Here is a 55,585-nt window from a genome sequence, read left to right as displayed (position 1 = left end):
AAGAAGATATCCCATGACTGTATCAAGCAGATAACTAATGATCCCAGCTGGTGCATGCTAAGTCGCTTCAGTCACATCTGACTGCAACCCTGTGGACTATAGCCTGTCAGGCTCCTCTGTCCATGGGATTCTCAAGGCAAGAATAGTGGAGTGGGTTGCCATGTCTTCCTCCAGGGAATCTTCTCAACCTAGGGACTGAACCCAGGTCTCTTATGTCTCCTGCATTGGCAGACAGGTTCTTTACCACTAACACCACCTGGGAAGCCCACTGTCTCTTATGTCTCCTGCATTGGCAGGTGGGTTCTTTACTGCTAATGCCACCTGGGAAGCCCACAGAGGACACCTCAACCCTGATTGGCCAGGTGTTGGCATTGAGTACAAGATCCTGCACGATGTCAGAAACAATGGCTGTACGGAAGGCCAATAATGAGTTTAGGAGGGCTCAGAACATCCCTGATTGTGCTCAAAGGCTAGCGTTCCCTCTTCCACTCTCTGTCCCCAGGCTACACTCACACACTTGTCAGGATGGCGCCAAGTCCATCGCACTTTGTCAGTGTTCTAGTCAGTCACTAGCATCAGATAGTTGGGAGGGGAGTCAGGGAGTGGGAGAGGTTTGATTCAGTTCAGTTTAGTCGCTTAGTCGTGTCCAACTCTTTGTGACCCCGTGGAGTGCAGCACGCCAGGCTTGATTAGTGATAAGTTATAGGGATACTCCTGTTCCTTCCCATCCAGGGGGTCTTCTTTCTCTGCTTTGTTAGTTTCCCTTCTTTCTACCCACTCAATCCCTAACCCTTTCCTCATTCTCTCTTCATTTTCCTGCAGGACATTTCCATCATTGATGGCTGTTTGACTCCTATGCTTTGCATTGATGTCAAATCAGGCTACGTGCAGTCTCAGTGAGGCGTTAAATCCTTGTGCAAGGTCACCAGCCAGTGGGAGAGTTTGAGTTTGAAGTTTGTGTCAAAACAGATGAATATCACAGCTATAGTAGATCTTTAAGTAGCACGTATCATTTATTAGACCTTAGCATGTCCATCTCAGTCTCCAAGCATGGCAACATTCCCATCCTCCACCCAGTTCTCACTCAGTTCTGCATCTACCACTCAGCGGATACTTTTCTAACATTCTGACATCTTAAAAAGCCACTTTTAAGAGAGAAGTTCTCCTGCTTCTGAACCCCTTCAGAGCTTGGCTGCCTGGAGGGCAGGAGGTGGGATGACCCAACTCATGGGTCCACCTTCAGGTCCCTAGCTTTGAATCCAGTCCCCTTCTCATGGCTGGAGAGTGATGTGAGTGTTAACTTGAAGATACGTGGAGATTTCTTCCCTGAGTGTGTATATGCTATGTTCCCCTTCCTCTCCAGTTGTGCTGAGGTCTTTTAGGGCTCTCCTTTCCCTTTATTTCTATTTTTTTTAACTGCTTGTTTTTTAAATTAGTTATTTATCTTTGGCTCTTCATTGCTGTGTGCAGTCTTTATCTAGTTGTGGTGCATGGGTTTCTCATTGCCGTGGCTTCTCTTGTTGCAGAACACAGGCTCTAGGGCACATGGGCTTCAGTAGTTATGGTGCACGGCCTTAGTTGCCCCAATGCAGGTGGGATCCTAGTTTCTGGACCAGGGATTGAACCCATGTCGCCTGCATTGGTACGTGGATTCTTAACTGCTGGGCCACCTCAGAAGTCTCTCTCCCTTCCCTTTAGCTACCTCCTGTCTGCAGGAGAAAGAGCAGAGGACTCCTGTTTCAACAGCCCCACTAGACCCTGGGTCTTCAGTGCCCAGCAGTCAGAGAGAGGTGTGTACACACATTTGTGCCCTTGTACCACCCACTCAGGGCTTTCTACGACCCCTCTAGGGTAGAGGTAGGAAAGAAAAGTAGCTATGGTAAAGCTATGGTACAGCTAAAGCTGGGAAAGTGGTAAGCTATGAACACTTTCTGCATGGAGCAGGGAGGTGAACTATTGCCCACAGCAGCCTTGCTGAGAGCTCCAATCCCTGCCTTCACTGTCACCACCACTTAGAGCCAGGGTTCTGTGTTTTCTTCTGGCTCAGAGCAGGTCACATGGGGAGAGGAGAGGAGATGTGGTATGATCAGCAGTGTGTTTTAAGTTGCTTCAGTCATGTCTGACTCTTTTCGACCCTATGGACCATATCCTGCCAGGCTTCACTGTCCATGAGATTTTCCAGGCAAGAATACCAGAGTGGGTTGCCATTTCCTTCTTCAGGGGATCTTCCTGACTGAGGGATCGAACCCATACCTCTTATGTCTCCTGCATTGGCAGGTGGGTTCTTTAGCATCACCTGATCAGCTGTACGTTTTCCTTAAGGCTGAGAGTAGAGTAGAGTGCCCGGCACTGCAGTTTTCATTGGGAAGGGTGTGTTGTCTTTGGTGCAGAGGGAAGCTATGCCCCACCACAGATTCATGGTCACAGGTTATTTTTTTTTTCCCCCTCACACTTTTGAACTCAGGGCCTTACTACTCCCAAATTTTGAGTTCCACTTTGGGGATGTGTAAAGTTCATTTTCTCTAACTATCTCCTAGATGCTCAGTGGGGAATCTTTGCCCCATGAGGCAGGTATAACCTGATCCACTGCATGCCACGACTCCATAATGTTCAGGGTGCTGAGGGGGCAAAGGAAAGGGCTGACTGGTCTGTAAAATATGCTGTGGTCTTTGTTATAGTTTCTCACTTTTGCAAGCATTGAATGATTGTTTAGTGGTTACTTGTTTTTCTAACAGCAGTATGATGGAAAAATTAATGAAGTTTTAAAGTGGGCTATCTTCACAAATACAAATGAAGGAAACCAGGATGGTGATGTGTCAGCAACACCATTGTCAACTTCCCTGCCTAACAGTTGTCTCATTTTATAAGCCAAAGCCAGCTCTCCAATAAAGGCTGGAGGGATCCCTTCCTTTCCCTAAATCTGAGCCCATAGGATACTCTATTTCACCCTGAACATAGCAGAGACAGGTGACACCATTCTCCTTTAAGAAAAAACAAGTATATATGGGGAAGAATAAGTATCCTTTCCAGAGGAAAGGTCTCAAGAGAGACCATCCTTTTCCAAAGGATGTGATATAAGAGCTAACCGATATTCTCTAAATGTAATAAAAACAGGGAAAATTTCCTCCCAGGAGGTTATTGAAGAGCACTTTCTGCCTGATTAGAAGTGTCACCCCCTCCCCCCATATGCAAAGCCTAGGGCAGAGTTAAGGACATCCAGGGACCTGGCCCAGGCGGGTGGGATCTGGCCGGGGACATAGACTTGATGGGGAGCATTCAAATGCAGATCAGTTAGAGGGGGTGAAGCATGGCACTTTGCAGATGGTTTCACAGTATTGTTTGAGTTTTATTCCCTTTCTTGTAGCTCAGAAAGGTGTGGAGAGGCATGAGGCTCAAGAAGGGAGAGGATGGAGAAGGAAATGACAACCTACTGCTGTATCCTTGCCTGGGAAATCCCATGGACAAGGGAGCCTGCTGGGCTACAGACCAGGGGTCACAAAAGAGTCGGACACGAATTAGCGACTAAACGAGAACAACAACGTAGCCATTTCTAGAATTTTTTGAATGTAGAACTACATATTGAGAGGTTGGAGAGCAGGTATTCTTATCATCAGCAAAATCCCCATTGACTTTGCCTGCCTGAAATTAGATGTTCTGTCTTCCACTTGAACAGTCACCTGTGCTTGAATTCTGGTGTTGTATAAATGAACTTGGCCTCAGGGCAGACATATGTGTGCTGGAATTCTCCATACCCACACACACCACACATGCCATTGCAAACGGAAAGGAAGTGGAGAAAATACACAGTGAGCCACACTGGTCACACTTGACTAATTGAAGATCCGTTCAAAAATGTGTCCTTTTTCAGCAGCTAAAGCATATTTTGGGAAGAGCTTATTGTATATTTTATTTATATAACACTGGTTTGCAAATAAATGTCAAGCTATACATTTTAAAAAAAGAAGAAGAAAGGGGATTGCTCTGGGGCCACAGCTGGTAAGAGGCAGAGTCAGCTTTGAGCACAAGACAGGTTGGGAACCGTTATTTTCTTCTCTATTTTACAGATGACAGGCGGTAACTGAGGCCAGGTGGTTTGTAAGAGTCCCTTCTTTCCAGTGGATCCCACCCCTTTGCAAGTGGTTGGTGCTAAACCTGTATGAAGTCCTACTGAAAGTGTCTACCTTAGATTAGGACTTGAACCCACATGGCTGGGACTCAAACCCAGCCAAAACCCAGTTTGGGACTCTAAGCCACATGAACGGGACTCGAACCCAGCCAAAACCCATGGTATCTGGTTTCAGGACCTAATGAAGCTCAGGTTCTTGATGTCTCATCACAGAAAGAATCCAGTAAGAGACGAAGTGATAGATAAGAAGTGGATTTATTTAGAGAGGAAACACACCCCATAGACAGAGTGTGGGCCATCACAGAGGGAGAGTCTAGAGGCCTCAAAATGTGGTGTGGTTAGCTTTTATGGGCTGAGTAATTTCATAGGCTAATGAGTGGGAGAATTATTCCAACTATTTTGGGAAAGGGGTGGAGATTTCTAGGAGTTGGGCCACTGCCCAGCTTTTGGTCTTTTGATGGTGCCTTGGAGCTGTCATGGCGCCTGTGGGTGTGTCATTTTCCTTGCTGATTGAGGATCGAGGTCTAGTCAAAGTTGACTTGTCTGCCATCTTGAACCTATTTAATTCTAATGGGTTTATGTGGTATCCTTGGGCTATGTCATTCTTTCAAGAGCTGTGCTCTGTCCCCTTCTCTCCTGTTTCACTATCAAGGCCTTGACTCAGCCCTGAATATTTATATGCTACTTGAACCTTGAGACTCAAGGGAACCTGAGATCTTACTGCGCTTGCACTGGAGATAGATTAGCTAGTTACCCAGGCAGATAATGTAGGAGTATGAGAGGAACATTAGGCGTGAGGCACAGGGTGAGCAGGGGAGGGGCTCCCTGTGAACCCAGGTTCTAGAAGGGGTGATTTGGGGGTGTTAGGTAGTTAGAATAGGAAAAAGGAGTCCAATTTGGCAGTGGCTAAAAGACAAAGAAGGGAAAAGCCCGAGAAAATAGAACAAAGGAAGGTCCAAGGACCGGAGTGAGAACCTCAGATAAAACAAATAGCCCTCATGGCTAGCTCAATTTACATAAGGCAGGCTCAGGGGGAGGAGAAAAAACAAATAAAAAGAGGAGCCAAAATTGAGGTGGGGAAGGGGGCTTCTCTTCTCTTCTTGTTCTTTGGGTAGACCTACCCTCATGCCTCAAGGATGTATTTTCCTTTGCTTTCTAAATAAAACTGAGCTATAACAGAGCTATAACACTGGTGTGTGCATTGCTTCAAAGTTTTGTTGCAGTGAGACAGAACAGAGGAAATTACAAACTCTCCCAACAGGGGCACTTGAGTTTTCCTAATAGCCCACTACCACCTTGGGGGAAGGGATTGTTACATTTATTCAATGCTGTGGGCATGCAATCACACAATCTAGCTCTCCTTGGTACATTTAGTGTGTCCAAAAAATTGTGTGTATATAAATCTTGTGCTGTTCCTTGTGACCCAAACAAAGTTCAACTTTTAATAAATGTTTGGAATTGCAGAGAATGTCCACCCATGTTTTTAAGTGGAGTCCCCAGGAGTATGGAGATACAGGTGCTCTGTATTTCACCTTCCACCATGACTGGAAAAAATGTTGAGCTCACACCTCCAATATATTTATTTTTATTGATAATATACATGTGTACTACAGTTTTAAAATATTATGCCTATTATAATGTATATATTTGTAATATAAATTTTTAGGTGGATAATTTATGATAAAACATTTTAAAATTGTGTCTTTTTAAATTAAAGGGACATCATGACTTGTTGTCAAAAAATACATGCCCTTCTAAGAAGATATGACAGTCTGCATTGATATGAGCTGCAAGGTCATTATTCTAGGAATACTGTGATATCTCACAGAATCCAGGTGAGAGTTAAACAATAAAGCCTGAGAAGAGGTAAGAACTATGTAAACCCCAGCAACCTTAGAACATTCTCACTCATGTGACTCAGCTCATAAGTCTTAGCTTCTGGCTTTCTTGAGTCAAATTATTAAGATTAGCTTCCTGATTTTTTTCACACTGGTTTCCTCATTGATAGCTTCCAGGTCCTGAAATCATGGCTGGAAGGCAGTTCTTAGGGAAGTTCTACAAAGACAGATAAGGTGTCCTCCTCCACCTGGATTCCATCCTTGGTTTCCCAGTCTCTGCATCCTTATCCACATGGTTTTGGTGGTGCCCAATCCAGTTGTTGGAGAAGGCAATGGCAACCCAATCCAGTACTCTTGCCTGGAAAATCCTATGGACGGAGGAGCCCGGTAGGCTGCAGCCCATGGGGTCGCTAAGAGTCGGACACGACTGAGCGACTTCACTTTCACTTTTCACTTTCATGCATTGGAGAAGGAAATAGCAACCCACTCCAGTATTCTTGCCTGGAGAATCCCATGGACTGAGGAGCCTGGTGGGCTGCCGTCTATGGGGTCTCGCAGAGTCAGACACGACTGAAGCGACTTAGCAGCAGCAATCCAGTTGTCCCATCCCAACTGCCACTGTAACGCCTGGTGGAGACAACAAGTATCACATCCATAAACTGCTTATAATAAACATCAGAAGGCCACTGTTCTCAGAGTGTCCTTTGTCCATCACAGTCTCTTTTTTTTTGGCTGTGCTGGATCTTCATTGCTGCGTGTAGGCTTTCTCTCATTGTGGAGATCAGGGTCTGCTCTTCACTGGGGTGCATGAGCTTCTCATTATGATAGCTTTTCTTGTTGTGGAGCACAGGCTCTAGGCACACGGACTTCAGTTGTTGTTCTTTGACATGTGGACTTCCTGGACCAGAGATCAAACCCATGTCCCCTGCTTTGGCAGGCAAATTGTTAACCACTGGACCATTAGGAAAGTCCTGTCCATCACAATCTTGTTAGACTTTTCTGCAGATTATGAACCCAGTTGAAAATTTGAGTATGACCAGATCCATACAAGAGAAGAAAAAGGAAGAGAGAGAAAAAACAAACAAACAAAAAAACCCCAAAATAACTTTTTAAAAAAGAATAATAAAGTAAAACGGTGCATGCTAAGTTGTTTCAGTTGTGTCTGACTCTTTGCAACCCTATGGACTGTAGCCCGTCAAGCTCCTCTGTCCATGAGATTCTCCAGGCAAGAATACTGCAATGTGTTACCATGCCCTCCTCCAGGGGATCTTCCTGACCTAGGGATCGAACCTGTGTCTCTTTTGTCTCCTGCATTGGCAGGCAGGTTCTTTACCACTAGCACCACCTGGGAAACCCAAAGTAAAGGTACAGTTACTCAATTTTTGTATTTTTCGAAAACAAAGAACAATACCTATAGAGACTGCCGAACTAATTTCTGCCACTGATAATGAGGCAATAATTGAATAGTATGATATTCTTTTCCTCCCATTACATTCCCTTCCAGGGTTATTCGCCTCCTCAGTTAACCAGTTTTTTGCAGTCATGTCTCTTGAAGATCTTTCTATTCTTTCCAAAGAGACCTGAAATCTCTTACTTGGGTAACAAGACTTGGAAAGATGGCACTGTTTTTGCAGGTGACTAAGAAACCTGGAGACAGGAAGAAGACTACAGAGAAATACTATGAATTATTTTGTTGAACCATCCTATCCAATCTCTATGGTACCTTCTTAAGGAAACTAACGGGAAGAATTGAATAAAAATTCAATTCTTATTCAATTCTTGTTCAATTCTTCTTGAATAAGAACAAGTGGTCTTGTTCTTGAACAAAAACACTGCTCTTGCTCAAAGCAGCACCTGGTCCAAAATGGAGCCAACAATATTTAGTTTATGAATCAAGTCTAGTAATATTATTTCTACAGTTCAGTTGTTTCCTATAATCCTATGAATACAATCTAGCACTTTGGCATTTATAATAGACATTTGATGCACCATTCAGTACAGTTCAGTTCAGTCGCTCAGTCGTGTCCGACTCTTTGCGACCCCATGAACTGCAGCACGCCAGGCCTCTCTGTCCATCACCAACTCCCGGAGTCTACCCAAACCCATGTCCATCTAGTCGGTGATGCCATCCAACCATCTCATCCTCTGTCGTCCCCTTCTCCTCCCACCCCCAATCCTACCCAGCATTAGGGTCTTTTCCAGTGAGTCAACCCTTCGCATGAGGTGGACAAAGTATTGGAGTTTCAGCTTCAACATCAGACCTTCCAATGAACACTCAGGACTGATCTCCTTAGGATGGATTCACTGGATCTCCTTGCAGTCCAAGGGACTCTCAAGAGTCTTCTCCAACACCACAGTTCAAAAGCATCAATTCTTCGGTGCTCAGCTTTCTTCACGGTCCAACTCTCACATCCATACATGACCACTGGAAAAACCATAGCCTTGACTAGACAGACTTTTGTTGGCAAAGTAATCAAATCTCTCTTAAAAACCTAAGAATTAACTCTTAATAGCTACTGATAGAGTGTCATGCTTCATGCATGCAGATCTTCTCTGGAAACTGCTCTTGGCTAAGGTGAGTCATTTAGCCCAAAGTTATTTCCCCCTCCTGGGGCAGCCTTCATCCCATTCTCAGTCTGCTTTCCCAGGTATTTGACCTGTAGTAGCATAACACACGAGATAGATTTTTAACCCCCAGACATAAAAAATAATGAATGAGTCCTGCACATATGGCTCTGTTAAGAGATTAAGTTACACTCTTCCCAGATGGAACATTTGGATCAGCTACTTCTTGGAGTTAAAAATAAGGTACTTCTTTTTCTCTTGTCCACTTAAAAAGATACACAACAGGAGAGTTGCGAGTTAAGTTTTATTGGGAGCAAAACAAGGACTGCCGCCTGGGAGATGGCACCTCAAATAACTCCGAGAAGCTGCTCCAGAAAGGTAGGTAGGGGGAGGTAAATACATGTGGTTTTGGTGAAGGGACAGTTCATGCAATCTAGCGCTTATCTTAGGAAAGGTTTTCTGCTAGTCACAAGGAGCTGATGTCACCATGAAAAGATTTAGTGCGTTTCTAGATATGAGGGTTTCCCTGGTGGCTCAGATGGTAAAGAATCTACATTTTCACTTTCTCTTAGGTGTGAGGAGATGCAAGGGTTGGGATCATGAAATCAGTTCCTGAAAATAGCTATCTGAAGACCTGTTCCACTGGTTTTCCTGGATCACAGAGTGCCTCATTCCTGTTCTCCACCCTGAACTCCCTTCAGGTGTGTCGAAGGTCAGCAGCTGCAGCAGCAAAGGATTCAGTCCCCACAAAAAAAGTGAAAGTCGCTCAATCGTATCCAACTCTTTGCGACCCCATGGACTATACAGTCCATGGAATTCTCCAGGTCAGAATACTGGAGTGGGTAGCCTGTCCCTTCTCCAGGTGATCTTCCCAACTCAGGCATCAAACCGGGGTCTTCTTCATTGCAGGTGGATTCTTTATGAGCTGAGCTACCAGGGAAGCCCACTCCCTGCAGAGGCAAATGGCAAATGCCCTTGGCAAGCACCCATTTGTAGTTAACATTCTGATGAAAAGTTAGTTTATCATTAGATAGTAAGGGCACAGTAACATAATGACCAGATGTATAAGGCAGAAGACCAGGTGGAGTATCTCTTCTGATTGTTATGGTCTACTTAGACAATCATTTCTGAATACACTATTTTTTTTTTTTTGCCTTGTGTCCCATTCAAGTTAAGCTCTGAAGAAAGAAAGAAAGAAAGTGAAGTCGCTCAGTTGTGCCCGACTCTTTGCGACCCTGTGGACTATAGCCTACCAGGCTCCTCTGTCCATGGGATTTGCCAGGAAAGAATACTGGAGTGGGTTTCCACTTCCTTTTCCAGGGGATCTTCCCGACCCAGGGATCGAACCCAGGTCTCCCGCATTACAGGCAGATGCTTTACCCTCTGAGCCACCGGGGAAGCCCCAACTTCTGACTCAGGGGTAAAGAATTCTCCTGTGGTGCAGGAGACCAGAGTTTGACCCCTGGTTCGGGAAGAGCCCTGGAGCAGGGAATGGCTACCCACTCCAGTATTCTTGCCTAGAGAATCCCATGGAAAGAGGAGCCTGGTGGGCTACAGTCCATGGGGTCATGAAGAGTCGGACACAACCGAGTGACTTTCTCTTCACTATGGAATTAATTAAAGCCAGTCAGGTTGGTGGAAGCTGCTCACTTCTTCACTTGACAGATAATATAGAAACTACTGGTACTACCTTAAGTGGCTACAATGGGACACATTGGAACTTATTAAGCACAGAATTTTTTGAAAAGTATATAACAGAAACACATGTAAAAGGTGTAAATGATTCAATTTATGGTCTTACAAAGTTTAATTCTCTCTCCAACAGTCTAATCTAAGATCATTTGCCTTTTCCTTGCCTAGCATGGAAGCTTGCTGTCTAGCATAGTCTTTCTATGAGAACACTATTAAATTTTTGTGGCAGTTTTCCTCCTTTTTCTTGGATTGTACTTGAAACATTCCAGGTTGTCAGAAGACAGCCAGCATGTAGCAAGTGTATTTAAGGTTAAATATAACCAGTATGCAGGGAATTGGCCAAAAGGCAAAAGCAGTTCATAAGTTTACCTTCAGTACAAGGGAAATCCAGCTTCTTAGAGATATGGAAGTTTTAGGCAGCAAAGGTAGAAGTATGTACCTCTTGGAAAATGTGTAGTGAACTTTGGATAGAACAAAGGACATGGATGCTTGGGTGCAGTCGGGCCCTCACAGCCTGCTTGAAGGCTGCAGGATGTGACACTCAGCCTTACCTTTCCTTGGGGGAGGAGGGGTCCTGCCATTATACGAATTTCTTTTTTTTAATTAATTAATTAAATTTATTTTTATTTTTGGCTGCTGGGTCTTTGTTTCTGCATGTGGGCTTTCTCTAGTTGTGGCAAGTGGGGGCTGTTCTCTAATTGCAGTACACAGGCTTCTCATTGCAGTGGCTTTTCTTGTGGAGCATGGGGTCTAGGGTACACGGGCTTCAGTAGTTGTGGCTAATGGGTTTAGTTGCTCTGAGGCATGTGGGGTCTTCCTGGACCAGATATTGAACCTGTGTCCCCTGCATTAACAAGCAGACTTTTAACCACTGGACCATCAGGGAAGTCCAGGAATTTCTATCTTTGAACTCTGTTGGTCCTTGAGTTCTTCCATGGATGGATTGTCTTTTCTTTCCTTAATTCATGCGTAAGCCTCAGTTTCTTCTCTAGGATCTGGCCAATATCTGACTTGTCCTTTTGAATGTCACAACCCCCTTTATCCATAAAGACTGCTCTGATTTCTAGTAGGTTTAGGCTCTCAACAGAGGCTGACGTCACTATGGATTTGTGCTGTGGATCTTCCTGTACCTTCCTAGTTTCTTGTGGGTGAAGCATCTGACACACACACACTTCACCTGGCTTTTAAAGTTACTCTTTCATGGAGTCTGTAACAGGAACTGGGGCAACTTGCTTGCAGGGATCTCTGCTAATTCCCTGTCCTGGGCAAAGTGATCTAATCTGTAATGTAGAAGGACTCATTTTCCCACACCCCCTCTTTAATACTCTCCTTCTAAGAGTCTCCTGGGTCTTCTCCCTTCTAAGTTGATCATAGATTCTTTTCCTGTTTGCTATTCTTCCCAGTCTGAAGGACTAATTTATGAAAGCCCAGGAGAATTAGAGAGGACCCCTCTCATGGTCCTCTGGCTTCCCTTTGCCCCAGTGGAGGGCCCAAGGAAAAAGCTATCCACACTGGGGACTGAATTTCTTCTCCAGAAGCATATGGCAAGCCACTTCAGTATTCTTGCCTGGAAAATCCCACGGACAGAGGAGCTGGTGGGCCACTGTCCATGGCATCACAAAAGAGTCGCACATGACTGAGTGACTAAACAGCAGCAACCATCTGCTTGATAATTTCTTCCAAGGAGCTTTGCAACCTTGTCCATGGAGTTAGTCTCTGAAACATGGCTAACGGAGTAGGAAAAGATGGACATGGTAATGGAGTAGGAAGAGATGGACTTGTAGGTCAAGTGAGGAGGTGGTATTGAAAGACAAAGTGGGGCATACGTTCTAGTATCTTTTCATACTCTGTGGGTTGAAAGTAAAAGGCAAGCGGTGAGGTAAAAATGATCCTTGAGTATTGTGGCATCCAGTGATAAAAGGGGATTTGGAGGCTGGCATGGAGCAGATTGCAACCTTTTGCTATTGTGTCAGGGGTACAAAGGGTTATTGCAATCCTTATGCAAAGTTATGATGAGCATATTTTTCTAATTATAAAGATAAAAGATCCATTATAAAAAATGAGTTAGTGAAACTGAGAATTACCATTAATAAATTGAATGCACCCTCAAACCTGAAGTTATACTCAAAATATTGTTGTAGTTTTACAATATTTGTTTATTTATTTGTTGTTTATGTTTGGCTGTGCTGGGTCTTTGTTGCTGCATGTGGGCTTTCTGTGGTCGTGGAGTGAAGGCTCAGTAGTTGGGGCGCACAGGCTAAGTTGCCTGATGGCATGTGAAATCTTCCCAGACCAGGGTCAAACCCATGTCACCTGCATTGGCAGGCAGAGTCTTTACCACTGGACCACCAGGGAAGCCCCAGTTATGGTTTTTACCCTGAGATTTTCAGTGCCTACCCACCTCCCACTGTCAGACAGTATGTGGAAAGTGAAAGTCACTCAGTCATGTCTGACTCTTTTCTTTTTGAGCCCATGGACTGTAGCCTGCCAGGCTCCTCTGTCCATGGAATTCTCCAGACCAGAATACGGGAGTGGTTAGCCATTTCCTTCTCCAGGGAATCTTCCCAACCCAGGGATCAAACCCAGGTCTCCCGCATTGCAGGTGGATTCTTTACCATCTGAGCCTCCAGGGAAGACCAGACAGTATGTGGATCAGATCATTAATCAGAAGCCCTGGGTCTGCCCAGCAGGTTGGAGGAAAGAACCGTATTTTGGCTCCTTTTTCTCTCACCTGCTCCTAGGTCAAAGGAGCCATGCCTGAAGCTAAAGCTTCGTTCTCTTAGTAACAAAAACTATGGCAAGAGGCTTCCTATAATAGGGTCAGTTCCTGCCACGAAGGAACCTCTGATCAGCTCTGGACAAAAATTACCTAAAAGGAGCACATTGACACAGACCAGAAGCCTGCCCTCCACAGACTTGTTCTCTGGCCCTGCCCCCCTTGGCCGGGGTGGGGCTTCTTTTCCTGGGAGGGCTTTGTAGGCCTCTTGGTTATTGGACTCTGCTTTCTACCTCCTTTGAGCTCTGTCGGCCCTCCTGTTTTCAAAAGTATTCAACATAAAGAAGGAAGACTTCTCTTACATGTGTTTCCACAAAATCTGAAAATATCATGCAACTTTAACTTTCTATTTGTGTCCACCTGAGAAAACTTGAAGCCAGAAACCACAACAGAACAGGAAGTGACTGTGCAAATAGGAAAGGGCAGTGAAAGTGAAGGGAGTGAAAGCTGAGGGCCCCCTGGTGATTTCAGCCCTGAAGGAGAAGGAAAGTACTGTGATGTGGAAGCAAAGGAATAGATCCAGGAAAGCAGGCAGATGTGCCAAGGGAAGTGGACCAGGCTCCAGAATCAGCAAAAGAATACAGGATGTTTTTCCCATTCGGGCCTAGGAGATTCCCTTCTCAATTTCGGATATTGATTTAAGCCATTGTGCTGACTCAACATAAATCAAATATGTCTTTGATATGATCATATCTATTTTTTAAAAAAACTTTTTATATTATATTGGAGTATAGCTGATGAACAGTGTTGTGAGTTTCAGAAGAGCAATGAAAGGACTCAGCCATACATAAACATGTATCCATTCTCCCCCAAAACTGCTCTCCCATTTAGGCTGCCACATAACATTGAACAGAGTTCCATGTGCTATACAGTAGGTCCTTGTTGGTTATCCATTTTAAATATAGCAGTGTGTACATGATCATATCTATTTTTCACTCTTCAAGGTTCTTACCAATTCAGTTGACTATGTCAGTCAGCCGTCAAAAGTGAAAGGGAACAGTTTCAAACCAGTTTATCAAAACAGACATAAAATATTCTCATACAGGTTTATATGGAGAAAATGAAGAAAAGAGTTACCACTTGTTGTTAACTCCAAGGAAGGGGCTTTCTAAGAGCTTTAAAATGTATTTACATCAGCTTTACAAATATTTTTCATTCCACTTGAGAAAACTGAGACTCAAAGAAATTGAGTTGCCTCCAAGCAGAATAGGGTTCCATGCAGAACCTCGATAGTGAGTTAGATTCTTTAAGCAATATGTTGGATTTCTGTGGGTTTCTTTAATTTTTTTTTTACTTGCAGAAATATTCTTTTTCTTTTACCCTGGGCTTCTCTTTTTAGTGGCTACATTTTTACTTTCTGATGATTTTAGTCTATTTTTTGTGATATGATTTTAATCTATTTTTTCTTTACCTTAGATTTTTGGGGAAGAGAAATTCTCTGATCCAGTTTCATTTTTTCCATCTAATGAAAGAAAATCCTCAGAATTTTTTATCTACTGCATTATGGTAATTTTTGAGTCCACAAAATTTCCTGATTTTATAAAGCTAATGCTGACCTCTGTAGAACAATTCCAAAGTTAATTAAGAAAGATCACCAAACAAAAACATCAAAGTATAGAAAAGAGAAAAAATTCTTATATATATAGCTTTACCAGAAAATGAACTGTATTATAAAGCAGGAATAGTATAAACACAGTACCATTAAGGAGAGTTAGGTGATCAGAGTAATAGAGAAAATAAATCTCTGGGGAGTTCCCTGGCAGTCCAGTGGTTACAACTCTGTGCTTTCACTGCTGTGGCCTGGGGTTCAATCCCTGGTCCAGTAACTAAGATTCCACATGCTGCATGAAACAGGAAAAAAAAAAATCTCAGAAATTGTTATATAATCTGTAGTAATTAAGTTTGAAAGTAATATCTTAGATGTTAATATGAAAGAAAAAGTTTCAATAAATGGTTACAAGATAAATGCTGGTAATCTAGACACAAATCAGTTTATAGTCTCATCTCATAGAAGAAAAAAATCCTAATGTACTATAAAAATAAATGTGAAAGATTTAAAACATGAAGGGAATTGATAATCCATAAGATCAATAGAAGAATAAAAATGGGAGAGGATTGGTTCTACATGTTCAGTATTCTGGCATTAGGAGAAAATATAAAGAAAATGAGCTGGTATTTGTAAAGATAAAGTTGACAAATATTTGCACCATAGGAATATAGTTACCATCTGCATAAAAGGTTTATATGTACTTTTAAGAATTAGGATATGTGAAAACATAATTCCCTGGTGGCTTAGATGGTAAAGAATCCTCCTTTAATGCCGGAGACCTGGGTTCAATCTCTGGGTTGGGACGACCCCCTAGAGAAGGAAAAGGCAACCCACTCTAGTATTCTTTCCTGGAAAATTCCATGGACAGAGGAGCCTTGTGGGCTATAGTCCATGTAGTTACAAAGAGTCAGACATGACTGAGCATCTAACAAACAACACAAAAACATAATTCACAAGGACAGTATACAACTAGTTAATGTTTTAAAATGAAATACAAATAAAAGAACTAAAAATAGCAAACAGAGCATAAGAAAAGGCATTCTGGCCCACTAGTCTTTACAAATGGTTTAACAATGATGCTTAATATTTTAGCCTGTTATATAAGCAGTTTTTAAAAAATAAAATATTTATTTTTATGTGGTTTGTGCTACTACATATATTTCTTGAAATCTATCCCCAAAAAATGTTTGTAAATTTTTTTTTAATTATATCAAATAATAGAAACATACATTTTTATTCTCCAGGTGCTACCCTAGTTCTCTTCCTTCTTTCACAGATAAATCTCAGAAGAAGTTTCTATTTATTCTGTCTCCAAAACCTTTTTCTCCTATTTAACCTTAGTTGGTATACTCCAATCTGGATTCTGCAGAATTAACTCTGCCAAACCAGCCCTCATTCTCCCTTAATATAAGATACCATGTTTTAAATGTATTTCTTCCTGAAACATTCTCTTGTCACCATTTGTCTCCAGGTTGTCGTCCTGTTATGTTGCATTCCATTCCGGGGTTCTTTTCAGGCTCCTTCTTCTTTCTCTTCCCTACATTAAAACATGAAGGTTCCTAAGCTTCAGTTTTTGGTCCTCTTCTTCTCTACTCTATTCCTAAAAGTCCTCATTCCTTTCTGGGCTTTCTGGGACCAGGATAACCCAATTCCCAGGTTACCACTTCTAGCCATAGCACTCTGTTAATTTCTACAACTGTACATCCAGCGTCAAGTCTTAGCGTCTTGAAACTGCATCCTCCGATTTCTGGTGACAGGAGCCTTTTCTTTTGCCTATGGTGTTGTATATAATGTAGTTGAAATGAATTAACCAATTGATTAATACTTTTATGTTTCCTTCTAGCAAAAAAGGAAGTTCCAAGAGGGCTGGCACTTCATTTTCTTCCTTCATCCTCACCTTTTAATCCTTCGAAGGCATAAAACCTGTGATTTAAATACATAACTTTAATGAAATGAATGAATGAACTGCAATTCCACCCTTTAATTGAGTTTGTGAAATCAGTCTTGACATTAATTTCTTTAAGAGAAACAAATGCAAAAAGATTTGAAAGTAAAACTTTAAATAATAAATAATTTTAAAATAAAAAGATGAACACTTGTGTAATTAGTACAAAACAAGCAAAAAGACTGAAATATAAGAGATATAGTAAAATAGATATTTAAGTATATAAGTACATTAGTAAGATCTGCAATTGTCTGGTGCCTGCTATGAACTAAATGCTTTTACTTATAGTTGTTTAATACTACCAATAAATGTTTTGATAAATTTAATCCATTTATTTTATGATGAAGGCAGAAAGAAAGAGGCTTTTGAAATTACTAACATGTGGGAGTATGATGAGTTGTATCCGTCCATAGTAATTGTTTAAGAGCATACCTCTAATTCCTCAACTCTTAGACTCTCTTGCAAGCTTGATAATAAAGAGAAGGATTTCATGATTTCTTGCTCTGACAACTTCCCAGGTATTGCAGCTCTGTTCTTTCTTTTCCAGAGAGAAACTGTTTCCTTGGAAGTGCTTTTTCACAACCATTCTGGAATTTTCACAGTTCAGGGGAGTTCTTCAGTCCCCAGCTTCAAGCAGGCCTCCAGGACTTGTCCATGCTGATGAAACCCAGTGAAGAATTCCTCCATGCTGGTCTCATTCCAACCAACCTCTTCTGCTGAACAGTTTGAAGATTTGCTGAAGCCTCTGATGGAACATAGCAGTAACCCAAGCCTTTTGGACCTTGCTGCCATCTGCCATAAACAACAGAAGACCATTGGAACCAGTTGAATGTCCATCTTTAGGGGACTAATCAAATAATGTAGGACCCATCCATTCAGTAGGAAACAATACAGCTGTTTAAAAAGATAAAGAAGTTCTCTATAAATGACTAAGATCTCCAGGTTAAAAAAGGTAGGTGCAGAACAGTGAGTATAGTATATTATCTTCTATATAAAAACAAGGGAGAGTGTAATAAAAGAATATAGCTATATTCTCATCAGTTGGCTTATACATAAAGCAACTGGAAGGATGTAAAAGACAGTAATAACTTCAAACTGTGGAAAATGTTGGAAGCAGTTGTCAAAGTATACATTTATTCATATACCCAAATATAAATTGACTAGTAATTTTTAAAATGTAAGTTAATCAACTATATTTAAGTTTTTAAAAATGTAAGTTAATAAAATATCCATTAAGGGAAATATCAGTAGTGGGGTAAATACACACTCAAAGTGTCAACTTAAAAAAAGTACTTAAAAAGAGTTGCAAGTTAAGTTTTATTGGGGGCAAAATGAGGACTATAGCCCTGGAGATAGCATTTCACATACTCTGGGAAGTTGATCCAAAGAGATAGAGGGAAGGTCGGTATATATGTGATTTTGGTGTAGAGAGGGGTATATGCAATCGAGCACATGTTTTTGCAGAAGGTTTTGCTAGTCATGAAGGAGCAGGCATCACCATGAAAGAATTTAGTGCTTTTCTAGATATGAGGAGATGCAAGAATTGTGCTCCTAAAATCAGCTCCTGAAAATATCTATCTGAACACCTGTTCTGCCGGTTTTTCCAGAGCAGAAGAATGCCTCCTTTCTGATCTCCACTCTGAGCACGCAGCAGGTGGTGTTGAAGGTCAGCAGCTACCACAGCAGGAGTGATTTAATCCTTGTAGAGGTAGACGGCAAGTGCCAATGGAAAGTGCCAATTTGTAGTTTTTCAAAACATCTCTGGTGACAATATTTTGGAAAAAAACTTTGTATGTCTTCAAGCAGCATTCTAACATTAGGATTTATCCCCAAACAGGAAGTGTTGTGCTCGGAGTCTATAACATTGGAGAACAAGGAAGTATATATTCAGGAACAAATGACAATTGTCTATCCATTTAAAAACTTGTGAGTGGAAACAAAAGCACGAAAAATTTACTGATGGAATTCTGCATGACAAAAATTCAGCCTATATTATTTACATAGCATGATCATAATTTGGTATTTTAAAAGAGGCAAATGACCTGTTTTAAATGATTAAAATTTGAAAATATGTACCCAGAGTTATAACTGAAGTGTCTATTAAATTGTATGGGATAGGATTTTTTTTTTTTTTTTGGTTGAGGAGTTTGAGGGATCTTGGTTCTGCAGCCAGGGTTTGAATCCTGGCCACAGCAGTGAAAGTGCCGAGTCCTAACCACTGACCTGCCAGGGCATTCCCAGTATAGGATAAGAATTAACAAAGTTTTTTTTTATAGAGGAAAACTAAAAGCATCTTCCCCCTAAGGAAGCCTTCTGCCAGGTTTCAGCTTCCAGAAAAGCTGCATTTCATTGTTATCCAAAAGGCAGAAGCCAAGAAGTGTAAATCTCGAAGTATTCATTTAGAGGAACAGCTCAGCTGAAGTGAAAGATTTATATCAAAAATAATATCCGCGCACCCATTCCTATTTAATAATATCACATACAAAGTACCCCGAAGACACCCCGCTGACCCACCCTGCACGGCCCTGCCTGACCCAAACCCCGCCTTCTCGAGGCACCGCCCACATCCTCCCATCCCCCACATGCCCGCCCACTGGCGAGGGCTGGCGGCTGCGCAGCCGCAGTAGCCGCCACGGCCGCTCCTAGCCCGGGGGATCCTGGGACGAGGCCTTTCCGGAAGGACCGGCTCGGCGTCGGGGGCTCGGCCTGTGTTCCAGGCCCAGGCTCGTGTTCCAGGTCCTTGCTTCAGGACGGGCCGGTAGCCGCGGCGACGCTCAAAGGGCAGCGGAGGGCGCGGCAGGCCGCTCTCTGAGGTGCCGGCCCTCGCCGTGGAGCGAGACGCCGGGCCGCAGGACGTGGCGGCACCTCCCCCTTGGCCCGGAGCAGAACTGCGGGAAGAAGAGCAGCGCAGGCCGAACCAGGTGAACCGGGTCACTTAACTGCCTCAGATGATGAATCATCTACATAGTAGTAAGATTTAAGGTCCACAGCCCTCTGTGGGCCAGCTGCAGAACAATTTTCAATGTGTGACTGTTGTGTTCTGAGGCGTGCTGCAGTGACAGTTTGCCCTTGATAAGGAAAGCGAGCTCTCTTGCTCTTGAGACATCCTCGTTTCCTTTAAAGCTTTCCAGTCGTAACCTCTTTGTCCGGCATACATCTTTGTGCAAGAGGAAGGCGTTCACATGAAAGTGTCTCTTGGTAACGGTGAAATGGGCGTCTCCGCCCATTTACAGCCTTGCAAGGCAGGAACCACACGTTTTTTTACCAGCAATACTCACAGTGCGGTGGTATTGCAAGGTTTTGAACAACTTAGAACAGAAGGATTGCTTTGTGATGTGACTCTGGTACCAGGTGATGGAGATGAAATCTTCCCTGTTCATAGAGCTATGATGGCGTCCGCTAGTGATTACTTCAAGGCTATGTTCACAGGTGGAATGAAAGAACAGGATTTAATGTGTATTAAGCTTCACGGGGTGAACAAAGTTGGTCTGAAGAAAATAATTGATTTTATTTATACTGCAAAGCTTTCTCTTAATATGGACAATCTTCAGGACACTCTTGAAGCTGCCAGCTTTTTGCAAATCTTACCTGTTTTAGACTTCTGTAAAGTGTTTCTTATTTCAGGAGTCTGTTTAGATAACTGTGTTGAAGTTGGACGAATTGCTAACACCTACAATCTTATAGAAGTAGATAAATATGTCAATAATTTCATTCTGAAGAATTTTCCTGCCTTACTGAGTACTGGGGAATTTCTAAAACTCCCTTTTGAACGGCTTGCCTTTGTGCTTTCTAGCAATAGTCTTAAGCACTGTACTGAACTTGAGCTTTTTAAGGCTGCCTGTCGCTGGCTAAGGTTGGAAGACCCTCGGATGGATTATGCTGCAAAATTAATGAAGAATATTCGATTTCCACTGATGACACCACAGGATCTCATCAATTACGTGCAGACAGTAGATTTCATGAGAACAGACAATACGTGTGTGAATTTGCTTTTGGAAGCGAGCAATTACCAAATGATGCCGTATATGCAGCCAGTGATGCAGTCAGATAGAACCGCCATTCGATCTGATTCAACACACTTGGTTACATTAGGAGGAGTTTTGAGGCAGCAGCTGGTTGTCAGTAAAGAATTACGAATGTATGATGAGAGGGCGCAAGAGTGGAGAGCTTTAGCCCCCATGGATGCTCCTCGTTATCAGCATGGCATTGCTGTCATTGGAAACTTTCTTTATGTAGTTGGTGGTCAAAGTAATTATGATACAAAAGGAAAAACTGCTGTTGATACAGTTTTCAGATTTGATCCTCGATATAATAAATGGATGCAGGTTGCATCATTAAATGAGAAGCGCACATTTTTTCACTTGAGCGCCCTCAAAGGACATTTGTATGCTGTTGGTGGGCGAAGTGCAGCTGGTGAGCTGGCCACTGTAGAATGTTACAATCCAAGAATGAATGAGTGGAGCTATGTTGCAAAAATGAGTGAACCCCACTATGGCCATGCCGGAACAGTGTATGGAGGCTTAATGTATATTTCAGGAGGAATTACTCATGACACTTTCCAAAATGAGCTCATGTGTTTTGACCCTGATACAGACAAATGGACACAGAAGGCTCCAATGACTACAGTCAGAGGTCTGCATTGCATGTGTACAGTTGGAGACAAGCTCTATGTCATTGGTGGCAATCACTTCAGAGGAACAAGTGATTATGATGATGTTCTAAGCTGTGAATACTATTCGCCAACCCTTGACCAGTGGACACCAATTGCTGCCATGTTAAGAGGTCAAAGTGATGTTGGAGTTGCTGTCTTTGAAAATAAAATCTATGTCGTAGGTGGATATTCTTGGAATAATCGTTGTATGGTAGAAATTGTCCAGAAATATGACCCAGAAAAGGATGAGTGGCATAAAGTTTTTGACCTTCCAGAGTCACTTGGTGGCATTCGAGCTTGTACTCTCACAGTTTTTCCACCTGAAGAAAATCCTGGGTCACCTTCCAGAGAATCACCTCTTTCAGCACCTTCAGATCATTCTTAGGACCAAGGTGTAATACCTTTGCAGTGCATCAAGGTTGATCCCATAATTCCCCTTCAGTTGTATCTTCTTACAGTGATTGGTACAGTTATTAGATTAAAAAGGTAATTGATGTTATTTGTATTGTTTGGCTTAGTATGTTTATCAAACGGTTAACAAATGTATTCTGCAAATGTATGTATTCAACATAGCTATTTTAACAAATGTAAAAAGCAGAAAAATGTTAGATATCTTTTTGTGGTGTGTTGTGTAAGGCAAAGTGTAGGTGATTGTAGTAAATGTATAATTATGTTCATTATGCTTCAAAGTTGAACGTTTTCATCTTTGACTACAAAACATCAAAGGGAGGATGCCTGCTATAACCTAAAATAATAAACAAAAAAGGTCGCCAAGCCTTATTAGCTGCTTCCCTTTTTTCATAGTTTGTGACATAGCTGCTGACTCACCAGATTGTGTGGGTACATTCAGAATATGTGACAATTCTTCAGTAGACTGGAGGAATATTAACTCAGAAAAACAGTATAACCCCAAGTCAGGGTTTCATATCTCTTTCTGGGGAGAGGAAGAGAGAAAATACATTACCACACACATACATATATAGATACATGCATCTACATGTATATTTTTTAATTGATTGGCACTTCAGCTATAGTGAAATTGTAAATTTAAACTCTTCTACATAGCAGCTATTTCTATTCAAATGAGAATTCACTACTAGAGCATAAATGTCCATGTAGTCTTACTGCAGTGATGTAGATAAGGACCTCAACATTAAATTATTAATAACAACTGCAATTTGTCATTTGACTGAATCGTTACTACAGATGAAACTTAACTTTTCCTGCTTCTATATTGTTTTCTGTAGAGTTGCCTTTATACAGATTATTTAGCAGAGTTCAAGTCTCAGAGAATTGCTTTTGCTCAGTAAATTTAGGCTCTGCTGCTTTCCACCTTTGTGTTCAGTAAAACTCATGAAAAAGACAAAAGCATGCTCTACAAAGCTGTAGGTTTTTAAGTTCAGTCTCTCAACTTAGTCATTCTGACATGACTTTGATTTGAAGTGGTTGCTCTGGTGCTGCTACAGCCCATGTGCATCTTGAGCTTTGTGTGATCCGTCTCGAGGCTGTGATCTGAGCAAGCGGAGGATGTACTTTTGGCATCACATCAGAAAATGTCCTTTTGGCTTTGTCTGAAGGACAGGACCAACTTCAGATTCCCTAAGAAGCCAGCTATAGAAAGCCTAGGACACTGTTGTCTTGCAGGCAGTACTAAAGTAGATCTTCAGCCTCTTCAATACCAAAGGCATCCTTACTGGTTGAGAACTGCAAGGGGAGATCTTAATGGGACCTTATCAGCAAATGGAATCCTATGAGTCCTCTGAAGCGAGTGACTCTGAAGAATCTGAAGAGGTACTACTCTGGAATAATTGTCTGTCTGAAGAAAGAATTTACATACATACATTTACATGTGTGTTAATATTTATATCCTTGTACTTGGGAGATTGTCATAGTGTAAATCAGAAACAGCCTTGTTATTGACAATCTCAGGAACCAAAACGAAAGGAATTGGTTTCAAGGGATCTGAGCCTCACTGCCCTTTTCATTTTAATGCTTTTATGATTTCTGCATTGGCAGAAAATTTCATACTTCCTATTTTTTTAAATGACTCAATTTTTTATTACTAAATATAGCACATTTGAGTACATTTAGAAAATAGAAAAAGTAGAAATTGTAATAACTTTGTGCATCAAATAAGCAAGAAAGAGTATCTCAATTATTTCCTTAATTATTAATTAGGTTAAATATTTGCATTTTTTCAGTAGCTGTGTTCCTCTTTAATCAGATGTTAATGTCCTTTGCTCTTGTAATACCTATTGGAGTTGCTTTCTTTTTCATATCAAGTTATAGCATCTCTTTATATAATAAATATAATTTAACTGGCATTTGCTTGCATTGACTTTTTTTTCTCAGTCTGTTAGAGGTTTACAGGGCAGGACATTCAGTTAATTTTTGAGATCAAATTTGTCCACCTTTTGCATTTTGACCTTTTGGGTATAATTTTGCCAAGTTTCCTTTATTTTTTATGTCATTTTGATGTATTACTTTTTTGGTGCTAATTCTGACATGCTGAAATGGTACTGTTCTGCATAAGCTTTTCTCTTTTCCTTGTTGAGAAAAGGTTTCTACCCTCTATTAAATTTGACCTTGTTGTTTTGTAATTAAATATTGTTTAGCCGGATAAGTTAACTGCTCCACCTATACCCCCTACCTCCAGCCTCACACATCCCACCTCTCATCCTTTTACTTTATAATTTTCTGCAGTTTACAGGTCTCTTGATAATCATAAAACAACTCACTGGTGCTTTGCTAACTAAATATATTAAATCTGGCATGCTTTCCTTACAGATATGGAAATTTTAGGTGACTGAGATGATTGGGACGATACCTGTTTTAACAAGCTGATAGTTTTGTTTTCTTTTACAGAAAATTTAGACTGTAGAAAAATATTTAAAAGAGGATAAAAACTGTAAGCATATTAAACATTCTGTTAAGTTTTAATTTCTTGTTATAGTTTTTCTGATAGGGTCAAAAGTTGACTTTTGTTAAGTCTTCTGATTATAAAAATAATTTCTTGTCTGTTACGGTAAATTGTTGTTTAGTCGCTAAGTTGTGTTCGATTCTTTGCGACCCTATGGACTGTAGCCCGCCAGGCTCCTCTACCCATGGGATTTCCCCGGCAAGAATACTGGGATGGATGGCCATTTCCTTCTCCAGAGGATCCTCCCAGTCCAGGGATCAAACCCACGTCTATTGCACTGGTGGGGTGGATTCTTTACCGCTGAGCCACCAGGGAAGCCCTGTGGTAAGTACAGGAAAATAAAAATGAACAGAAGGTGTAAATTATCAATGATTCCACATTCAAAGGTAACATGTTAATACAAGGTATATTGTGAATTTACCTATGTACAAAGTGAAAGTTGCTCAGTCGTGTCTGACTCTTTCCAACCCCATGGACTGTACAGTCCGTGGAATTCTCCAGGCCAGAATACTGGAGTGGGTAGCCGTTCCCTTTTCCAGGTGATCTTCCCAACCCAAGGGTCAAACCCAGGTCTCCCGCATTGTGGGCAGATTCCTTACCAGCTGAGCCGCCAGGTAAGCCCAAGAATACTGGAGTGGGTTTCCTATCCCCTCTCCAGCAGATCTCCCCGATCCAGGAATTGAATCAGGGTCTTCTGCATTGCAGGCACTCTACAGACATTTGTCAAATATATTGCAAATATGCAATATATTTCTAAAATCTGTATGTATTAGAAAGTAGTATATAAGATGTTTTTTCCTTAATTATCAAATGCATGTGCATTAAGAAAAACATTGCATTTTTAAACCAGATTAAAATCCATACTTAATTTTTTCCCACTTGCCTAGAGTAGTATTTCTGTACTTTACCTGCAAAGTAAACATATTTAATCATGTTCAAATTTTTCTGGTTTCTAATTAAAATTATCTTGTTCTGATTATAAAGACAAAATATACACCTACAGAAAATTTCACTCAAAACTACCGAAACGTACTATTGAGAAGTCAAAGCAACATTCTGTCCGCAGCTCAATTGAAAGACCTTAGGGTAAGTTAACCTCTCCAAGGTTCATTTTCCAGTTTGTCCATGGGATTGATGGTGGACATTAATAAATGTATCTATATCAGAATTACAAGGAGATAATAATATAAAGTCATTAGCATAAAACATATACAGAGAAGCATTAAGATAGTTGTTACTAATTGGCCTTGTAATACATCATAATGTTTTACTTTAATTTTGTCTTAATGATTTTCACCGATTCTTTTCTTTGAAAGTGTTAAATATCTATACCATACTTCATCCATGAATATGCCTTCATGTTTTTTCAGTTTCCCTGTGGGTTATATTTAAATATCTAACCCTAATTTTTTATCATAAATTAAGCAAGATTTAATACTGTTTCATAAAACTTGTTCCGTCTCTATTTCCCTGTGATAAATTCTAAGTAAAATCTGAGTGAAATAGTGTAGGCTCTTTTACGCTTTTGAAAAATATTTCCAGGAGTGTGTGAATATGTGTTTTCGCCAGAATGTGTTTAGTGACTATTTCAAAGGAAATCTTTGCTGTTCTCATTATTTACTGTTTGTATTTACATTTAATTATTGAAAACTGTGAATTTTTTGTTTATTGAGCCTGTGCATTTTTTTCATATGTAAATTATTTATTCCTTTCTATTGTTTTAAATATCCTGTTAGCTACAAAGACTTTTTTCCTCAGTGTCGTTTTTATGGCGACAGGGCTGTTCAATTTTTTAAAATTCAGTTATAATTGGCATTTTATTATATTAGTTTCAGGCATACAACATAATGATTTGATGAAAGTGAAAGTGTTAGTCTCGTAGCCGTTTCCTACTCTTTACAACCCATTGGAGTATAGCCCACCAGGCTCCTCTATCCATGAAATTCTCCAGGCAAGAACACTGGAGCCATTTCCTTCTCTAGGGGATCTTCTGGACCCAGGGATTGAGCCCAGGTCTCCTGCATTGCAGGCATATTCTTTACCATCTGAGCCATGAGGGAAACCCAAAACATCGCAGCTAGCAGAGGATTGTTCTATATAGTATATATTATGAAATGATCACAAGCCTAATTAACTTCCATTACCACACATAGTTATACACTTTTTTCTTGTAATGAGAACTTTTAAGATCTATGCTCTTAGCAACTTTCAAATATACAGTACAGTATTACTAATAGTCACCATGTTGAACATTATACCCCTGGGACTTATTTGTACCTTTTGATCTCTATCTTCAATTTAATTAATAGTCAAATATGTCTGTCTTTTTTGCATTTTGACCTTTTAGTGATAGTATTGTGGTTTTTGTCCATAGTTCTCATGTCACATTCCTTGTCCTTTATTCTATTGCTTTGTCAGTGCTTATTTTTAATGAGCTCAGGTAGCATTTACTGCTTGTCTCTTGTTCAAATAGCTTTTCTTTTTTCTGGTTGAAATGAAGATGAATTTTTAAAATTCCTTTTATATTAAGAATATTATCTTATTCCCATCTTTTTTCTTTGAGTATATGTCTTACACAAGGTATTTTTTGTATTGTAGTGAAATTAGTTTTTCCTCTGTCATTTTTTTAATGCTCTCTTTGCACAGTTTTCCCCATCATGTGATGATGTAATTACCCTGGTATTTGATGTTGTTGTTATGGATATGGCTTTTCACTAGTTTTCTGTTTCCAAGTTGTTATCCAGTTGCTTCACAACAACTTTTTGAATAATCTTTACTTTCTCACTGAATTTTTACACTTTTTAAAATCATGTAGTAAAATCTTATTTATAATATAGGCACACTAGGGTCTTTTTCTTCAGTTGTAATTTTATTCAAGTTGTCTTTGGCATGTAGATTGCTGTTTTGAATGGAATTTTGTTTTTATATTATTTGTTTCATAACTTAAAGCATTGGTTAATACTTGTAGCAGATTTTAGGTGTAATACAAGGCATTGTGCCTTGTAGGTAATTTTAATAGGGATGACTGTAGAATTAGAATTTAGAATTAGAATTCCTTTGTTGAAGAGAGATATTCTTGGTCTTGTTCTTGAAATATCTATTTATTCTGCATTAATTGTGAGTCTTTAAAATGAGGGAATAATATTTGCATCACAAATACCAAAATTTATTGAGGGGGCAACTTAATTTTTTTCATATCAGATACTGAAAAAGAGTGTTTTTTGTTTTCCACTGTTGGATTAGAAATTACTCTCCTATATCACTGAGTGTATTATCAATTGGCATAGTTTAGAAAGCAGTTTGGCACAAGTAGTAAAAGATTATCTTCCAACTTTCTCATACCTTTTGGACATTAAATGTATTTCCAAATTAGCAACAATAAATAAGCCCCAAAATGATAATCTCAGAATGATACTATTATTGATATTTCCTTCCTAATGTGACCCCCCTCAGACCTTCCATAAATACTTCTAAAAATGAATTTTTTGGAGTTTATCCTCCCTGATTTTGATACATTATCTCTGTTGCTAGTATTTGCTGTTAAGCATATATTTGAATGGTGGAATGATGGTTAAAAAAGACTTAGATATTCACTAAAGATGATTGCATACACTGCAGAACTGTTGATGTTGTGGTCCTTAAACAAATGTACTAATAATAGATAGTTCCTCTATTTTGTTGGTAACAAGTCTTGAACAACCACTTTCCAGGGGTTTTGATGTTATTCTGCCATCTACTGGTTGAAATTTTAAATCCTTATGTAGATAGATGACAGAAAATATAGGATTTTTTAAAAAACAGTAATGACAAAACTCAGCAGATGTTTTTATAGTGTATATGAAAGTTCAGAGTCTTCAGGTCACACTTAAATAAATGAATACAAAATCCCTATGGTAACTCTTGGTGTATAGAGAGGGTCAGATAATCAGAGAATACATCCCCCCCCCGTGGTCCCATTAAAATTTTTTTTGATTGAAATATAGTTGGACTATACTATATAAGGTGTACAATATAGTGACTCACAATTTTAAAGGGTATACTCTATTTAGTTATTATAAAATATTGCCTATATTCCTTGTATTATATATCCTTGTGGCTTCTTTATACATAATAGTTTGTACCTCTTAATCCCCTATCCCTGGTATTACCCCTTTCCCCTTCCCTCTTCGCACTGGTAACCACTAGTTTGTTTTCAATATCTGTGAGTCTACTTTTTTTGTATTATATTCTCTAGTTTGTTGTTTTTGTTAGATTCCACATGTAAGTGATATCGTATACTATTTGTCTTTGTCTGACTTACTTCACTTAACATAATGTACTAATGTACTAATACAAATGTACTAATAATAGATAGTTCCTCTATTTTGTTGGTAACAGTCTTGAACAACCACTTTCCAGGGGTTTTGTTGTTATTCTGCCATCTCCATGTTGCTATAAATGGCAAAATTTTCATTCTTTTTATTGGCTATATATATCCATTATATATAGATATCACATCTTTATCCATTCATCTCTTGATGGACTTAGGTTGTTTCCATATCTTGTCAATCATAATGCTGCTATGTACATTGGGATGCATGTATTATCTTTTTGAATGGATGTTTTTGTTTTTTCTGGATATGTAGTGCTGGGTCAATGATAGTTCTGTTTGTAATTTCTTGCATTTTGTAGTATTTTGAGAAACCCCCATACTACTTTTTCCTGTAGCTGCACCCATTTACATTCCCACCAACAGTGTACAAGGATTCCATTTTTTTCCACATCCTCACCAACATTTGTTATTTGTATTCTTTTTAATGATAGCCATTCTGACAGGTGAGGTGACATTTCATTTTGGCTTTGATTTCCTTTTCCCTGATGATTAGTAATGTTGAATATCTTTTCTTATGCCTGTTCAGTTCAGCTCAGTCGTGTCCGACTCTTTGCGACCCCATGAACTGCAGCACGCCAGGCCTCCCTGTCCATCACCAACTCTCGGAGTTTACCCAAACCCATGTCCATCGAGTCAGTGATGCCATCCAACCATCTCATCCTCGGTTGTCCCCTTCTCCTGCCCCCAATCCTTCCCAGCATCAGGGTCTTTTCCAGTGAGTCAACTCTTCGCATGAGGTGGCCAAAGTATTGGAGTTTCAGCTTCAACATCAGTCCTTCCAATGAACACTCAGGACTGATCTCCTTTAGGATGGACTGGTTGGATCTCCTTGCAGCCCAAGGGACTCTCAAGAGTCTTCTCCAACACCACAGTTCAAAAGCATCAATTCTTTGGCGCTCAGCTTTCTTTAGAGTCCAACTCTCACATCCATACATGACCACTGGAAAAACCATAGCCTTGACTAGACGGACCTTTGTTGGCAAAGTAATGTCTCTGCTTTTAAATATGCTATCTAGGTTGGTCATAACCTTCCTTCCAAGGAGTAAGCGTCTTTTAATTTCATGGCTGCAATCACCTTATGCCTGTTAGCCATCTGCATTTCCTATTTAGGAAAAATGTCTGTTCAGTTCTGCCCATTTTTTAATCAGGCTGTTTTTTGATGCCAAGTTTTATGAGCTGTTTATGTATGTTGGATATTAACCCCTTGTAGGCCTTAAGGGGTTAAGGAATTAACCCCTTATCATTTGTAAATATCTTCTACCAATCAGTAGATTATCTTTTCATTTTGTTGATGGTTTCCTTTGCTCTGCAAAATCTTTTAAGTTTTATTAGGTCACATTTGTTTATTTTTCCTTTTATTTACTTTGTTTTAGGAGACAGATAAAATACTGGTACATATGTCAAAGGGTATTCTGCCAGTGTTTTCCTCTAGGAACTTTATACATTTACGTCTTTAATCCACTTTGAGTTCATTTTTGTATATGGTGTTAGAGAATGTTCTAATTTCATTTTTTTACAAATAGCTGTCTAGTTTTCCTGACTCCACTTACTGAAAAGACTGTCTTTTTGCTAATGTATATTCTTGCCTCTTTTGTCATAGATTAATTGACTGTAAGTACTTCAGTTTTTTCTGGGCTCTCCATACTTTTCCATTGATCTGTGTGTCTTGTTTTTGTGCCAGTGCCATTCTGTTTTGATCACTGTAGGTTTCTAATACACCGTGAAGTCAGGGAACATAATTCCTCTAACTCCATTCTTCTTTCTCAAGATTGTTTTGGCTGTTTGGGGTCTTTTGTTTCCATACAGGTTTTAAAATTATTTGTTCTAGGTCTGAAAAATGCCCTTGGTATTTTGATAGCGATCACATTGAATTGTAGATTGCCTTGGATAGTTTGGTCATTCCAACAGTATTAAATCATCCAGTCCAAGAACATGGTACCATCTTTCCATCTGTGGTGTCTTCAGTTTCTTTCACCAGTGTCTTATTAATAAGTTTCTGAGTACAGATCTTTTACCTCCTTAGATAGGTTTATTCCTAGGTATTTTATTTGTTTTGATATGGTAAATGGGATTGTTCCCTAAGTTTCTTGTTCTGATAGTTCATTGTTAGTATACAGAAATGCAAGAGGTTTCTGTACATTAATTTTGTATCCTGAAGCTTTACCAAATTCATTGATTAGCTCTAATAGTTTTTGATGGCATCTTTAGGATTTATGAATAGTATTGTGTTATCTGCCAACAATGACAACTTCAATTCTTTTCCAATTCAGGTTCCTTTTATTTCTTTTTATTTTGCTGTGGCTAGGACTTCCAAGACTGTTAAATAAAAATGGCAAGAGTGGGCATCCTTGTCTTGTTTCTTCTGATCTTAGAGGAAATGCTTTTAGCTTCTCACCATTGAGTATGATGTTAGGCATCAGTTTGGCATATATGGCTTCTATTATCTTATGTTCCTTCTATGCCCGCTTTCTGGAGAGTTGTTTTTTTTTTTTTCCATAAATGGATGTGAATTTTGTCAAAAGCTTTTACTGCCTCTACTAAGATGATCATATGGCTTTAACTCTTCAGTTTTTTAAATGTGGTATATCAAGTTCAAGTTCAGTCGCTCAGTCGTGTCTGACTCTTTGCGACCCCATGAATTACAGCACACCAGGCCTCCCTGTCCATCACCAACTCCCGGAGTTTACCCAAACCCATGTCCATCAAGTCAGTGATGTGCCATCCAACCATCTCATCCTCTGTCGTTCCCTTCTTCTCCTGCCCCCAATCCTTCCCAGCATCAGGGTCTTGTCTAATGAGTCAACTCTTCGCATGAGGTGGCCAAAGTATTGGAGTTTCAGCTTTAACATCAGTCCTTCCAATGAACACTCAGGACTGATCTCCTTTAGGATGGATTGATTGGATCTCCTTGCAGTCCAAGGGACTCTCAAGAGTCTTCTACAACACCACAGTTCAAAAGCATCAATTCTGCGGTGCTCAGCTTTCTTCACGGTCCAACTCTCACATCCATACATGACCACTGGAAAAACCATAGCCTTGACTAGACGGACTTTTGTTGGCAAAATAATGTCTCTGCTTTTAAATATGCTATCTAGGTTGGCCATAACCTTCCTTCCAAGGAGTAAGCGTCTTTTAATTTCGTGGCTGCAATCACCATCAGCAGTGATTTTGGAGCCGAAAAAAATCAAGTCTGACACTGTTTCCACTGTTTCCCCATCTATTTCCCATGAAGTGATGGGACCAGATGCCATGATCTTAGTTTTCTGAACGTTGAGCTTTAAGCCAACTTCTTCCCTCTCCTCTTTCACTTTCATCAAGAGGCTCTTTAGTTCTTCTTCACTTTCTGCCATAAGAGTGGTGTCATCTGCATATCTGAGGTTATTGATCAGCCCAGCAACCAAATACCATAAATGCAATGCAAGGGAAAGCAGCTAAGAAGTGTCATAGTAAGCTAGGCTCCAGGTATTATCTGAGGTTATTGATATTTCTCCCGGCAATCTTGATTCCAGCTTGTGCTTCCTCCAGCCCAGCGTTTCTCATGATGTACTCTGCATATAAGTTAAATAAGCTGGGTAGCAATATACAGCCTTGATGTACTCCTTTTTCTATTTGGAACCAGTCTGTTGTTCCATGTCCAGTTCTAACTGTTGCTTCCTGACCTGCATATAGGTTTCTCAAGAGACAGGTCAGATGGTCTGGTATTCCCATCTCTTTCAGAATTTTCCTCAGCTTATTGTGACCCACACAGTCTAAGGCTTTGACATAGTGAAGAAAGTACTTGGATGCAATTTCAAAAACGACAGAATGATCTCTGTTCATTTCCAAGGCAAACCATTCAATATCACAGTAATTCAAGTCTATGCCCCGACCAATAATGCCAAAGTGGTACCATTTCTATGGTATTACTGCCCAAGAATCTAGAAAGGGCCTGGGAAAAAAGGCAGTTCTATTTCTCACTCACAGATGTTCTAGATTCCCCAGAGTATTTTATGGTGTTGCTCTACACATCATATAAGCCTGTGGTTATGGCTCCCACCACTTATAAGACATTGTAGACAGCAGAGAGCTGTTGTTTCATCACACTGCATCATTTTCTGCCCACTTCCAGAGCTGGCCCAGAAGCATCAGGGTATTCTTAGTATGTTGCCTTCACCACAGGCCTCAACCAAAACCTTCCTGGGAACTGGCCACATCCAGTTCATAAGTCCGTCCTCAGTTAATATCCCTAAAGCCTGTAGCTGTTAATAATTTAGGGCTGGTGGGTGAGGGGTATGATCAATTACCCAACTAGATAACTCCCAAAGCATTTGATGAAAAAAGAAACCAGGTCCTTGTGTCTTGAACGCACGCACCAGCCATCTCCGTGCAATCATATCGGCCAGGAGCACAGGGCTACTACTTTTTACCTGGAGGTGACTCTGAGGTTAACAGGATATCATCAGTATAAGGGTCAAGAAAGACAGGCCTCACAGTAGACAGCAGCCACGGGGTCCCCTATGCTAGTGGAGGGCCATAGTCTGTTTCCTATTTTTATTTCCCTACATCTCAGTACTCAGAGTTTCCTTGGCCTCTTGTCTGCTTTATCAGTTGTTGAGCTGCACCCCACATGCTTACAAGCGTTAGAGTCGCCCAACCTTGAGAGCAAGAAAAGAGACCAGAGACAGTCTCAGAGATATAAGTGGCTCTATGGACAGGAGATCTTGCATGCTGCAGCAAAACTTTCTTGAAGATCACCCAACTGTGAAGAGCAAATGGCTGATAGGATAGGCCAGTCATCCTTGCTATTCAGTGTCCAGAGAAAGACAGAGACTATCCTTTCTAGGGGCAACTGACCTCAGGTTGACTTATCAGTTACCAAAAAATCAGAGGCAAGTGTCATCTCTCATAACTCTTCAGTTAAAGACCTTCACCACGGCTGATATCTCTCTTTCAGGAATTAGCAGGGGAAGCTCTTTTAGCCCGACATTAGAACCACCACTAGTTGGGAAAAGGCTAGCAAAAAACTGTGGGATCTAAGTCAACAATGACCTGTGTAGCAGGGGTTATAGAAAGAACAAGAGAACAGCCATCATGAATGACCTGACCATAACCCCGCACCCCTACATACCCTGCACAACCCTTACTATCTGGATTCCTTGGTCTGGATCGATGTTCATGGTGAGATTAAGAAGAGTACAGCCATGTTGAAAAAAGACATCTCCATTGGGGTCCTGGGGCCCAAAGTCCTGGGAGTTGGGGGAGAGTCTGGGGGGCAACAGGCTTCCAGAAATAAAAGATGAACTTTCTGTTACACTAACAAGTATACCTGTTGCCACAGCAAGAAGTTCCACTATCAATTTTAACTTGACCAGTTCCTGTGCTTTCTTGCAGAAAATACTCATGCAGTCCTTTCCCCAACCAGAAGCACTCCTGATTCCTGATGGCCATCAGGGAGTCTCCTGCTGCTGAATGAAGCAGTGTGATGATTTCTGGGAATTGTCACCAGGACAAACCCTCTCTCTTCTTAGACACATAGCTCACCCCTTCTACTTGGGGAACTGGATTTATTTACCTGTATATTTATTTTTGCCTCTTTTCCCTTAGACACAATCTTTTTCTCTGCTTGCCTCAGAGTCTTGTGGAAGCGGCGTCATTTCTATGGTATTGCAGCCCAAGAATCTGGAAAGGGCGCAGGAACAATAGCAGTCCTGTTTCTTGCACACAGCTGTTCTAGATCCCCAGAGTTGTTTATCCTGTTGCTCTACAACTCATAGAAGCCTGTGGTTATGGCTTCCACCTCTTATAAGACAATGTAAACTGTGGAGACGTCTTGTTCCATCACACTGCATTGTTGCTATACCCTCTTCTACAGGTAGGCCCAAAAGCTCCAGCATATTCTTTTATGTTGTCTCTGCCACAGGTCTCGAACAAATCCTTCCAGAGAACTGGCCACACTTAATTCACAAGCCTTTCCTAAGTTAATATTCCTAAAGCCAGTGACTGTCAGTTATTTAGAGGTGTTGGGTTGGGACTATGCCGGATTACTCAACAAGTCAACTCCCAATGGATTTAATAGGAAACCCAGGTCCTAGATTTTGCCAGCATTCACCAGCCTTCTCCATGCAGTCAGAATGGCCAGGAGCACAGGGTTGCTACTTTTTAACTGGAAAGAGACTCTGGGTTAACAGGATATCATCAGTATAAGGGACAAGAAAGACATGCCTCATGGTAGACAGTGGCCACAGGGTTCCCCACGCTAGTGGAGGGCCACCTTGGGATTAGCGCCCTGGCCCATTATCCCCACCCTAACCCCAGTCTGTTTCCCATTTTTATTTCCCTGCATCTCAGCACTCACCAGAGCTTCCTTGGCTGGCTCACCAGTGGTTGAGCTGCACCCAGCAGGCATGTAAGCCTTAGAGTCGCCCAACCTTGAGGTTGAGGTAAAGAGCTCAGGGTTGGTGGCAGAGCCATCATGGTTTATTGGACTGGAGATGTTACATGCATGTAGCAGAGTCCTTAAAGAACACCCAACTGTGAACAGCAAACGACAGGCAAGAGAGGTCAGTCAACCTTGCTACTCAGTGCCAGAGGAAGGTGGAGACTATCCTTTCTAGGAAGAAGTGACCACAGGTTGGCTCATCAGTTACCAAGGAAAGCAGCAGGGGCCTGTCCCTCAGAACTCCTCAAGTTAATGACCAACACGAAAGCTGATATTTCCCTTTTAGGAACTAGCAGCTGGAGCTACTTTGGCCTAAGCATGAAAACCACTAGGGGCGCAGGAGCAGGCAGGTTCTTGTGAGTGGGGTGTAAGTCAGTAGTGACCTAACAGTTGATGGAGAAAGCAAGAGAAGAGCGAGCCATCTGGAAGGGCCTGACCATATACCCTTCCCCATACATACCCAGTACAACACTTACAATCTTGGTGCCCCTATTCTGAGACTTCCTGTGGGTCAACCTAGTATGTAGAGGCACCCTGCAACCAAACACCACAAAATGCAATACAAACAACAGCAGCTAAGAAGTGTCCAGAATAAGCCTTTTCCTCAGCACCAGGACAGGAAGAAGGCAAGAGTCTTCACTGGCCCCACATGGCTGCATTGCTGCTGCTGCTGCTAAGTTGCTTCAGTCGTGTCCTACTCTGTGTGATCCCATAGATGGCAGCCCACCAGGCTCCGCCATCCCTGGGATTCTCCAGGCAAGAATACTGGAGTGGGTTGCCATTTCCTTCTCCAGTGTATGAAAGGGAAAAGTGAAAGTGAAGTCGCTCAGTCGTGTCCGACTCTTAGCAACCTCATGGACTATAGCCTACCAGGCTCCTCCCTCCATGGGATTTTCCAGGCAAGAGTACTGGAATGGGTGCCATTGCCTTCTCCGACCAACTCCCAGAGTTTACCCAAACTCATGTCCATCAAGTTGGTGATGCCATCCAGCCATCTCATCCTCTGTCATCCCCTTCTCCTCCTGCCCCCAATCCTTCCCAGCATCAGGGTCTTTTCCAGTGAGTCAACTTTTCGCATGAGGTGGCCAAAGTATTGGAGTTTCAGCTTCAACATCAGTCCTTCCAATGAACACCCAGGGCTGATCTCCTTTAGGATACACTGGTTGGATCTCCTTGCAGTCCAAGGGACTCTCAAGAGTCTTCTCCAACACCACAGTTCAAAAGCATCAATTCTTCTGCACTCAGCTTTCTTTATAGTCCAACTCTCACATCCATACATGACTACTGGAAAAACCATAGCCTTGACTAGACGGACCTTTGTTGGCAAAGTAATGTCTCTGCTTTTTAATATGCTATCTAGATTGGTCATAACTTTCCTTCCAATTCCAAATTAAAATTCTTTACAATGGAAGGAGGGCTTCAGACAAGTTTGCACAACACTTCTTTGGTCTTTATTATTTATTCTATATCAACTGTTTTACATCTGTAAACTGATTCTATACTCCTGCTAATTACTACTTGGTCATTTTCCAGTAAGGATTAGGAGGTAACACGAGGGGAGAACACAGACAAAGACGTAACATCCACTGATAAGTTAAGAAAAAAGTGTAAAACCAGAACATTCTCTTCTTGCAGTAGCTGCTGTGTCTCCTCACTCCATGCGTTTATTCATACACTGGATTAGTCTTCAAAATGCTATCATGTGTGCTGTCAGACTGAAGTTGACTTTTGCATGACTAATGCTATAAAATATATACTATTGTACCTTTAGTGGATATTTCAGGGACCAAATAATAACCTATACTTGAGAAGGAATGGGTGAAAGAACCAAGCATGGAACCGAAATGACTAAATAGAGAAAAACAACAAAGATGGAATTAGAGTGATCATCTGTTGCAAGCTGAAAAGAAGAAAATCATGAAAATTTGATTTAAAAAAATTAAGATCCTAATGAATTAGTACAGATATAATTATTCTCTAGGTTAAAGTTAAAAGCTTTTCAGGTGTGATTCTATAATTACCTAATTACCTCCATTTCACTACAAATTTCTGGAGATTAATCAACAAAGTGACTTACCCTCTGTGAGGAATTAAGATTGTCTGTGTGATTAGGGAAAAGCTCAAGTGTCAGGGATGGCTGTTTCAGAATTCCTGGCATAAGATCCATATTTGAATCACTATCTTGGTCTGAGATGTTACTTTCCAATGAATCAGTTAAGGACTCCCAGGCTGATTTCCCATGGCATCTTGTTGCACACCAGCCAGCAGACTCACTTTGCAGAGAGGCCACCCCTGTTGCCCAGCCCTCCAGCTGATTCCCTGCCCTCAGGCCAGGGAGGAAGAAATTGAGCAGGACAATACAGAGAGGTCCTGATCAGTAAGCAAAAGACAAGCCTTAAGAGCATTCTCAGATAATGCCACCCCTGCCTATGTTTTCTGTCCTGGCTGCGGTACCACACAGTGTCCACCTCCAGTCCCCACAGCCACTGCCACATAATAAGCCTTCCAATGAGTTCTGCAGAAGCACAGTTGTAAGGCAGATGGAACCACCAGTGATTATGACCAATACCAGCTCATTCCTGAAGTCCATGGCCAAGAAAGTGGAATTCCTAGGTCTCTATCTATGACTATGCTAAGACAGGAAGACAAGAGTATAGATACTTTGAAAAAGGAAGACAGAACACTATTGGGGTCCTTGTGTCCTGAGTCCCAGGGGGTGAGGCAGGGATCAAGGGGGCAACAAGCTCCCAGGAATAAAAGATGAAATTCCTGTTACACCAAGTGTACCTGTTGTCACACAGCAAGAAGCTCCACTGTAATTTTTACCCTTACCTGTTCCTGAGCTTTCTTACAGAAAATTCTCATGTAGTCCTTTCCCTATGCAGAAACACTCTCTATTCCTGATAGCCACCATGGAGCCTCCTGGTGCTTAATGAAGAAGTATGAAGGTTTCTGAAAGTTATTAGAGATCATGAGACAAACCTTCCAATTTGTTATAAATGCAACTCGTCCCATCTACTTGGGGAGGTGACTTTTTTGTTTTTTGTTTTTGCTCCTTCTTCCTGAGGGTACAGCTCTCTCTCTTGATAAAAGCTTTGCCTCCCTAAGAGTCTTTTGAAATGGTATCATTTTCTGTGGTATTGCTACTCAAGAATCTGAAAAGGGCATGGAACTTTGGGACTCCTGTTTTATCATGCACAGCTGTTCTAGATTAAAGAGTGGTTTTTCAGGTTGCTCTGCACTTGGTATAAGCCTGGGGTTATGGCTTTAGCCTGTTGTAAACACTGCAGATGCCAGAGAGCTCTTGTTCCATCATATTGGATTCGTTGTACTGCCCCCTTCCTGAGCTGGGCCCAGAAGCTCAAGCATATTCTTAACATGTTGCCTTAGACAGGCCCCAATCAAACCAATCTAGGGAACTGGCCGCACTTGATTCACAAGCCTGTCCTCAGTTATTATCCCTAAAGCCTGTGGCTGTTAACTGGTTAGGGGTGGTATGTTGAGGATATAATTGATTACCCTACCAGACAACTCCCAAAGTATTTCATAGGAATTCCAGGTCCTTGTGTTTTGCCTGCATTTACTAGCCATCCCTGCGTAGTCAGTTTGGCCACAAGTACAGGGTTGCTACTCTTTAACTGAGAAGAGATCTGCAGTTAACAGGATACCATCAGTATAAGGGGCGAGAAAGACATGCCTCATGGTAGACAGCTGCCAAAGGGTCCCAGCGCTGGTGGAGGGTCACTTTGGGACTACTGCCTCCATGCGTCCCCCCTGCCCACCCCCACCCCAGTCTGTTTCCCATTTCCTTATATCTCAGCACTAATTTCCTCCCCCTCTTGGGTTCTTGACTGACCTGCAAGCCTTAGAGTTGCCCAACCTGGAGGTTGAGGAAAGAGTCCAGGGTCAGTGGCAGAGACATCAGTGCTTTATTGGCCTGGGGATCTTAAACGTCTGTAGCCAAAGGTCCTCCGAGAACATCCAACTGTGAACAGCAAACAGCAGGCAAGACAGACCAGTCATCTTTGTACTCTAGTTGGGGGGAAGATGGAGACTAGTATTTCTGGGCAGAACTGACCTCGGGTTGGTTCATCAGTTACTAAAATAACTGGCAGCAGGGCCTTGGTCCCTCAAAACCCCTCAAGTTAATACCATCATAGAACTGATATTACCCTTTCAGGAAATAGCAGGTGGAACATTTTTGGCCTAAGCATTCAGTTCAGTTCAGCCTCTCAGTCATGTCCAACTCTTTGCAACCCCATGGACTGCTGCATGCCAGGCCTCCCTGTCCACCAACTCCCAGAGCATACTCAAACTCATATGCATTGAGTCAGTGATGTCATCCAACCAACTCATCTTCTGTCATCCCCATCTCCTCCTGCCTTCAATCTTTCCCAGGACCAGGGTCTTTCCCAATGAGTCATTTCGTCACAGCAGGTGGCCAAAATATTGGAGTTTCTGTTTCAGCATCAGTCCTTCCAATGAATATTCAGGACTGATTTCCTTTAGGATGGACTGGTTGGATCTCCTTGCAGTCCAAGGGACTCTCAAGAGTTTTCTGCAACACCACAATTCAAAAGCATCAATTCTTCGGCACTCAGCATTAGAACAACCATTAGGTAAGGCAGGGGAAGCATGGTCCTTGAGCACAGTGTACCTGTACCAGATCTAGCAAGGGATGGAGAAAGAGCAAGAAAAGAGCCATCTTCAGTGATCTGACCATACACCCTGCTCCATACATACTCTGCACAACCCTTATAATTTGGGTTCCCTTCTTCAGAGATGTCCCTGGAGCCAGTCTAGTATGTAGATGTGCCCTGAAACCAAATACAACAAAGGACAGCAGCTAAGAAGTGTCATAGTAAGCTAGGCTCTGGGCACCCAGGACAGGAAGAAGGTAACTCTTCGTTGGCCCCACATGGCTGCATTAGCCAGGATGATTTCCCACGGCGTCCTGCTGCAGACCAGCCAGCAGACTCACTTTGCAGAGAGGCCACCCCTGTCCTCCAGCCCGGTCCTCCAGCTGATCCCCTGCCCTCAGGCCAGGGAGGAAATCCAGCAGGGCAATACAGGGAGATCCTGACCAGTCCTTAAGAGCATTCTCAGATAATGCCACCCAGGCCTGTGTTTTCTGTCCTGGCTGCAGTACCACACAGTCTGTCCACCCCTAGCCCCCACAGCAGGTGCCACATGATAAGCCTTCCAATGAGTCCTGCAGCAGCATGGTTGTAAGGAAAAGTGGAGACACCAGTGCTTACCAGCCTCATCAGCCATTACTGAAATTCATGGTCAGTAAAGTGGGATTCCTTGTCACTATCAATGTCCATGGTGAGATAGGAAGACAAGAGTACATCCATTTTGAAAAAAGATCAATGTTTTGGGGTCCTGAGGTCCTGAGTCTGGATACCTGGGGGACCTAGGTGGCAGTGGCCTCCCAGAAATAAAAGAACTTTCTGGTACACTAAAGCGTATACCTAGTTCACAAGTTAAGAAGGTCCAGCCACTGTAGCCTTTAACCTTACTCATTCTTGTGCTTTCTTTCAGAAAATTCTCACACACTCCCTTCCCCACACTGAAGCTCGCTATTCCTGATAGCTACCATGGGCCTCCTGCTGCTGAACCAAAAAGTGTGATGATTTCTGGACATTATCAGTCACTAGAGACAAACCCTCCCATTTGTTAGAAATGCAACTCACCCACCTCTACTCAGGGAGCTGGCTTTTTCTTGCCCTTTCTCCTTTGTGCACATGCTCTTTGAATTAAAGTTTTGCTTCCCCAATAGTCTTGTGGAAATGATATCATTCCTATGCTGTCGCAGCCCAAGGATCTGGAAAGTGCATGGGAACTTTGGGAATCCCATTTATCCCACACAGCTGTTCTAGATTCCCCATCAGTGGTTTTTCATGTTGCTCTGTGCCTCATAGAAGCCTATGGTTATGGCTTCCACTGCTTCTAAGACATCGCAGATGGCAGAGAGCTGTTGTTCCTTCACACTGAATCATTTCTCTGCCCCCTTCCAATGCCCCAAATCTCCAGGGTATCCTTAGTATACTACCTTCGCCAGAGGCCTGGACAAAACCTTTCTGGAGAACTGGCCACACCCAATTTACAAGCCTGTCCTCAGTTAAATATCCCTAAAGCTTGTAGCTGTTAACTGGTTAGCAGTGTTGGGCTGGGGGTCTGCTTGATTACTCAACCAGGTTAACTCCCAAAGTATTTGATAGGAAACCCAGGTCCTTGCATTTTGCCTGCATTCACCAGCCTTCCCTGTCCAGTCAGATAGACCACGAGCTCAGGGCTGCTGCTTTTTACCTGGAAACAGACCCTGAGGTTAAGAGGATATCAGCAGTAGAAGGATCTAGAAAGACAAACCTTACAGTGGACAGTGGCCTCTGGGTCCCCCTTGCTAGTGGAGGGACACCTTGGGATTAGCACCCCTCCCCAACACCCTTCCAGTCTGTTTCCTATTTTTATTTTACATCTCAGCACTCACCAGAGTTTCCTTGGCCTCTTGGCTGGCTCACCAGTAGTTGAGCGGCATCCCCCACGTCTTCAAGCCTTAGAGATTCCCATTCTGGAGACTGAGGAAAGAGCCCAGAGTTGGTGGCAGAGACACAAGTGGCTTATTGGACTGGGGATCTTACTGGTCTTAGCAGAAGGTCCTCAAAGAACACCCCACTGTGAACATCAAACAGCAGGCAGGATGGGCCACTCATCCTTGCTCCTCAGTACCTGGAGAAGACTGAGATGATCCTTTCCAAGGGGAACTGACCTCAGGTTGGCTCATTAGTTACCAAGGAAACCAGGAGCTGGGCCATCCCTCACAACCCTTCAGGTTAATGACCAACACTAGGGCTGATATTACCCTTTAGTGAAATAGCAGGTGTAGCTGTTTTAGCCCAAGCATAGAATGCCCCCCCAAACTAGGTGGGGCACTCATGTTCCTGTGAGTGAGGTCTAAGTCTGCAGGGACCGGTCTAGAAGGGGATGTAGAAAGAAAACAACATCCAGTTTGAATTGCCTAAGCATACAGCATGTGCACTGTTTACAGAGTAATTTGTTGGAAACATATTCTATGACTTCCAATGGTAGGTTAGGGTTTATCAACCTTGGCACTGCAGACATTGAGGGCAGGTCACTCTTTGTTGTGCTGTCTATCCTGTGTGGAATGTAGGGCATTGAACAGCATCCCTCACCTCTATCCATTAGATGCCAGTGTCAGACCTCATCACCAGTTTTAGTGACTGGAAATGTCTCCAGACATGGCCAACATCCCCTCAGGGACAAAATTCCCCTCACTGAGAATCAATGGATTATGTCATAATAGCTTGCTGACTGGACCACTCACTTTTGAGCTCCAGCTCCCCATGTAAAATGTACAACTACACTGAGTGCACCATGCTTACAGGAAAACCAGGCCACAGGAGAGGTCATGGAGAGGTGCGTCTGTGCCCAGGGCCAGGTAAGGTCCCAGCTGAGGCTTATTAGCGCCAGATCTATAAGTGAAAGCACCCATCAACTGCCAGGTCACCCCCAGTTACCCAGTGGTGTGTGCATCTGTTCAGTTCAGTTCAGTTCAGTCGCTCAGTCGTGTCCGACTCTTTGCGACCCCATGAATTGCAGCACGCCATGCCTCCCTGTCCATCGCCAACTACCTGAGTCCACCCAAACCCATGTCCATCGAGTTGGTGATGCCATCCAACCATCTCATCCTCTGTCGTCCCCTTCACCTACCCCCAATCCTTCCTAGCATCAGGATCTTTTCCAATGAGTCAACTCTTCGCATGAGGTGGCCAAAGTATTGGAGTTTCAGCTTCAACATCAGTCCTTCCAATGAACACCCAGGACTGATCTCCTTTAGGATGGACTGGTTGGATCTTCTTGCAGTCCAAGGGACTCTCAAGAGTCTTCCCTCTGAGGCCCTAAAAATGGTGAAACAGGGACAAGCCATTCCTTCTGTGCCCTGTGGAAATAAGTCCCTGACTTACAAAATCTGTGAGCTGAGACAATTATTATTTAGGGTGATTGATCTTGGAGTAAGTTATTTCAAAGCTATCATGACAGGGACATTGTTTGTATTGTGTGCAGAAAATGTTTTAAGCTACTAAATTTTATGATAATTTTATTTGCAATGCAGCAATGTTTACCATAACATGCTCTATTCTCGGAGTTGACTAATACAGGGAGTACAAACACATTATAATAGTACCTTCAGCAATTTCACTTGGAATACCAGGGCAAGTTGCTTCCTTTCCTCTCCCTGCAGTCAGAAGGGGAAATGGCAGAGGCTGTGGCCTCAAAATAAAGCCGCAGGACTCCTATCTTTTTTTTTCTTTTATTATTGTTTATTTATTTTTGGCTGTGCTGGGTCTTCTTTGCCACATTCAGGCTTTCTATAGTTGCAGAAGGCAGGACTACTCTCTAGAGGTGGTGCACAGGCTTCTCATTGTAGTGGCTTCTCCTGTTGCAGAGTATGGGCCTAGAACTCTGGAGTTATGGGCTCAGGAGGTGTGGCTCTAGGGGTTAGTTGCCCTGCAGCATGTGGAACCTTCCTGGATGAGGGATCAAACCTGTGTCACCTGCACTGACAGGTGTATTCTTAGCCACTAGACCAACAGGGAAGTGCCGATGTCATTCTTTTTTTAAAAGAAAAATATTAATTTATTTGGCTGTGCCGAGTGTTAGCTGCAGCATGTGGGATCTAGTTTCCTGACTAGGGATCAAACCTGGGCCCCCTGCACTGGCAGCCTGGAGTCTTACTAGACCACCAGGGAAGTCCCCTATGTCATTCTTAACCTTGTATTCAATAAAAAGAGAAAGTGGTGTACTTCCATTCTCTATGTATAAGGACACACATGGAGTATAAAAATAGACACACAGTATATCTGTGATATCAAAATTTCATGGTGCGGGCAAATTAGAAAAAATATCTTAAAAGATTCTGTGGATGGGGAGAAAGGGAGGCAATAATGAAAAAAAATTAACGGTTGAGAAATGCTGTCAGAACACATTTGAAAAGTGTAAAATGAAAAGCAAAAACAAAAGTAGAAAGTAAGAGGGAACTTTCAGAAAATGGAAACCATGGGCTCCTATTTAAGACACAGGCCTGAAGGAACGTCTTCAGAGAACCTAGAGAGCAGGTTCACAGAGTCACCCACCTCCCCAGGCCAGCAGCATCTGCAAGGTCCCTGATGGCCCCAGCCTGGTCCTTACTCCTGGCCCTGCTGCTGCTCAGCTGCAGCTCCACCTGCTCTTTGGGCTGCCACCTGCCTCACGCCCACAGCCTGGCCAACAGGAGGGTCCTGACGCTCCTGCAACAACTGAGGAGGGTCTCCCCTTCCTCCTGCCTGAAGGACAGAAATGACTTCGCATTCCCCCAGGAGGCGCTGGGTGGCAGCCAGTCGCAGAAGGCTCAAGCCATCTCTGTGCTCCACGAGGTGACCCAGCACACCTTCCAGCTCTTCAGCACAGAGGGCTCGGCCGCTGCGTGGGACGACAGCCTCCTGGACAAGCTCCGCTCCGCACTGGATCAGCAGCTCACTGACCTGCAAGCCTGTCTGAGGCAGGAGGAGGGGCTGCAAGGGGCTCCCCTGCTCAAGGGGGACTCCGGCCTGGCTGTGAGGAAATACTTCCACAGAATCACTCTCTATCTGCAAGAGAAGAGACACAGCCCTTGTGCCTGGGAGATTGTCAGAGCAGAAGTCATGAGAGCCTTCTCTTCCTCAACAAACTTGCAGGAGAGATTCAGGAGGAAGGACTGACACACACCTGGTTCAACAGGGAAATGATTCTCACGGACCAACAAGACCACACTTCCTCCAGCGCTGCCATGTCAAGGACTCTCATTTCTACTGTCATCATGCGCTGAACTGAATCAATCTGTCACATGATTTCAGGAATATTAGCCAACATCATGTTCTACTCTAAGGCACTAGTCCCTCACCGATGCCCTAGCTGATGTATCCATTTATTTATCTACTTCGACATTTATTTATTTACTTATTTATAGAGATTTAAATTATTTTTGTCCATATAATATTATGTGCATATATATGTTGTCATTAAGAGAAAAATATATATACTCTGTATGCAGTTTATTATTTTTCTTCACTCATTAAATTCTTCCTATAAAAACTTCCTTTATTTGCATTTTCTTTAAAAAAGAAACACGAAGCCTGAATGTGCAACTTGATTAAAGAATACATTTTATAATTCCTTGACCCCTTTTTACAACTTGCATGTTAGAATTAAAAATACACTTCCTTTAACCAGGGTGTTTGTTGTTGCCTTCAGGACATAGAGGTGAACATAGCTAATCCAATCCTTTTTGTAATTCTGATGTTTTTTTAAGGAAAATAACCTAGAAACAATAGTCAGTTAATTCATAATAATGTGTTAATTATTTTAAAAATAGTATTAATTAGTTGTAGAAAATATCAGTTAAAGTGAAAGTGAAAGAAAGAAAGTGAAGTCGCTCAGTCGTGTCCGACTCTTTGCAATCCCATGGACTGTAGTCTACTAAGCTTCTCTGTCCATGGGATTTTCCAAGCAAGAGTACTGGAGTGGGTTGCCATTTCCTTCTCCAGGGGATCTTCCTGACCGAGGTATCGAACGCAGGTATCCTGCATTGCAGGCAGGCGCTTTACCCTCTGAGCCACCAGGGAAGCCCCAAATATTTCAGAATTTATAGTGAAAGTCGTTCAGTCATGTCTGACTCTTTGCGACCCCATGGATTATACAGTCCATGGAATTCTCCAGGCCAGAATACTGGAGTGGGTAGGCATTCCCTTCTCCAGGGGATCTTCCCAGCCCAGAGATTGATCCCAGGTCTCTCACATTGCATGCAGATTCTTTACCAGATGAGCCATTAGGGAAGCCCAGTATCAGTTAGGTTGAATGCAAAAACAAAAGGGAGAAAAATGGAATTCCCTCAGCAGAAGATGGATCAAGCTATGTGAGGACATAAAAATAAAAGTTAACTACTAGACTAGTGGGCTTCCCCCACAGCTCAGCAGTAAAAACTCTGCCTGCAGTGCAGGAGCCATAGGAGGCATGGGTTTAATCCCCTGGTCCGGAAGATCCCTGGAGAAGGAAATGGCAACCCATGCCAGTATTCTTGCCTGGGGAATTCCATGGACAGAGGAGCCTGGTGGGTGACAGTCCATAGGGTCTCAACGAGTCAGACACAACTAAAGCGAGTTAGCACAGCACAGCACTAGACAAGGAGACATTTCAGTGCAAATGTGCATTGGATTTGGAGATGGCAATTGACAAGCAAATTTATGAAGTGTAAGGCATGGAACAGAAGTGATCAAATGGGAGGAGAGTACAGAATGAGAAAAGGACTTAAAACTGAGTTCCATGACCTTAACCTTAAAAAGGAGGGAATGTCACAAAGCAAGCAGAGATAGAGCAGCCGCAAGTTAACAGGACAAGAGGGAATGGTGAGAAGACAGAGATGAAAAGGCTGTAACCACTTAAGAGGCAATGCATTCATGAACACGTAGATGAAAATTGCCTCCTACTTGGGAAAAGAGATGACATTGACCCTTTAGTGAGAGCTTGCTTGGTAGAATTAATCAGCAGAAATCAGAGTGGACAAGATGAAAGGATGAAGAAGAGAAGGTAATGATAATATATAGAACATGGGTTTCAGATATTTGCTGTTTGAATAGGAGGAGACAATAGGGTGGGACCTACAGTAGAAGGTGGATTTTTTTCTTTCTTTCTTTCTTTTTTTTAACTCTGCAGTGTTTTTCCCTTTTTGAAATACTTTGCTCATGAAGAGATTTCATGGATTTGATATATAGACAACTCATATCAGTGTTCAAGATCGGATTTACTTTAAATCATGAGATTCAGTCACATACAATAGTAACGTATCATTATTTTGATTAATTGGATGTTGAAAGTCCCTGATGCTGGGAAAGATTGAAGGCAGGAGGAGAAAGGGATGATAAAGGATGAGATGGTTGGATGGTATCACCGAATCGATGGACATGAATTTGAATAGGCTCCGGGAGTTGGTGATGGACAGGGAAGCCTGGCGTCCTGTAGTCCATGGGGTCACAAAGAGTCAGACACGAGTGAGCGACTGAACTGAACTGAACTGAATGTCAGGAAGCTGCTCCATGGTTGAAAGCATTCACTACATGAGAAATAGATGGAACTGACCTTAGTGAGAGCTGATGTGGTGGAATCAATCAGCAGGAACCATACTGGAGTAGGTGGAAGATTAATAACAAATGAAGTCCCATGGACTTTACTCACCTGGGAATTCACTTCACTTCTTTTACTCTCATCAAAGTCAGATTTGCATTAGTTTTTCTTTTGCCTCAGTGCATCCAATACAATGATGGCTTTCCAAGAAACCTGAATGGAGAAGAAAATCAATGATGTGTTGAACATTATGGAAAATTATGGTACAGACCCTTTATGTTCCAATTTTTACTTTCCTACTAGGCTACTAACCTCAAGATGATACAGAAAGTAATTCAGAAGTAGCAAGAAAACCCCTTCCCAGAAAAATAGTAAATGAAAAAGAACATTAAATTACATAGACTCTGAAATCAAGAAAGCATGAGGCTGATTTTACCTAGCATCACAGACACTACAGCTCCACTGTGAGATGAAAATGATGATCCAAGAGGCTCAATAGAAATGTACTCAATCAGCTAATGATGCTTATTAACTACTTCTATTATGGCTCTGATGTGAGGTGAATAGAAGCTTATGATGGGAGGTATGTTGGAAAAATCTAAGAATACTCATTGTGAATAACTTTTTGGATTAATTATGAACTCTGTGGTAACAATAGAATGGTGAACAAGAGATATACCTTTCTCCTTTGGTGGTTACTTGTTAAATGTGTCTAATAAATCTATTTTCAAGAAGACCAATACAGAAGGATAAGTCAGAGGGACTGATATAAAAAATAAAGAAGGCAGAAACAGAAACTGGACTAGAAGTAAACACAGCCAAACTCCTTGCAAGATAAATGTAACTCCTTACCCTAAAGGCCTAAAGAAGTAATTCTTTTCCTTTATCCCGTCCATCATATTCAATGTACGACAGAAACTCACTATATTAAAAGGGGAAAAACACAATTTGAAGAGACAGAGAGACAGAGAAAATATCAGAACTAGACTCAGATACAGTAGATATTTAGAAACTATCAGACCAGCAGTCAATTAACAGTGACTAAAGTGCTAAGGCTCTAATGTATTCACCTACTCATCCCTGTACTTTATCTCAGTCATATTATGTATGGTATTTAAACTTTTTGTTCATATAATATCATGTTCAACTTTATAATGTATTCAAATATAATAAAGGATGCTTACTTTTATCATTTATCAAATTATTTTCTTGTTTAATTTATGAAACTCTTCCTCAGGAAACATCTTGGAGCTGTTATTCTTACAAAAACAAATAGCCTAAATTCGCAAAGCAAACTAAAAAATGGATGATAGTTTCTACTCATTATTCACTTCTTTAGTAGGTTATATTTTAAAACCTTATATTTCTATATTACTTCTCTGGTGGCTCAGTGGTAAAGAATCCTCCTGCTAATGCAAGAGATGCAGAAGATGTGAGTTGGATCCCTAGGTCGGGAAGATCCCCTGGAGAGGGAAATGGTGACCCACTCCAGCATTCTTGCCTGGAAAACCCCATGGATGGGGTCACAGAGTTGGACACAACTTAGTGACTAAACAACATTTCTTTATCAGATATATGATAGCTCTGAGAATGCAGAGGTGAAAAAAGCAAATGTAAAACCTCTTCTTCTGAAGACTTCTGTTTGGAAAAGAAAGATTTAAAAACAGTAATCATGCTTAATTATTTCATTTAAGCATCCTGTTACAATGAGAGCTAGACAAAAGGAGATTGTCTTACCGGAATCTGGCTGAGAACTCTCGAGAAGGGGACAAAGCAGATGTAGTCTATAAAGTGACCAAGAAACACCTAAAGGCAGATTTCTCATTGGTAGAAGCTTATGTGGATGTTGTGCCTTAGGAGAAGAGTGTAGAAGGAGAAGATGACCTAAAGCTTATAAGGACCTTTCATTTTGAAGGCTGGGAAAGTGAAGGAGAGTCTGCAAAGGGCCCAGAGGTGGAACAGCCAGGGCACTTGGGAGCCACCCAGGAGAAATGATCTTTCCAAAACATCAAAGAAGAAGGCAAAGGATTGAGAATCACAGAGGCTGAAAGTTAAAGAATGATTTCTATGTTATATGAGATCCTGCATCAAGTCTAGACTCTGTCAGGACATACACGTAATCATAGGAAATCATTGAACTCCCCTGAGCCTCAGTCTCCTCAAACAGAGAATAAGTGAAAATGTTTCTAGAGTTGTTTTGAGTACCAGATAAACCAGAACATTCAAGAACACTTAGCAGAGTATCACCCACTGAGTGAGGGCTAAACAGGTAGTGCCTATTTTCTTGTTTTTTTAATATATAAATCTAAATGGCAATGATGAACTCTCCTACCCTCTCTCTGTAACTGACTGCAAACAAGTCTAAAGAAAAGAATTGGGGGAAAGTGTCCCATCAATTATTATGTAATTATATACATAATAATATAATAATATACATATACACCATATGAAAACATATTATAAAGTGTACTCAGTTCAGTTCAGTCTCTCAGTTGTGTCCAACTCTTTGCGACCCCACAGACTGCAGCATGCCAGGCTTCCCTGTCCATCACCAACTCCCAGAGCTTGCTCACACTCATGTCCATTGGGTCCGTGATGCCATCCAACCATCTCATCCTCTGGCATCCCCTTCTCCTCCTGCTTTCAATCTTTCCCAGCATCAGGGTCTTTTCCAATGAGTCAACTCTTCGCATGAGGTGGCCAAAGTATTGGAGTTTCAGCTTCAACACCAGTCCTTCCAATGAACACCCAGGGCTGATCTCCTTTAGGATGGACTGGTTGGATCTTCTTGCAGTCCAAGGGACTCTCAAGAATCTTCTCCAACACCACAGTTCAAAAGCATCAATTCTTCAGTGCTCAGCTTTCCTCATAGTCCAACTCTCACATCCATACATGACTACTGGAAAAACCATAGCTTTGACCATACAGACCTTTGTTGGCATAGTAATATCTCTGCTTTTTAATATGCTATCTAGGTTGGTCATAGCTTTATTTCCCAAGGAGCAAGTGTCTGAATTTCATGGCTGCACTCACCATCTGCAGTGATTTTGGAGCTCCAAAAAATAAAGTCTCTCATTGTTTCCCCATCTATTCGCCATAAAGCAATGGGACTGGATATCATAATCTTAGTTTTCTGAATGCTGAGTTTTAAGCCAACTTTTTCACTCTTGTCTTTCACTTTCATCAAGAGGCTCTTTAGTTCTTCTTTGCTTTCTGCCATAAGGGTAGTGTTATCTGTGTATCTGAGGTTATTAATTAAAGTATACTACGTACATAATATACCATACACCTGATGATTCTGATACATGGTACAATTCTGCCTTCATCTCTGCACTCTCCTTGATCTCATTGTTTCAATCAAATATCACCATCATTCACTTCCTCCCAGTGTAGAAATCCCCAGCGTGCTCTCCTCATTCACTCTGCATGAAGGCGTCCTTTCCATTCATACGGCTGTGTCCTTCTCCATTATGGTTTCTAGTTGTCAGTTTCCCCTTAAGACTGCAAAGCCACCAACTAAAAGGAGAAGCTGAGTGAAAGTTCCAGGTTTGTCAGACACTCCTATGACTTCACCTGCTCTGCCAGCCAATCACTGCAGGTCCAGACTGTCCAGTCTCTCAGAGAAACCCAGTAAATAGAGGGAACCCCGCCCCACAGTGAACAATGGTGGAGACACCAGGGGCTCCTCTGAGCCTCTACCTGGCCTCTTCCATGTGCTGACTGCACTAGAAGGAGCTCACCTGGGTCAGGAATCTCATTTGCTAAAAAAGCCCAAAGCACAGGAAACATGGAGCTAGAACTTGGAAGCTTGAGGACTTGGAAGGAGAACAGAGATGTTTAAAGTGTTCGTGGAGCAGTGGCAGGTCCTCAGGACATGGAACCATATGGATGAGCTGCACTGAGGCAAGCGTTTCTCCAGAACATTCCTTTTCAGGGAATGAGAAGACTGAAGTGGATGCTGAGAGCACAGAGACAGAGCACAAGGGCCTGGCCACTAGCTGTGTCCCCAGCACAGGTGACATCCATACCACAGCAGCCTGCAGAGTCCTGGAAGGGGCAAGGGTCACTCCCATCACAGCTGCAGACTTGTTTCTTCGTTAGGACTGATAGCTTACAGCGAAAGATGTATGATTCGTCATCTCCGAAGAAGAAGATTTAGCTTCAGGAGCAGGGACCAGGCTTGATCACTCAAGAGCTTTTATATAGCAAAGTTTTATTAAAGAATGAAAAAGAGACAGGGAAAGCTTCTGACATAGACATCAGAAGGGGGATGGAGAGTGCCCCCCTTGCTAGTGTTAGCAAGGGAGTTATATACTTTTTAAATTGGTTATTACAATAAATCAAAAGAATGTCTCAAGGTTGTAAAGATCTTACTAGACCCACTCCCACAATATACATTTCAAGATAACAGGATTAGTCAGAAGGTTTTCAGAAGGAGAAACATGTCCTCAAGTAGGATACGTTATTGTTATATAATCCTTACTAACGAACATAGAAGAAAAGTTTGTCCTTTCCTCCTTGAAAATTCCAGACCCCTACCTCCTCCTTGAAAGCCCCAGACACCTTTCTCCTCCTCGGGGACCCCAGACTTCTTATCAACCTGCCTAGGAATTGACTCACTCAGGACCCAGCAAGTTGTCACAGAGCAGGGCAAGGTGTTCCTGGGGACAATGCAATCCTAGGAAGTTCTTAAAAATTCCATCATGATGTCTTTGCCTCTTTGAAAGACAAAAAATAAAATAAAATAAAATAAAACAAGCCTGATAGAAGAGACAAGGGCTGGGCTTTTAATACATTTAGTGCAGATGGTGATTTCAGCCATGAAATTAAAAGAGAAGCAAGAAATCTAACGTCTTGAAGGTGATAGAGATACAGCCCCTCTGCCTCTCTTTACTTCCTGTTGCTGTCTTTTACAGACAGGGACCTGGGGACTGGAGTCGACGAAAAGAAAGAGAGAAAAAGAGAGACAGAGCAGTATCTCTTGGGTTACATGAAAAACCAATAAAGCCCGTACACAGGGCTTGAACCATTCACGAAGGCACAGGGTGTCCTCTCAAGGAGGTCTTGAAAGCCAGGGCGAGAAAGTGAGCTCGGTAGGTTTCCACGCTCTGAAGAGAATGAAGACAGAAAGAAGGATGTGGGGGACCCAAGTCTCTAGTGGAACAAGGGTATTTTATTAGCAGAAATGCATGCTTATATATCTTCAGTAAAATGATTACTCAGCCATTACAAAGAATGAAATTCCACCAGTTGCAGCAAAATGTATATTCTAATAAACACAAGGCTGCTGAAGAGAGTCACTGAAGGGAGTCACTGAAAGGAATCCAAGCAGATGCCCTTTCCCATGATCTCAGTCTGAGAACTGCATGCAGCTCTACTTGTTCCTGTATTCCAGGAACTGATAAGGAAGAGAGTGTCCTTGAGAAATGGTAAGCACAGGAAAATGCAACATATTGGATCCCTTAAAGTTGAATGTCCCCTGACAACTTTCCTTTATTGCTCTTATCTCATCATGAATTAGTAAAGAGCAGGAGCAGCAAGACAAATCTAGTCCAACAAGTCACTAAATGAAAATGCATATAAAAAGTTTAAACAAAAAATTACACTCAAGTAAAAGAAAGAAGGCTGTTTCTCCTAATCTAGTAGCCTGATCCTCAGACCCTGCATTCTCAGAGACAGAGACAGAGGGACAGAGATGCCCAGTGAAATCAACTGCCTGAATGAACAACTGAAGCTCATTAGATTCTGTGACATACGCTTCCAACAAGAGACACCACCATCACTGCATCTCCTTACAGCTCAGAAACTCTAAGCAGAACAAGTATTGAACAGTTTAAGTAAAAGAGTTCATTAATAAAGTCTATACTTGGAAATATAAAAATAATCGATCTACTAAAAGTAAAATAACTGTACTTGGAAATTCCTCCACCAAAGTACACAAACACTCTTTAGCTCTCAGTATCTGAGCACTGCTGGCACTTCTGACATCTGGGGACATGGGTAAGAAGAAGAGGGGTCACCACTGAGAACATGGGTCCCTCATGCTCCAGGAGAGAGGATGGGGTTTCAGGAAGACGATTTATTTTCCCAACAAATAAACAAGCCCTCCACAGAAAGGAGATTTTCAAGTTGTCAGAATGTGATGAGCCTGCCTCCAGGGAGGGAGTCCAGCAGGTGAGCAAGGGGACTAGGTCACTCTAGAGGATGGGTGATCTCATCCTTGTGAGTGAGGTACTGCTGGGGAAATACAATTATCCTGGAATTAGAGTCTCCATACCCACATTATCTGAGAAGAACCACAATTCCTGGTGGGGGTAATGGCCGAGCCAGCGAAGGACAATAGGTCTCCAGTATGAAAATGGTGGAAAGAAGCGTGATATCTGCAATTGTCCTGACTTCATGGTTCCCAGAAGCACAACCACATGGACCTGCAGGAGCGTCTTGTAGAAGGAAGAGAAACATGGGAGGAGCTCATGGACTCATAATAATCAGCCTCTTCTCTAAATCAAACACTAAAGAAAACCCATCGTTTCTTTCAAACAGTTTATTTGCTAGAGTGACCTCGTAAATCCCTAAGGAACACGGAAACCATAGAGCTGACAGAGCCTGCCTTCCTAGGTAAACTAAGAAGCAGAAATTGAGCCTAGGATCAGGGCCAAAAATGTGTTCCTGGAACAGAGAAGAGCTACATTATATATGAAAGAGAAAGAGTGATAATGTTTGGACTTAGAAACCTAGATCATTTCTGACGTAAGACAAAGACCGTTCTCATTTGATTGATAAACATCCATTTAGACAGGTACATTTGAAGTTCTTGCAAAACAGATAAAAGTAATAGTTCAGATAGATATAAATGAAAATCAACAAAGGAAGTAAAAGTGTATAGAAATGATTAGAAAATGAAAACCACCCTGTTCCCTATTTAATGGCCTTGCTTAGACATCACGGCATCAGAGAACCTACAACAAGGTTCCACCAGACGCCATCTCAGCCAGCCCAGCAGCAGCCTCATCTTCCCCATGGCCTTCATCCTCTCTCTACCGATGGCCCTGCTGCTGGTGAGCTACGGACCTGGAGGATCCCTGGGCTGTGACCTGTCTCAGAAACACATGCTGGTTGGCACGCAGAACCTCAGGCTCCTGGGCCAAATGAACAGGCTCTCCCCTTGCTTCTGTCTGCAGGACAGAAAAGACTTTGCTTTCCCCAAGGAGATGGTGGAGGGGGGCCAGCTCCAGGAGGCCCAGGTCTTCTCTGTCCTCCACGAGATGCTCCAGCAGAGCTTCAACCTCTTCCACACAGAGCGCTCCTCTGCTGCCTGGGACACCACCCTCCTGGAGCAGCTCCACACTGGCCTCCTTAAGCAGCTGGAGGGCCTGGACGCCTGCCTGGGGCAGGTGATGGGAGAGGAAGACTCTGCCCTGGGAAGGATGGGCCCCACACTGGCTGTAAAGAAGTACTCCCAGGGCATCCACGTCTACCTGAAAGAGAAGGAATACAGTGACTGCACCCGGGAAATCGTCAGAGTGGAAACTATGAGATCCTCGTCTTCATCAACCAGCTTGCAAGAAAGGTTAAGAATGATGGATGGAGACCTGAACTCACCTTGACATGACTCACTGACTAAGATGCCACATGACCCTTCAACACTCACCTGTGGTCATTTCAGAAGACTCTGATTTCTGCTTTAGCCACAATATTTCCTGAATTCAATCAATAGTACTTTCTCAGTAGCAATAAGCAAGTAGATATAAAAAGTATTCAACTGCACGGGGATCAGTCCATAAAGGATGACTGCCCTGATGTTATTTATGTTTACTTATGTATTTATTTTCTTTTATCACATCATATTTATATTTTCATATAAAAATGGTTGTCTACATTGTAGTAAAATTTAGAAAATATGTTCATTTCCTTAATCTTGTAATTTGTTTTATTTATTAAATTCTTATGAAAGTAAATTTATTTTTTCATTATGAAAACCTAAATACTTAATTTGTCTATATAAACCTATCGTGGAATAGCATTTGTTCATTTATACTACAGAATAGTCGTATCACTTTTCAGGAAATGATTGTCAAAAGGTGAAATTCCTGGAATTTCCTGGCAGTCCAGTGGTTAGGACTCCATGCTTCCAGTGTAAGAAGCTCATATACGATGGATATCTGGTCAGGGAACTAAGATTCTGCAAGCTACAGAGTGCAGCCCCACCACCACCCCCAAAAAACAGGTAGAAAGGAGTCTCTGAAGCTGTGGAAAATAATTAGTCCTGAAGTCACAAGTATAACTAGTTTATAGCCAATCAGCAAAGAATAGTTGGTGTCAGTATGTGGGGGGAGGACTTACCTCTTCCTGCGAAGTTGCCAGCATGTGGTGCTGAATGGCTGATCCTGACACCTGTTAACTCTTCCTCCCACCTTCTCAGTCCTGATTTACTGAACAATCCACTCCCTTACACAATATCTTCACTGCCTCCAACAAGGAGCTGTGTTCTGTGATGGTTTCTAGCTTCAAAGTTTCTCTCGGTAGAAATCACTGGAAGAGAGGACAAGTGAAAGGAGAGTTCTAGAATTTTCA

At 42.0% G+C, this 55,585-nt stretch overlaps 3 protein-coding genes and 1 long non-coding RNA gene across 8 annotated transcripts; 3 read left to right on the top strand and 1 right to left on the bottom strand.

Moving 5' to 3' along the window:
- Positions 1-5,843: 5,843 nt before the first annotated feature.
- Positions 5,844-23,466, top strand: KLHL9 (kelch like family member 9). Its single transcript, XM_081569523.1, has 6 exons — positions 5,844-5,961; positions 8,804-8,907; positions 9,102-9,241; positions 17,039-17,443; positions 18,099-18,223; positions 18,333-23,466. The coding sequence occupies exon 6, from the start codon at positions 19,674-19,676 to the stop codon at positions 21,525-21,527; it is 1,854 nt and encodes a 617-aa protein (XP_081425649.1). The 5' UTR covers positions 5,844-5,961; positions 8,804-8,907; positions 9,102-9,241; positions 17,039-17,443; positions 18,099-18,223; positions 18,333-19,673; the 3' UTR covers positions 21,528-23,466.
- LOC145538145 (uncharacterized) lies at positions 7,969-42,134 on the bottom strand. 4 transcript variants are annotated; one of them, XR_014076672.1, is made up of 8 exons: positions 42,049-42,134; positions 41,346-41,433; positions 38,709-38,837; positions 37,685-37,804; positions 21,971-22,076; positions 16,924-17,385; positions 16,444-16,469; positions 14,641-14,838 (listed from the first exon to the last, which is right to left on the bottom strand). It is a non-coding gene; the product is annotated as an uncharacterized LOC145538145 (long non-coding RNA). The 4 variants fall into 4 exon arrangements; XR_014076674.1 differs by lacking the exons at positions 14,641-14,838; positions 16,444-16,469; positions 16,924-17,385; positions 21,971-22,076 and adding exons at positions 7,969-8,389; positions 29,376-31,191 and having other exon boundaries at positions 35,879-37,804; XR_014076673.1 differs by lacking the exons at positions 14,641-14,838; positions 16,444-16,469; positions 21,971-22,076 and having other exon boundaries at positions 16,986-17,385.
- Positions 42,135-42,230: 96 nt separating this feature from the next.
- On the top strand, positions 42,231-54,901 carry LOC145538115 (interferon omega-1-like). Of its 2 annotated transcripts, XM_081569627.1 has the most exons (2): positions 42,231-42,314; positions 51,928-54,901. In XM_081569627.1, exon 2 carries the CDS (start codon positions 54,031-54,033, stop codon positions 54,616-54,618), a length of 588 nt encoding a protein of 195 aa, XP_081425753.1. In that variant the 5' UTR covers positions 42,231-42,314; positions 51,928-54,030; the 3' UTR covers positions 54,619-54,901. The 2 variants fall into 2 exon arrangements, with proteins under 2 accessions (XP_081425753.1, XP_081425743.1); XM_081569617.1 differs by lacking the exon at positions 42,231-42,314 and having other exon boundaries at positions 50,745-54,901.
- On the top strand, positions 44,044-44,613 carry LOC145538113 (interferon alpha-1-like). Its single transcript, XM_081569584.1, has one exon. It carries the CDS (start codon positions 44,044-44,046, stop codon positions 44,611-44,613), a length of 570 nt encoding a protein of 189 aa, XP_081425710.1.
- Positions 54,902-55,585: the final 684 nt, after the last annotated feature.

This window comes from Giraffa tippelskirchi, chromosome 1 (assembly GCF_054371585.1).
Source record: "Giraffa tippelskirchi isolate mGirTip1 chromosome 1, T2T-mGirTip1v1.2.pri, whole genome shotgun sequence".
NCBI lineage: Eukaryota > Metazoa > Chordata > Mammalia > Artiodactyla > Giraffidae > Giraffa > Giraffa tippelskirchi.
The sequence above is the reverse complement of the archived record's forward strand: the minus strand, read 5'-3'. Positions and strand labels throughout refer to the sequence as shown.

Coding starts and splice junctions, on each gene's coding strand:
- LOC145538115 (XM_081569627.1), top strand. CDS start 54,031: ATGGCCTTCATCCTCTCTCTACCGATGGCCCTGCTGCTGGTGAGCTAC.
- KLHL9 (XM_081569523.1), top strand. CDS start 19,674: ATGAAAGTGTCTCTTGGTAACGGTGAAATGGGCGTCTCCGCCCATTTA.
- LOC145538113 (XM_081569584.1), top strand. CDS start 44,044: ATGGCCCCAGCCTGGTCCTTACTCCTGGCCCTGCTGCTGCTCAGCTGC.